Source organism: Xenopus tropicalis, chromosome 10 (assembly GCF_000004195.4).
Source record: "Xenopus tropicalis strain Nigerian chromosome 10, UCB_Xtro_10.0, whole genome shotgun sequence".
NCBI classification, from domain to species: Eukaryota; Metazoa; Chordata; class Amphibia; order Anura; family Pipidae; genus Xenopus; species Xenopus tropicalis.
Window position 1 is genome coordinate 21,272,167 of NC_030686.2, and position 60,948 is coordinate 21,333,114.

At 41.0% G+C, this 60,948-nt stretch overlaps 2 protein-coding genes across 3 annotated transcripts; one reads left to right on the forward strand and one right to left on the reverse strand.

The window, feature by feature from the left end:
• The first annotated feature begins 24,547 nt into the window (after positions 1–24,547).
• ptges3l (prostaglandin E synthase 3 like) lies at positions 24,548–49,346 on the forward strand. Its single transcript, XM_012952783.3, has 8 exons — positions 24,548–24,681; positions 26,275–26,388; positions 33,020–33,086; positions 33,549–33,647; positions 40,508–40,597; positions 41,698–41,760; positions 42,254–42,276; positions 47,469–49,346. Exons 1-7 carry the CDS (start codon positions 24,677–24,679, stop codon positions 42,263–42,265), a joined length of 450 nt encoding a protein of 149 aa, XP_012808237.1. The 5' UTR covers positions 24,548–24,676; the 3' UTR covers positions 42,266–42,276; positions 47,469–49,346.
• Positions 49,347–49,512: 166 nt separating this feature from the next.
• On the reverse strand, positions 49,513–53,797 carry rpl27 (ribosomal protein L27). 2 transcript variants are annotated; one of them, XM_012971761.3, is made up of 5 exons: positions 53,691–53,797; positions 51,668–51,750; positions 51,080–51,249; positions 50,774–50,884; positions 49,513–49,606 (listed from the first exon to the last, which is right to left on the reverse strand). In XM_012971761.3, exons 2-5 carry the CDS (start codon positions 51,746–51,748, stop codon positions 49,558–49,560), a joined length of 411 nt encoding a protein of 136 aa, XP_012827215.1. In that variant the 5' UTR covers positions 51,749–51,750; positions 53,691–53,797; the 3' UTR covers positions 49,513–49,557.
• Between the last annotated feature and the right edge of the window lie 7,151 nt (positions 53,798–60,948).

Here is a 60,948-nt window from a genome sequence, read left to right on the forward strand (position 1 = left end):
AGTGGATGAATCCCTGGTTCCCACTGGCTACAGGGAGTTTTTGGTCCCTGTAAGGGTTAATCTCTTTAACTCTGTCTGTGCTTCTCTGCACTGTATCTAAGCAGTCACGAACCGGTTCGATTTAATCTGTGCGTCGGCGAAACATCTGATATCGTCTGCGCATGTGCGCTGATCAGGGAACTTGTACAAACGATACAACCATGTGTATTACAAACAAGTTCAACTTTATTTTGTTTTGATATTACTTATATAGTAGATAGAAAAACACATCCCATTATGCTTACGTATCATGGGTGGGTACATATGCCTTGCAATTATTAGTAGAAATACAGAAATTATTAAAGTAGCTACTGAAGCTTTATTATGATCTCTTAGCCTTGAAAATTAGCTGAGATTAACAAGGCCAGATAATCATAACAACTGAAGTAGTACTTTCTCAGACCTTCGTGATTTAAAACAAAATTTGTATAAATTCAGCATTTAGTAATTTAATCCCTATCAATCCCCCTTTTAGTCACAAAAGTGACTACATATGTGAAGCATGGATAAGCTTTAAGTTGTTCAGACTGAGCATGTGAAATCATTATTTTGAATACGTTTACGAAAAGTACATGAGAGATATAAATTGAATAATACAAGTAAAACAAACACAGTAATAACAGCAAGAAGTGGATAAAAAGACTTTGCATAATAGCAGAACCTGTTGGAGACCAGCCAGTGAAGACATCATACCAATGGGGTTGCAGCTCATCTTGTATTTTAGAGCCCAGAGAGAGCAATTTGTTCTTGGTAGCAACTGTCTTAATAGCAGTGTCATGCAATTGGGTATCATGCTTACGATAAGCAGCAATCATGTTAGTTTTATGGATAATAAGTCATTGATATACAGTATTGGGAATCTGATATTCTCCTACAGGCAAGGGAGGCGGGAAATACACAAAGGAACGATGGACAGTGGGGATAGGAGAAAAATAATAGGTATAATTATACTAACGTAAAAGGGTGACGTTAGTGAGGCAACCACTGAAAGGTAGTGAGGAATCTATAGCATGAATTAATTTGAGCTGTTCTAGTTGAGAAATGGAAATCATTTTTTGTATGTGTTTGCAATAGGTACATGACAAATACAAGTTGAACAAAAAATAAGCAAAACAAATATAGCTACAACAATGATAAGTGGATAGAAGAAGCTTTGAACAATAGAATAGCCAGTATGTGCCCAACCTGTGAATATATCATACCAATAATGCTGTAAATTGTCCTGTATTTGAGATCCTAGGGATATTAACTTGTTCTAAGTTGCTACTGTTTTAATAGCTGTGTCATACAGTTATTGTTCATGTTTTCGACAAGCGGCTATAGCATTAGTATTATCAGTGATTAAGGAACGGTACATTGAAGTAGGGATCTGATACTGATCTAAGGTAAAGCAGATGGGAAATACATGAATGACTTATGAACAGTAGGAATGGGAGAAAAATAGTAAATATAATTGAACCATTGTAGCAGAGTGACATTGGCAAAGCAGCCACTAAAAGGTAGAGAAGAATCTACAGCATGAACACCGACAGGTAAGTTTGTAGCGAGGCAAACATACTGTGGGCCAACTTCGATCATTACAGAATAGTCAGAAGGATAAACATTCTAATGACATACATTCAAATCTTTGTGTAAAAAGTAAGGTTCAGCTGTGGTTTACTTGGTATTCAGCCTTGAGCATTTTAACCTTGATGGTATTGGCAAAAAGAAAAACAAAAACAGCTTGTCCAATAACAGGATGGCTAAGATTATTTAAGAAGGACAGAGACAAAAAAGAAAAAAACATGTATACAGATTTTTAGCACTAAGTTCATAATCATATTAACCCTTCAGTCCCTGCTCAGAAGAATAAAAACACCAAACAGGGTCGCTGTTCAGGAGGGGTATTAGTTTCGTACAAGGAGGAGCTGCAAGAACACATTAGAGCAATGAAGAGAGTAGACAGTCATATTTGGATAAGAATAAGCAGCTCATTACTTACCTCTCAGTCGGACATCTACCTGTGTGCAGCCTACATCCCCCCACTGGAGTCCCCTTACTTCAGCCCAGATAGCTATGAGCAGTTAGAAAGAGAGGTTGCTCACTTCCAGGCCCTGGGGCAAGTGATCATCTATGGCAGTGCTGTCCGACTTCTATGGTACCAAGGGGCGGAATTTTTCCGGTCTACATGGTGGAGGGCCGATAATGGAAGCCAGTTTTGACCACTTCCCTTTTTTAAACCACACCCACTTGACACCACACCCATGTTATCACATGACCATACCCATATTAGTGGTGGAAGTACAGCAAAAATTTGCCATAATCTGCCTTTCCTACCTAGCCTGTGTGTGCCATACTCTGCCTTCCCTATGCTGCCTGTGTGCTATACTGACTGTAGGAGCAGTGCCAGCATTGTGTCACTGTACCCTGCCTGTGTGCCATACTCTGCCTACCCTATGCTGAATGTGTGTATGCTGCACACACAGGCACTGCTCCTACAGTCTGCACAATAACTATATATTAAAAACTTTCTAATTGCAGAACCACATCATTATATGTTCTTTTTATAGTGTGCAGGGTTTCTTTTTGGGTTTCTACTGCCCCTACAGTCTGAAGTGTGAACAGTTGAACAATGTGGGTGGATCTCAATGCCAGAACTGGCACAGAAAGAGATTACCCGACGTCTGAGGGAAATACTTATGTACTGGGATCTGCAAATTGCTGCCAAGAATCAGTACCAACCCAAAGAAACAGCTATGACAGCACAGTAAACAAAATGGGGAGAAAAGTGTTAAACATGTGCAGAAGCCTTGGACTTTCTATTCTTAATGGCCACACCAAAGGAGACACACTAGGGAGATACACTCTAAACTTCCCCGTAGGTAGCAGTGTGGTGCCATCACAGACGTGGACCCTGAAACATCAGAGCCTTCACAGTAACCCCAGAAACCTATCTGTCATACACCCATAGTTTTATATGTTAAATGTAGCAACAAACCAACCGCACTACAACACCATCCCGGCCTCTACAACCTGCCCCCCGCATTTAAATGGTCCCAGCAAACTGCCCTGAGGTACCAGGAGGCCAACAGCAGATCCCAGGTCAAACAACTGCTTGAAAGCTTCCAAAGCAACTCATATGAGAGAACCCCACGTGGGGTGAACCAAGCAGCAAAAAGGACCTCAACAAAATACTACACACCATGGCAGAACTATCTTACCTGAAAAGGACCAACTACAAGAAACAAACCTATATAGTATAGTCCAATAAATGGTTTGACAGCGAGTGCAAGGCAATAAGGAACCTTCTAAGGAAAGCCTCTAACCAAAAGCACAGAGAGCCACATAACCCAGAGCTAAAGGCAGCCCATAACCACATACAGAACCAATACAAATGGATCCATAGAAAGAAAAAACAAAATAGTATCTCAAACAATCTCCAACAACTAGAGGATGCCCTGCAAGAGAACTCATTCTAGGAGGTATGGAAGCGCATGGGGACCCGACCCAAGAAAAATCCCCTCCATATACAAAATGGCAACATGTGGCGGAACTATTTCAAGGATCTGTACAAAGAAATCCCCCCATGTGAGCAAACCCCAGAACAAAACAATATACAGGAAAAGTTCCATGCTCTGGAGGAGAAAATCAAGGATTTCCAGACCCCTTTGGATGCACCAATGACACCCCAGGAAATAGCAGAGAAAATAAAAGACTTACAATGTAAAAAAGCCGCAGGTACAGATGGAATCCTGCCGGAGATGATTAAATACGGCCCCCAAGAAACACCTGCTGCAATAGCCAAACTCTTCAACCTAGCCCTGAGTGTTGGCCACTTCCCCCAGGCATGGAACCAAGGCCTCATAACCCCCATCTACAAAAGTGGGGACCGGTACGACCCAGCCAATTACAGAGGGATCTGTGTGGGCAGCACCCTGGGCAAACTTTTCAACAGTATTCTGAACGGGTGAATCCTCACCTTCCTAACCCAGCACAATGTCCTCAGCCAGAGCCAAGCAGGGTTCCTGCCAAACCACCGCACCACAGACCACATCTACACCCTGCACAGCCTCATCAGAGATCATGTCCACAATACAAAACAAGGAAAAATATTTGCCTGTTTTGTGGACTTCAAAAAGGCCTTCGACTCAGTATGGCACCCTGAGACTACTGGGGAGTGGGATAGGGGGGAAGACATATGATGTCATAAAGAGCTCATATACTGGGAACCAATGCAGCATCAAGGTGAATGGGAAAATAATTGAGTGGTTCCGGCAGGGCCGAGGGGTCAGACAGGGCTGCAGACAGGGCTGATTCCAACCCTCTTTAACATGTATACATTAATGAGCTGGCAGCGGCCTTAGATTCCTCCCCAGCACCAGGACTGAGCCTACATGACACTGAGGTGAGTACAGTACAACCTGGGCAACCCAAACAAAACTAAAATCATGGTTTTACAGAAGAAGAACAGCAAACAAAGCCAAACACCCTCTTTCCTACTAAACAACCGCGCACTAAGTCACACTGACAGGTATACATACCTTGGCCTAGAAATCAGCCAATCAGGAAGCTTCAAACCAGCAGTAGCTGCTCTAAAAGACAAGGCGTGCAGAACCTTCTATGCCATCAGGAGACACCTGTACCACCTTAAACCCCCAGTAAGAGTCTAGCTTAAAATCTTTGACAGTGTCATTGCACCAATCCTTCTCTACGGCAGTGAAGTGTGGGGTCCGATCACCTACCCAGACCCACCCAAATGGGACTCCAGCCCAACAGAAATATTCCATCTGGAATTCTGCAAGCACCTCCTCCAGGTCCACCGCAGCACCCCAAACAGTGCCTGTCGGGCTGAGCTGGGCAGATTCCCCCTACTGTTTGCCATACAGAAGAGGGTGCTCTCATACTGGGCACACCTACACAACAGTAACCCCAAGACCTACCATCATAAAGCCTTGTTGCACAATGAGACCCAGGGAAAGCCCTGTGCCCTGAAACAACTTATCAGCACCCTGCCCACCCAAGCCTCCCACCCACTGACTAAAGGCAAAGTAACAAATAACAAACCAGTCAAAAGAGCAATATGTCTGTGATTGGAGGGAAGAGATAGCAAACTCCCAGAAGCTTACTATCTACCAATCACTAGGGGGGGAATACAGACTGGCCCCATACCTGGAAAGGCTACAGAACCCCAAAGACAGACAGATCCTGAGCCAGTACAGACTGAGTGCCCACATTCTGGAGATTGAACTGGGTCGGCACCGACAGACCTACAGGCCCAGGGAGAGCCGGCTGTGCCAGCGATGTAACCAGGGGGCAGTGGAGGATGAGACCCACTTCCTGCTACATTGCCCCAAATACTCGGCACTGAGGGACACCTACTGCCAGAGACTCTCCCATCACATCCCAGACTTCCCATCTATAGAAGAAGAAAGAAAACTCTGCATCCTACTGGGAGAAGAGGCACCGACAGTAACAATGGCAGCGCAATACGTAACGGACTGTCATAGACTGAGAGAGACAGGACTTTCCCCTGTCCCCATATACTGACCCCATAACCCCACCCCTTAAACCCCCCAATTTTCATATATTGACTCCCCTAACCCCACCCATTACACCCTCTACACGCTTTGGCAATGCTAAATGTATTTGGTCCTGCCAATAAAAGCTCATTTGATTTGATTTGATCTGAGTGAGAGTGAGTGAAAGAGAGTGAGTGAAAGAGAGACCGAGTGAGTGAGAGACAGAGAGAGTGAGCAAGAGTCAGAGACAGAGAGAGAGAAAAAGGAGTAAGTGTGAGAGTGGGAGAGAAAGTGAGTGAGAGACAGAGAGAGAGTGAGTGAGTGAGAGAGCTCCAGGGTGTGAAGATGTGCAGTTTCAGTAAATGTTAGCAAGAGTGGCATGGGCCCTAAAAGATCATGCTGTAGAGCTCTGTGTTGCTTCTAGTTATCCATCTGGCCCTGTATCCCTCCTCTCCCCTCCTAATTGATACCCTGTATCATTCCCTTTGCTCTTCTACCTACTCATCTATACAGCGCTGCCTCTGAGGCCACCTGAGGCGGCCAAGTTTATTAAAAAAATATTATTATAAACCAGGGAGCAAATTTTGAAATGGGCAGCTCCCTGAAATACCAGCTGTCTGGTTCAAACTGGATGGGTGGCAACCCTATTGGTCACAGAAGGGGGTACTGCGTGGGAACACCCCTATTCTCATACACCTTATAGAAGTGCTTGTAGGACTTTTTAAAAAAATATAAAAAAAAGTTTGTATAATTTTTGCAACTTTTTTATTTTTACAGATTTCCAAAATCACAGATCAAAAAAAGAGAAAGAAGAGAACGGAAGACAGAGTCCAGGATGAGAGATCAAGCCCTTGGGTAAGTTAGATACATACAGTATAACTATAAAGAACTGATCATACATTTACAAATGAACATGATGGGATACAAACTGGACCAGTTGGCTTTTGGTGTTGTAGAGAGGAATTGTTGCCATAAAAGGCCGAAAGATAAGGGAATCCCTTTAGGTAAGGTGGGAGTTTTCAGACAGCGCAGTTGAAATGTTGCGGGGGTTTGTACAGAGGACCAGTTGTTGGTCGGCATAAAGTGCCGGCCCTGTAGGTAGGTGTATAACTGATTGTTTGGTAAGTCATATTTAGATTGAATGTCAGAGAAGGAGAGAAGGCCTCTAAATTGTATTACCCCCAGTGTTTTGGATACCTTCTCTTCTCCATGTAGCAAGCTAAACATTTTGTATCTGATCTTCTAAACATTTCGATGGGGTCATGGTGACTGGGAGATTTATGAAGTAGGGATATCGTATAATTGAGTTCCATATACTCAAGGGAGCTTCCATATTTATAGGCAGCGAATCTGAATCTGGCATAGGGTTCATCCTGTGCTCACACTCTGGGGTGTTCAATTTGACCTGTGCCTGCGTTTGTTTATGCCTAGTTACTGCCTTGTGGGGGCACTACTGAGTGCTACTGCTTATGGACTTGTTATCATTGGTTTGGAAATAGGCTGATATGTTTTGAGTCAGTTCTCGTAGGGTCACATGGTCCAATAAATTAAGTCTCCATGGGTGGTGAACTGTGTATTCAGTCATTAAGTAGTCTGTCCATGTGATAAGGGATATAAATGTCTGGGAGATTAGGGATAGTGTGTGGGGTTTTACTGGGAACAAATCAGCTCTTGTGTATGATCTGTGGTAGATGGAATAATATGTGTAATCTTTAGTGGTGGGCTGAGTAGCCCTCTATATATTATACAGGTTATACTGTGCTAGCAGTTCAGCAAGTGTTAGCACACATTGGCTTCAATGTTGATGCAGAGATAACGTCAAGCCCCATTACATTAACATTTATTTATAAAGCGCCAACATATTCCGCAGCACTGTACAATAAGTGGGTTACATACATTGGACATACAGAGTAACATATAAAGCAATCAATAACCGATACAAGAGGTGAAGAGGGCCCTGCCCAAAAGAGCTTACAATCTACAAGGAGAAAGGATTGAGACACAAGGTGTGGGAATGGGCATGACCAGAGTTGTGAGAGGTGTGGCACAGGATATTGCTAAACTAGATTAGGGTAAGCTTCTCTGAATAAATTTGTTTTTAGAGATCTCTTGAAGGCAGAGAGATTGGGAGAAAGTCTGACAGTTTGTGGGAGTGAATTCCAGAGAAGGGGGGCAGCCCTTGCAAAGTCTTGAATGCCAGCATGTGAGGAGGGAATGAGAGAGGAGTTGAGGAGCAGGTCAGTAGAGGAGCGTAACAAGTGGGTTGGATGGTACCTAGAGATAAGTTCAGAGATGTAGGGTGGGGCAGAGTTATGAACTGCTTTGAATGTGAGGGTCATTAGTTTGAATTTTATCCTGGATGGTAGGGGAAGCCAGTGCAGAGATTGGCAGAGTGGCATGGCAGAGGAGGAGCGGTTGGAGAGGTGTATGAGCCTGGCAGCAGTATTCATTATGGACTGGAGAGGGGACAGTCTTTGGAGGGGAAGGCCAATTAATAGGGAGTTACAGTAGTCCAGGCGAGATATTATAAGAGAGAGTGAATAAGAATTTTGGCAGCGTCTTGGGTGATAAATGATCGAATTTTGGAGATATTTCTTAGGTGAAAGTGACATGATTTGATAAGTGATTGGATATGAGGAGTGAAGGACAGGGCAGAATTAAGGATAACCCCAAGGCACCGGGGCCTAGGAAGATGGGGTGATGGTAGAATTGTTAACTGTTATAGATACCTCGGGAACAGTGTGGGCGTTGGATGGGGGAATAAGAACCAGTTCAGTTTTAGAGAGGTTTAATTTAAGGTAACGTTGGGACACCCAAGTGGAGATAGCGGACAAGCAGGAAGAGACGCGAGTTAGAAGCTCTGGGTTGAGATCAGGAGAGGAAAGATAGATCTGAGTATCGTCAGCATAGAGGTGGTACTGAAAGCCAAAAGAACTGATTAATTTGCCAAGTGAGGAGGTATAGAGAGAAAATAGTAAGGGGCCCAGGACAGAGCCTTGAGGAACCCCAACAGAAAGAGGCAAGGGAGAAGATGATTCCCCATTGTAAGAGACACTGAAGGATCGATCTGAGAAATAAGATGAAAACCAGGATAAGGCAGTGTCACGAAGGCCAAGAGAGCGGAGAGTCTGGAGGAGAAGAGGGTGATCCACAGTGTCAAAAGCAGCAGAGAGATCGAGAAGTATTAGTGTTTTTTGACTTTAGCCGAAAGGAGGTCATTTGTTAGTCGGGTTAGAGCAGTTTCGGTGGAGTGTTGTTGTCTAAAACCAGATTGTAGGGGATCCAGGAAGTTATTGTCAGAGAGGAATAGCGTCAGTCGGTTGTATACTAGGCGCTCAAGCAGTTTGGAGATGAATGGGAGCAGAGAGATAGGTCGGAGGTTAGTAGGATTGGAGGGATCAAGGGAGGGTTTTTTCAGAATAGGGGTTACAAGTTATTTTATTTATATTTTAGTTATATATTTGTAGGGACTGTGATCGGCAGAGATTTTAGACAGTTTAAAGAAGGGGTTGGATGGAGATTAATATATATATATATATATTATATAGACAGACAGAGTACCGCACACAAAGGGACTTTGTAGAGAAAACAAAAATATTTATTGAAGAAAATCCGACGTTTCGAGCACCAAACTGTGCTCTTCCTCAGGGACAAACCAAAAGAAAAAATACATACACACCCCTTAAATACCCTACTGTGCAAAAATGGCGCCAAAAAGTGCAGGTCATCACCATAGTAACCAATGTAAACAAATAAAAATACACAAAGTAAAAATCACAAATACAATAAATGAGCATAATTAAATATACAGCTGGTTACTAAAGGAAATCACAGACGAAAAAGTAATGAAACAAAAAAGATACGTGTAGCCGATGTGCAGAGTGAGAGTATCAATGTGGATAGGATACAATGTTATAAACCAGTGAAATAGGAGAGTTCCCACCAGAAGCAAGTGCATGTTGCCATTTAGGACTGACCGAGAAATAAAACAATAAGTAGCTTACTGGGAAGCGGTGGGGGAATCTGCCGTTCTTATCTAAGAGGGATCGCTGCTGTGCATAGAGGTTAATGCCGCCCGACATGCTATCATTATCACACCGATAAGTGACGTCATCATGTGGAGTCAAACACGGCGCCGCTGCCATAGCAACGGCTGAAGCTGAAACGAGTGTGGGGACTAGCGCGCCTTAGCCGTACCTAACATTTATAGCCCATTAAACATACGGCAGGCGCTAAAATTAAAGAATAAAAGAAAAAAAAGAAAACATAACACTACTACACGGGATTAATAGACATGAGTCGCACAAAAGGAGTACCTGCAAACGAATTGCTATTCTCCACCGTCCACTTCACGCCATACAGGGAGCCCCATTGAGAGGCCCATATATATGTGTCGCCAAGGTTGTCAATAAAAACTGCCACTAAGGGCTTTGCTCAAACCAGAATAGGTAAAACGAGTTTGCACCACTATGGGCGCTAGTCAGTTGCACCACTGTCAGTGCTGAACAGTAATAGGTAAGAGGGCTGGTAGCTGCACCGCATTAAGTGCTGCTCCATGCCAGCTCTTTGAAAACTGTTCTTAGTGGCACTATGTGCATCCGGTAATAATAACACGATGTGTGCTGATTCAACAACACTAATGTGGGTGTTACTGATTGAGCAGCCGGAGGTGGCACAGAGACAGTGTCTGCAACAATGCAGGCCTTATTGCAAGATATCTATTCAGGCAGTGAATGTAGGAAAGAGGGTACTGTGTGCGACTATACAAAATGCCAGGAAGAAACAATCCCAGTATGTAAGTGTTAAGATATTAACAAACGGCAAAAATTGTGTAGTGTCACACGTTCACTGCTTCAATCAAAACGGCATATCTCCATTAGACAATAGATAGTGGGCATATGGCAAATAACCTATCATGCTAAAGTTGCAGGATCAAAGTGAAAGAAAGAAAGAAACCAAATATAGTGACACTTGGAAGTGAAGGTCTAAGTGATCTTGGGATAGCAAACAATGTACATTAATAGTGAGACTATATATACACAAATAAAACAGAAATATTCTATATAAAATATAAGAATAATTTAGGCTGTACTGAGTTAGGGAGAAAATCAAAAATCTAGATTATAGGGCAAGAGCAAGACAAGGCTAAAGTATCTGTATAAATTGGAGCACAGTTATAATATCAACCAGATATATATATATTATATATATATATATATATATAGTAAACTAGCGGGATCCAGGACAGACACTTTCTTGGCTTTAAGGCAGTTTATTTACACAGGGGTGCCCATTGCAGCATACAAAACAAATCATAAAAATAAATCCTGCCCTCTGGGCGCTACCTTCACACATTAGATTAGTTCCCTCACTAACGTGGGCCCCTTGTGGACTACCAGTGGGAAAACACAAATGTTGGGGTCACCCCTGTACTCACAACACTTCTGGGGGATTAGCTCAGCCTCCTGGCTTTCCTTTCAGCTCCTTAGACCCTCAGTCTCTTGGCAGCTTTCTCAAGTCTGGGCTCCCTCTGCTTCTGGCAGTGGCAGGCAGCACCCCCAGCCCCTCTAGGAGTCCTAACACAGAGAGGTATCCTTCCTGCTCTGTGCCCTGCTCTGAGAGAGTGTCTCACACCTTTCTATAGCATTAAATACCTTTTCCACAGGACAGCCTTCCTGTGGAAAGTATGCTCCAATAGGCGAGCTGGACTGCTGGAATGGATCGCCTGATCCGCTTGTTCTATCCAGAACCCTATGGCTTCCAGGGCCAGACAGCACAACCTTTTAAACAGAGCAACCCTTCCCGGTTTATAATCCTCTCCCTTAGAGATTACATCTCCCACTACGGAGAACTTGAAGGGAAAACTCACCTTTTCTCTCATTTGTTGGGCCATTCTACCACAATATATATATTATATATATATATATATATATATATATATATATATATATATATATATATATATATATATATATATATATATATATATATATATATATAAATAAATAAATAAGGAGTTGCCGACTCAAAAGAGCTCACACCCAAAGAAAGGTGTTGGCACTAGTGATGAGCGAATGTTTTCGCCAGGGATGGATTCAATGTGAAACTCCGCATTTTGCCATTGCCAAATTTATTCCTGAAACTGGGGTGAAAATTCGCCACAACAAAAAAATTGCCAAGAAAATGTGCCCATTGACTTTACTGTATTTGGAGAAAAAAATTTGCAAGTGTAAGAATATGGCGCACAAATAAAAAAAATGTCTCAGTGTAGAAGTGAGAAAGAAATTTATTTATTGGCTTCAGTTTATTTGGAGTGAGGAAAAAAAGTTGCACAACAAATAAGTCGTGACCAAAAAAATGTTCGATCTGCTAGTTTCGCAGACAAATGCCCACATTGATGGTAAGGACTGGCTGCATTCAAAGCCAAAAGCTTTGTTATTGTCTCAAAAGACAGGATGGAGCTCACTTACTTCTAGACCAGTGGTTTCCTAAGTTTGACCCACATCATTGTGGGATTGGCCTGCAGGCCAGTTAAGGCGATATTTGTTTTCCCAACCAAGATCCTCCTGAAAGCCCAGCCTAAATGATAAATAGCGTGAGATTTGGTGCAATCACTTCTTTTTTCCTCCCAAGCTATCCTTGGAAATATGGATGATACATTGGTTTTCCTAGAATTCTAACCTTGTTATGAGTTAAGGGGAACCTGACTAAAGATGGGACCTCTAGAGGGAGACGGTCCACCTGGAGAAGTCCAGCTTTAGATGGACAGTTGACAGAAACTGTCTCCTTATTCTTAAACATTCTCGGGGTATCATTATATGATAAACATTTCTGTTGGATGCATCAATTAATGGCTGATGGGGTGCTGCACTGGCATAATTTCACCCCTATTTTGGTCAAAGATCCCTCCATAAAAGCAAGGATTTAGCAAGCTTTGTTAAGCCCCTGCTACATGATGGAGCTACAACCTAGTGAGCAAAGTACTGGGGCAAATTAGAACATAGGCAGTAACACACAGCAACCAACACATAATTGGCTTTTTTATCAGCCACTGCTGGATGGGATAAAAAGAAAAAAATGTGATTAATTGCTAGAGAGGTTAGCTGCCAGGTGCCAAATTAACCAGCGTTGGTAAATGATGGGAGTAGAATAAGTGCTACAGGCAATAATGTCAGAGATAGGGTCTAAGTAAGTTGGTCAGTAGCAGAAGGGGCAGAAATTCAGGTAGGTATCTGTTATCCAGAAAGCTCTAAATTACAGGAAGGCAATCTTCCATAGACTCCAAATAATTCAAATATTTAGAAATTATTTCCTTTTTCTCTGTAATAATAAAACAGTGCCTTGTTGATCCCAACTAAGATACAATAAATCCTTATTGGAGGCAAAACAGTCATATCTGGTTTATTTAATGTTATTTTACTGCCAAATTTGCCACATTAGTGCTACCTAGAACACTACATTTATTCTGCAGAAAGCTTTATTATACCCGAGTAAAGAGCCCTAGAAGCTTTCTCTGTTTGTTAAAGATTGCAGTTGCCATTTTAGCTTAGTCTTTGTAGCTTCCTGCTAGAGGATGGTAGCTCAGATTCGTACACATTCTTAAGGATGGGGGAGAGTGAGTTTTATGCATTCTTATGGGAGGGCGGAGCAGGAGAAGGGAGAGAGGAGAGAGCTGCACAGACTCTGACCCCAGGAAAGAAGGATTTTTCTGAGGGAGGAAGTCAGATGACTAAGAACATGTTTACAAAAAAGGAGACAAGAAATCCTGTTTCTTTTGATAGAGGACTCTGTGTAGCTTTTCTGTGAGTGCTTTTTTTTTTGTATTTACTTAGACCTTTCTGATAAAGCTTACTTAGTTTTTACCTTTCCTTCTCCTTTAAATGATTTTTAAGTAGACTTAACGTAAGGAGATACAAATTATGGAAAGACTCCTCATTCAGAAAACTAGAGGTCCTGAACATTCTGGATAATGGATACCACACCCGTATAGACAAAAGAATTATTAAAGGAGAAGGAAAGTCATTTTGGAATTTTACTATCAGTAGATTTGCCACATTAGTGCCACCTAGAATGCTATATTTATTCTGCAGAAAGCTTTATCATACCTGAGTAAACAGCCCTAGAAGCTTTTTCTGTTTGAGATTGCAGCTGCCATTTTAGCTTGGTCTTCATAGCTTCCTGCTTGCAATCTAACCGTTATAGCTCAGATCACACTTTTTTTAAGGGAGGAGGGGAGTTTTATGAATTCTTATGGGGGAGGGGAGCGGGAGAGGGGAGCAGGAGAGGGAGAGAGGAGAGAACTGCACAGAGTCTGGCCCCGGGAATGAAGGCTTTTTCTGAGAGAGGAAGTCAGATACCCTAAGAACATGTTTACAAAAAAGGATACAAGAAATCCTGTGCTTCTTTTGATAGAGGACTAAGTGCAGCTTTTCTGTGAGGGCTTATGGCTGTATTGACATAGACCTTTCTGATAAAGATAACTTAGTTTTTACCTTTCCTTCTCCTTTAAGTGTTTAGTACTTGCTGGTTTATCCCCTTCCACCACAACAGCAGACCTCAGAGACACTAGTGCCACCCAAGAAGAAACATAATCGACAGTAACAATGTTAAAACTGGGGAGTAAATATCTTATAATAGATGAGTTTCAGAAGTCATGAAACACAGTTTATAGCATAGCATAGGTGTTGAAGGATTTGAGAGTGTGCTCAAACAAAAGGAATTCTGGGAATGAATTCAAGAAACTGCCTCCTCAGTGGTCACTTCATTTGGGTCAAATGGGCAAGGATCTTCTTGTTTGCACACCTCACCTAATAAAAAAATCTCCACAGTATTACCATCCTTGAAGAATCTGTTTTGTAACCTGGAGGAAGATGTTTGGATCTCGAGCTCAGGAGATACATAGTTACATAGGGTGCATCAAGTTCAACCCTTCCAAGTAAACCCAGAACACACATACCTATACTGACCTATCTATACACTCACATACAGTACATAAACATTATTATTATTAACATTTATTTATAAACCGACAACATATTCCGCAGTGCTGTGCAATAAGTGGGTTACATACATTGGACATACAGAGTAACATATAAAGCAACCAATAACTGATACAGGAGGTGAAGAGAGCCCTGCCCAAAAGAGCTCACAATCTACAAGGAGAAAGCGTGGAGACACAAGGTGAACATCAATACTACTCATCCAAGCCCCTCTTAAAGATATTAACAGACTCTGCCGTCACAATGTCACTAAGAAGGGCATTCCACAACCTCACTGCCCTCACCTTGAAAACCAACCTGCGCTGCTTAAAATGAAAATGCTATTCCTCTAATCTATAGGGGTGGCCTCTGGTGTGCTGATCATTTTTATGGGAAAAAAAGAACTACTATCTTATTATATATATATATATATTGTACCCTTTGATGTATTTGTACAAAATAATCATGTCCTCTCACAAAGTGCCTTTTTTCCAGAGAAAACAACCTCAACCTTGACAGTCTAACCTCATAGTTTAAATCTTCAATCCCCTTTACCAGGTTAGTTGCACGTCTCTGCACTCTCTCCAGCCTATCGATATCCTTCTTAAGGACTGAAGCCCAAAACTGCACTGCATACTCAAGGTGAGGCCTTACCAGAGACCTATAAAGAGACAAAATTGTTTTCATCCCTTAACTTAATGCCTTTTTTTATACTAGACAGTACTTTATTTGCTTTTGTACCCAGTGAATGAAACTGCCTGAAATTAGACAACTTGTTATCTACAAAAAATCCCCAGATCCTTCTGTTACCTCCAACACACTACCATTTAGTATATAACACGCCTGTATATTATTTCTACCAAAGTGCATTTCTTTGCACTTGTCAACATTGAACCTCATTTTCCATTTTGCTGCCCAGTTTTCCAATTTAATCAAAGTGGCAGCCATCCTGCATTGAACTTTGTACAATTTAGTATTGCCAACAAAAATAGAAACAGCACTCTCTATGCCTAACTCCAGGTCATTAATAAACAAGTTAAAAAGCAAAGGACCAAGAACTGACCCCTGCGGACTCCACTAACCATACTGGCCCAATTCTCTATCCAAGTACAAATACTAATCCACCTCCTCATAAAAGGCAATTAAATTAGTCTGGCAAGATCTGTTACACGTAAAACCATGCCAGCACAAACTTTTGATTGTGATTTGCAATGTATTCAAGTACCCTATACCTTATTAACCCTTCCAAAAGCTTTCCTACTACTGATGTCAGTCTAACAGGCCTGTTAGCTACACCATGCAGTTCTCTATCCAATTACAAATATTATGTTCTAGGCCTATATTCCTCAATTTTGTCATTAACTTTCTGTGAGGTACTGTATCAAACGCTTTAGCTAAATCTAAGTATATGACATCCACTGCCATTACAGCATTGAGCTTCCTTTTCACCTCCTCATAAAAGGCAACTAAATTAGTCTGGCAAGACCTGTTACGCATAAAACCATGCTGGCACAAACTTATATTATTGTGATTTGCAATGTATTCAAGTATCCTATCCTTTATTTCACCTTCCGAAAGCTTTCCTATTACTGATGTCAGACTAACAGGCCTATAGTTTTCAAGCTGAGAACGGGATCCCTTTTTGAATAACGGCACCACATTAGCAATTTGCCAGTCTCTCTGCATCATGCCAGACCTCAATGAATCCTGAAAAATTAAGTTAAGAGGTTTGCTAGTCACAGCTCATTTAATACCCTGGGATGAATACCATCTGGTCCTGGACCTTTGTTTACCTTTACATGTTCAAGTCTCTTTTGAATTTCCTCCTGAGTGGCCTATGCATCAGTAGTTATATTACTAGAATTGGGTCTATTAAAAGGGAAACCTTAATTAGCTGGCTCCTCAGATGTATAGTATAGACAGATGAAAAATAGGAGTTAAAAATTTCTGCTTTATCCCTGTTCTCATCAACCAACTGACCCCCCTGTGATAATAAGGGTCCCAACCCTTCTAGCTTCATTTTTTTACTGTTTACAAAAATAATTTTGGATTAATAAACAACAAAAAACATGGCTTTACAGCAAACTAAATTCCCACAAAATACCAGATAAAACTAAATATATGGAACGCTGGGAACAAAGGCTACATATGAACGCAGAGGATGACCAATGGCAAACAATCCTAGAAAACATCAGAAGAGCATCTATTAACACAATAATCAAAGAAAATGGCTTTAAACTACTCTATGACTGGTACCTCACACCACTAAGCCATCAAAGCAGCCAGACAGGCGGGGGCCACACAGAGGGGGTTCATGGGCCGCCAGTTGGACAGCACTGCCCTATCTGATCCCAATTTCACTCTTCTTTCTTTCCCCTCCCCATGTTTTATATGTAACCTACTTTTCTATAAAACAAACAATAAAAACAAAGTTAAAATAAAAAATAATAATTTTGGATTCCTTTTACTCCTAGCTGCATTACCAATTTCCATCTCTATTTTAGCTTGCCTGATAGCCTTTTTGTTTGCCTGCATAAAACCATAAAACTGGTGGTGGACTACCTGCCATTGGGTGGTTGGGTGGCAAAACAATAGATCTTTTTATTACATAGAAGACAGATTTCAACATGGCCATGGCCAGTCACCCTTATTAGACCTCCAAAAGACAGCTCTGATTTTCAGATCAACATATGGGTCTTGAGTAAAAGAAATATCTTATATTCATGTTCTTTTCTGGTTCAAATGAGCTTTAATTTATGAACATGCAGATTTGTAATTGCGCAATTGTCAGCAAAGTGTGATCTCACAATCATTTAAAGACTTCTTCTTACTATCGCTGGTTTATATAACCTAAGCAGTTTGGGTTTTACTTATCATTTTTGTCCCTGCTGTAGGAGAGCTGATTTGTACTTGTCTGACTGATCAGAACTGGACTCACCTGATCAAAACTGTAGTAGCCATTAGCCGTAGAACCAGGCACACAACCAGATATGGCTGTGATTTAATTTGGAATTTCCTTTCTTTTCCTCCTTCTTCCAAGTAAGTACCAGATTTAATCATTCAAATGGGAAGTGTGCAGATCTGCCAAGATTGGTACCAGCCAGAAGCAGACCTTACGGACCTTAGTAAATAGGGGGTGCATTATTAATTGGTATGTCTCTTCATAACAGCCTTTGCTTGTCCATAAAATACAATGTTATTATTATAGCTAGTGACCCTTTTAAAGCATAAGTAAAGGGGCTAAATATAAAATGTGCATACTTCAAAAATTAACCTGCATCAAAGGCTGTTTAAGTGGGATTCTCTAGTCACCACTGGCTCCCTGACCCCTTTTTCTTCTCAGGCAAGGCAGGCAGTCAAGCAAATTCTTCTTCTCTGCTCCAAATTTGTAATTATTGCAGGTACTACACATGGAATTGGCCTTGGGATACTATGAAGGAATCTGTTTGGAAATGTCTTAATTAGCTTACCCAAATACAAAAAAAGCACTGTCCTCTTTATGCTTGCATGGTGTAGCTAACATGCTACACAGTCTGACATCAGCAGTAGGAAAGCTTTTGGAAGGGTTAATAAGGTATAGGGTACTTGAATACATTGCAAATCACAATCACAATCACAAGTTTGTGCCGGCATGGTTTTACATGTAACAGATCTTGCCAGACTAATTTAATTGCCTTTTATGAGGAGGTGAGAAGGAAGCTTGATGCTGTAATGGCAGTGGATGTTATCTACTTAGATTTTGCTAAAGCTTTTGATGCAGTACCACACAGAAAGTTATTGAGGAACATAATATTTGTACTTGGATAGAAAACGGTCTGAAGGATAGATTCCAAAGAGTGGCGGTAAATGGAACATTTTCTTATTGGGCCAGTGTTGTTAGTGGAGTACCGCAGGGGTCAGTCCTTGGTCATTAATGACCTGGAATAATAATATAAATCCAAGTTATACATTAAATGGTAGAGTGTTGGGCGTATCAGTTATGGAGAAGGATCTGGGTTTTTTTTGTGGATAACAAGTTGTCTAGTTCCAGGCAGTGTCATTCCTTGGCTACTACAGGTAAAGCAAATAAAGTGTTGTCTTGGATAAAAAAGGGCATTGACGCAAGGGATGAAAACATAATTTTGCCTCTTTATAGGTCTCTGGTAAGGCCTCGCCTTAAGTATGCAGTGCAGTTTTGGGCTCCAGTCCTTAAGAAGGATATTAATGAGCTGGAGAGAGTGCAGAGACTGCAACTAAACTGGTAAAGGGGATGGAAGATTTAAACCAAGAGGTTAGACAAGGTTGTGGTTGTTTTCTCTGGAAAAAAGGTGCTTGCGAGGGGACATGATTACTCTGTACAAGTACATTAGAGGGCATTATAGGCAGATAGGGGATGTTCATTTTTTCCACTAAAAATGAGCAGCGCACCAAAGGCCACCCCTTCAGATTGGAGGAATGGAACTTTCATTTGAAGCAGCGTAGGGGGTTTTTCATGGTGAGGGCAGTGAGATTTGGGAATGCCCTTCCTAGTGATGTTGTAATGGCAGATTCTGTTAATGCATTTAAGAGGGGCCTTGAACAAGCATAGTACCAAGGCTATTGTTATACTAAAATCTACAGTTAGTATTGATGTTGGTATATATGTTTTATGTATATGAGTAAATAGATAGGTCAGTATAAGTTTGTGTGTGTTGGGTTTACTTGGAACGGTTGAACTTGATGGACTCTGGTCTTTATGCAACCCAGCATAACTATGTAAAGGCGGCTATACACGTAGCAATAACAATCTTTTGCGAGACCCTTGGTTGCACGAAAGATCGTTTCCACCCTCTAGTGATGTTTAGGGCTGAATAGTCAGATATGGAGGTAGAAACAATAGAAATTCTACCTCCACCTACCAATTTAGCCCTAAACGTAGATTTTGCTTGGGCACCTTCGGTGGCGCCTGATCAAAATCTTTTAACCTGGCCGATAGACGAGATGACTGATAAATATCCGCAGCCTTTGCGATATTAGCAAATTTGCTTCAAACCAATGTGATTCTATAGCTACGAGATGTGACCTATGCGCACTGCTGCCCTCACTGGCAAACACTGAAACACTGAATCTGTGTCGAAATGTCTTAATTAGCCTACCCAAATACAAAAAAAGCAGTCGTTTTTATACTTGCATGGTGTAGCTAACAGGCCTGTTAGTCTGACATCAGTAGTAGGAAAGCTTTTGGAAGGGTTAATAAGGTATAGGGTACTCAAATACATTGCAAATCACAATCACAAGTTTGTGCCGGCATGGTTTTAAAGTGCTGTCTTGTATAAAAAAGGGCATTGACTCAAGGGATGAAAACATAATTTTGCCTCTTTATTACAATGTTACACATTTTTAGAAAAGTACTGTTCCATATGTTGGACACCCCAACCTTTCCCCCAGTAATGAAAATCTCTTTGCCCAGGATACATTTATCTTGAGCACTAAGCCAAACATACAGGGATGGATTGGGTCGCGTGGCACAATGTGGGGCCCTTAAAGTCAGAGCTCCAGTCCAACACTGCAAGTATAGTGCTTTGGTTTACTATACTGTGCATTTACTTGTCCAGGACGGCACAGGAGATACTTGGGAAATAGATCAAATCCCAGGGCAGTACAATTATTAAGGAAGGCGTGCACTGGCTGGGGCAAGAAAATTAGCTTTACATCTTTACAGTAATAGGATATTGTTTTTTTTAAAAAAAGCTTTATGCATTGCAAAACATTTGCATTCTCCAGTGCTATGGAATGCCTCAAAGTCATTGGTCAAATAGGTAGACCAGTGTGTGCATTTAAAACAATGCTCAGCACCATTGAAACCTCATGAGTATATGGTTTCTCCTTTGCAACAATGCACTGCTCCGTAGATCTCCAAAACTATGTAATAGCACAGTCTGATCGGTTAGATGAACAGACACGTGATTTAAAATTGATATATGAGATGGTCCCCTCGAACTCCTTTATGGGGTAATCCCACATTAGCCCATTTTGACTCTATGCCACAGATTAGTCAATGGGCAGGTAAAGGCATCAAAACATTGCAGGATATTGTGAAAGATGGGGAACTGAAACAATTCAATACCCTTAAAGAGGAATTTGAGCTCCCCCTGTCATGTATTTTCGCTACCTACAACTCAGGCACGCTTTTCATGCCCAGTTTCCTATTAGACCCATACAGGTGACGGACACCTCGCTTGAAAAATACCTGCATAGACCGGACTTGGGGAAGGCTATGTCATGGTTTTATAGTTTACTATGGCAATCTACCCCAAACCCGCTAGCTAAGACCAAGGCTAAATGGCAGAGCGACATACCAGACCTGGACGACGAAATGTGGGAGGATGCCCTTGATCAGATTCCCGAAATAACAATGTCAGTCAGACACAGGTTTATCCAAATTAAATTTATTAACTGTGCTTACTTAACACCCCGAAGATTAGCAAAGATATACCCTCAAACGTCAGACTTATGTCCCAAATGTAATACAGCAGTAGGCTCGTTTCTCCATGTATTCTGGGAATGCCCAGCAGTATTGAAATACATCAATGAAACATTGGCTTTCCCTAACATACACTCCCCAAAGTTATGTTTACTGGGAGTGCTAGAGGACCTCGGGCTATCGTCATACCAACGGTTATGCTATCTACAATTGCTATTCTATGTTAAAAAAGCCATTTTGCTAAACTGGAAATAGACATCTGCCCCTTCGCTTACCTTTTGGAAAAAACTAGTCAATGATGTGTTACCTAAGCAAAAACTGGTCTACATTTCCAGAGGCTGTCCAGCCAAATTCAATGCAGTGTGGGATACCTGGTTAAATGCACAATCTGAATAAATCCGCCTGGCTCGCTAAAGCTCTCTATACCCCTTCTTCTTCCTCCTCTCTTTCTCTAAACTGTTTCTTTTTGTTGTTAAAATTTTAAAATCCTAAATAAAAACTTATAAAAAAAATAAAATAGATATGAGATTGAAGGCAGAATGAAGCTCAGTGTCTTTGCAAAATTCAATAATCTGGAATGGATTTAATCTGATCATTCAGATAGGAGTGTTAAACTCTGTACCATTAAATATGTTTTGTTTTAAAATGTAACATTATAACTGCTTGTCTGTTCGTATTGGTATTAATGTTCGTTTTCCACACTCTTTTTCTAGTAATAGTTTCAATTCAGAAGTAGAAATCTGAAGAATAAGCTTAAAACCAAGAAAGAGTAGAAAATGAAGGCAGAGACCTACATCCTACTAAAGGCTCATTTTAAGGTAAAGTGTCCCAGCAGTGTATTACAAAACACATTTCTGTAGCACCTAAAAGCAGATCACAACCGTCACATTAACTGCTCTCCTATTGCTTTACACTCACTAACCCAGACATTTAGTATGCCACAGGAAAGGCTGGGGGACCTACTACCTAAAGGGCATGCCAACCCTTAAACAAAATTTTGCCCAGTGAAAGAAAATGTAATTCTAGGCAAGATTCCAATATACATTTATTACAAATATACTGTACAATGGTTTTAAAGTTATTAGTAAAATGTAATTGCTATTGACTGCTAATTCGCAACACTGTTTACAGTCAGAGCCAGGAGTGGAGAAATGGAGAGACAGACACTGCTTTTAAAAGCCATTACATTTACTAATAACTTTAAAACCATTGAATATTTGTAATAAATGTGCATTGGAAAATTGCTTAGAATTTCATTTACTTTCATTAAAGAAAAATTTTATTCTTGGGTTTCTATTCCCTTTAAAGACTGTAGATGCTCCTTTAAGAAACCAAAGAAACAGACGGAATATAAGAATTGGAGTTGCAACTACAAAACTGAATGGTGGGGTCAGTTTCAGAATTTGAGTTGCCCACAACCATTTAGATTTTTTGAGATTTGATCAGGGCCGGGCCAAAGTATTTTGGCACCCTACACAGCTTCAATTAGCGCCCCCGCATTACAATTTCCCACCATACCATTATATGGTTTCAACTAAAATGTCTTTTTTCAGCATTTTAGATAATGCAATTGCCCCTCATCTGTACCTTTGCCAACATAAGCCAATCCCTCATACTGCCCCCCATTTGTACCTGTGAAAGCAGCAGCCAATCCCTCATATTGCCTCATCTGTACCTGTGCCAGCAGCAGCCAACCCCTCATATTGCCCCCCATCTGTACCTGTGCCAGCAGCAGGCAATCCCTCATACTGCAGGTACCTCTTCTATTGCCTAACCCTAGTCCCGGCTCTTGGTTCCCCACTGCTCATTTCCCTGCCTGTCGCTGCATCAGCACACATGCATGCGTGCATGAGAGGGGTAGGTTTTTGGGATAAGGGGTCCAGCTGGATTGCCTAAGGTACTTGGTCAGCTTGGCCTGGGACTGCAAGGAAGTTCTCTGGTTTGCCTATGAAAAAGGTTAAAATCTCAAAGCCATGTTGGTAAAAGCTGACAATAAGTTACATTACGAAATTTTTTACATTTTAATCTAAATTTTTTTTACATTTTTAATCTAAACTGAAAGCAGGTAATTGTCGCTGTTTTAATTGTTCAGTGTGCAATAGTTTGATTATAGGCACTTCCTCCACACCAGAAAATCACACACACCAGTCCACTCAAGTAGTATATTTCATCATCTCTCTTTGTGGCCCATACTACATGGACAAGACATTACAAAAACTGAGACATGGACCTTCAAATAATAAAACTTGGAATAAGGTGGGAAAACAACTCCATTGGTTTTATAGTTGGTTTTATGGTTAGAACATCAACATCCAATGGCATCATTTTGGGGCAGATTTATCAAAATGTGAGATGAGTAGGGTTATCCTTATCCTGTATTTGACCAGTCCAGCCAGTTAATCTTTAGCTAGGGCCGAGGCCGGACTTATATATTTACTGGCGATTACATTTGTAGTACATTTGTAACACCCTACAAATCCCTTTCTTTCCTGTCCCTCTCTGCTAAAGGATTACCTCTTACTACTGTTTACTTACTGTTTCATAAATACGCTTTTAATCATAGCAATAAACAGAAAGTGGATACATTTTTCTGTGGTGAACTCTAATCTCACATTTTGATCTATCCCGGTTTAGGCTAATGGGAATAGAACAGGTTACTAACACCAGTGGAGTAGTAAATAAAAATATACTACTCCTACAAAAAGAGGCGAAGTGGATATTCCTCAATAATATAACACCTCTGGGGCTTAATGACTTACACTGATTGTATTTTCTTTGGGGTCAGACTAGGGTGTGCAGGGCCCACCGGGGCTGCCACCCCAATGGCCCCCACCCCTCACCCAATGCCCCCCCTCCGGCATTTTTTGGAAATCCGGAGTGCCTGATTTTCTCCTATGTGTTACCCCCATATTGGCAGCTTCTCTACAATTATTTTGGAAATGGAAATCCGGAGTGCCTGCCTGATTTTCTCCTATATGTTTGCCATACTCTGCCTGCCCTATGCTCTATCTATCTGCCATACACGTATACATGTTTACATATCAAAATGCTTAAGTTGTGTTTTGGGTGGAGTTCCCCTTTAAACAGGGTCGGACTGGGCCGCCGGGACACCGGGAAAAATCCCGGTGGGCCCCCGGCGGCCCAGACCCGACCCTTGCTGGCGCTCCCCCTCTCGAACGCTCCTCCCCAGACACGTCAAATTTATGCGCCCGGGGAGGACGTCGGGTGGGGGCCCTGCGAGGGCGGTTAAAGGGGGCCCCTACAGGGGGGGGATTTGAGGACGCACCCAGATGAGTGCACTTAAAGGGCCCCGGGACGGGAGTCCCGGTGGGCCCTTCACAGCCCAGTCCGACCCTGCCTTTAAAACAAAGCTAGAAAATTGCATTTCACTTATTATTCCACTCAAATGCCTGCTCTATAGAGAAATATTATTATTCTTGATCAAGGGATGAAAATTTTACCCAAACACAACAGTCTGGCAGAAGGGCTATTTCTTATCACTGATGTTCTGTTTTAGGAAGCCTCTAGAACTCTCGCTTGTGTTTCTAGAGGGGGGCAGGGATCAGGCAGGAGAGGCAGCAGCTGTTCCTAAATATAGTAGAAATTCAGACCCACTTAAAGCTCTGTGAAGAGAAGTCTTGGATGATTTAGAAGTGAACAGCACAGTGTGATCTTGTGTGTTCAATGTACTGTCCACGGTTGTGACTGTGATCATAAAAATGAGGTAAGTGGACCTATACCTACAGTATATGCCAGACATATCCATTTTTTTGTTTGCTTATTATTTTTAACAATGATGGAACAAATCTTAAATGGCACATCAATCTGTGACTGACCAGTCTACCTAAATATACTAATAGAATATAAAACACCATCCATTTTACAGTAAGTATAAAATACAATTCCCCCAATTGCTCAGAGTTCTACTTCTCAAAAGATATTTTCATATAAAGTTTACAGGGTAACCCTTTTGAAATAAAAAAAATAACAAAAGTGGTGTAAAGGGGATACCTTTATTGGCTAACCGACATAACCATAGCAAGCTTTCAGAACATTTTAGTTCCTTTTTCAGGCTGATTACCTTTATATATTACATATAAAGTTTATAAACACGTATGTATGTATGTATAACTTATTTATAAATCGCTACTTATGTTCGCAGCGCTGTACAGTCAAAAACTATTATTACAAACAGGGGGTTATTAAGATAATAGATAAATACAAAGTATAACAATAAATACAAGTAAATACAAGGTACAGTTGCAATAAGTTAAGAGTCAAAGGCACAAGAGGATAGAGGTCCCTGCCCCGTAGAGCTTACTTATGCTGATCTCCCTTTCTTCTTAGTTTAGGGATCCCCATTTTGCTTATCAGCATATTTCTGATGATTCGTCTAATCTTGTTTTATATAAATGTATGAATTTTGTTGTGCACATCTTGGGGTGGCTCACATTTACATTAACGTTTAGTATGTTATAGAATGGCCAGTTCTTAGCAACTTTTCTTAGCAACTGGTCTTTATTTGTAGTTTTTTTATTCAAAATCCAACCTCTCATTCATACCACTGTCTGGTTGCTAGGTAGTTTGGACCCTAGCAACCAGATAGCTGCTAAAATTCCAAACTGGAAAGCTGCTTAACAAAATGATAAATATTTAAAAAAACAAAAAAAACCCCCACTAATATTTAAAAATTAAGGCAAACTGCAAATTGTCTCAGAGTATCTATTCATGCTATACATTAATTTTAAGCCCTAGATCTACAGTACCTTTGGCTAGCTTCACAGCAAGTAAACTGACAAGTTAAGTATCTTTAACCTGGCAACTTATTTAAGGGTTGGTTCACCTTTAACCTTCATTATTTATTTTTTATAGTTTTTAAATTATTTGCCTTGGTCTTCTTTTTCCTTTTTTTCAAGCTTTCAAATGGGGTTCACTGATCCCAGCAGCCAAAAAAACTATTGCTCTGTGAAGCTACAATTTTATAATTGCCCCTCTCATATGTATAGCCCAGTATGAATGAAAGATTCAGGCCACTGCCTGGTTGCTAAGGTAAACAAGACCATAGCAACTAGTAGTTGACATTTGAAACTGGAGAGCTACCAAACCAAAAGCAAAAAAATAAAACACACAAAAAAAAGTGAAAACATATTACAAATTGCCTCAGAATATCACTGTCTGTCTAAAGTACTACTAAAAGTTAACTTAAAGGTGAATATCCCTTTTAAAAGGGTCTTTTTCTTACAGTTGCTTTTATCTAAATATATTCTTAAAAATGTGTTGCTGGTGACAGTGGATTTGTATTCCTATGCCCTTTCAGACAACAAGCAAAAACCCTGTGGTATGACCGACCCAAATATGTGTATTTGGAGTTTTGTGTGGAAAACAGTCAAAATGTCAAGGTAGACATCACAAAAGAAAAGGTTATCTTCAGGTAAGTGTTGCACTTTCAATATGCATGTAATAATAGTAATGTAAGAAAAGTTATAGGTTGCGCATTTCCACCTCCCAAAAAGGACCACTGTTTATTTCAACAAGTCCTACACAGACAGCCAGTGAATCTTTGCCTGATTTTTCCCAAGTTGTGGGAAAATTCATCTTTAAAATGATTGTCGGTGCTAGTAGTCCACATACTGTAATAAACATCTATACTAATTACAAAATAGAAAGTCTCCAGGATACTCAAAATACTTCAGAATAAGACTAGCTTTGCACTTATAAACAGTTTTCTAGTTTTCCTGCAAGTTGAAATGTAGGGGGTAGAGGCAGGCTGGCAATCTGTGGATTCAGGCAAATGCCAGAGGGGCTGCTGTAAGATGCCACAGACAGTCACTATTTATTGGGAGCTGTTTGGGCCTCTCTGTACTTGAAATGCCAGGGCCTATTTTAGAAACCCAGAATGGGTCTTGCTAGAGGCCTTCCATATGCTCTGCTAAGAGTATGCTGAAAGATACCACTAGCCATCTGACCCAAAACAAATAATGTATGTGAAAATGTGAAGACAGTTTTTACCATTACTTGTGTGTAACCAGCACTTTGTACAACTCCCACCCACAACAGTGGGTTGTCAGACAATCAGTAGCGTTCAGTTGTTTTTCCAGCAGCTGAAGCACTTATATCACCTGTCATGGACCTCTATTTGTATTTAGCAGCAATATAGCCTACATTAGGCTTAAGTGATATGTAACATGTTTTTTTCTTACCAACACAAGTTTATTTACATGCCATGGCTATTTCCATTTACAAAACCCAGGTAGGAGTGCAGAAGCTTTACAGAATGTATTGCAGGGCAGACTCTTACTATGGCACAATAATTACTTCATTAAAGGAAAAGCTTTCTTGATAAAATATATTTTTGCCTTAAAGGGAATATCTGCCTTTATACTAACTTTTAGTATGTTATAGAGAGTGCTAGTCTGAAACAATTTGCAGCTGGTCTTGTTTTTTTATTATTTGTAGTTCTTGAATTATTCAGCTTTATTTTCAGCAGCTCTCCAGTTTGGAATTTTAGCAGCTATATGGTTGCTACAGGCCAAAATTACCCCTAGTACCACAGAGACCTTATCCGCACACCCTAGCTCTCCAAACCTGTATGCCCGGTGCACACTGCTGGAGGGATCGGCACCCTCCAAAAATAGTACAACAACAAAAAAGCAAATGGCACTCAGGGCTGTAAACAAGGGAAAAAACCCTTAAAGTATTTTTATTGCGGAGGTGCAACGTTTCGGGGCAACGTGACCCCTTTATCAAGCAATGCTTGATAAAGGGGTCACGTTGCCCCGAAACGTTGCACCTCCGCAATAAAAATACTTTAAGGGTTTTTTCCCTTGTTTACAGCCCTGAGTGCCATTTGCTTTTTTGTTGTTGCAAAATTACCCCTAGCAACCAGGCAGTGGTTTAAAAGAGAAACTGAAATAGAAAGATGAGTAATAAAATATAAGAATAACGATAAAATTGTAGCTTCGCAGCAATAGTTTTTGCCTGCTGGGGCCAATGATCCTCCTTTGAAGTTGGAAAGAACAAATAATTCAACGATAAAAAAAATGATCATTTTAAAATTTGCTAAGAACTGGCTATTCTATTACATCAGTGCTGTCCAACTTCTGTGGTACCGAGGGCCAGAATTTTTCCAACCTACGTGGTGGAGGGCCGATAATGGAAGCCAGTTTTGACCACTCCCCTTTTTGAAACTGCACCCACTTGAAACCACACCCATGTTATCACATGACCATACCCATATTAATGGTGGTAGTACAGCAAAAACCTGCCATACTCTGCCTTCCCTACCCTGCCTGCGTGTGCCATACTCTGCCTTCCCTACCCTGCTTGCGTGTGCCATACTCTGCCTTCCCTACCCTGCCTGTGTGTGCCTTACTTGGCCTGTGTGTGCCATACTCTGCCTGCCCTACCCTACCTGTGTGTACCATACTCTGCCTGCCCTATGCTTCCTGTGTGTGCCATACTCTGCCTGCCCTACCCTGCCTGTGTGTGCCATACTCTGCCTGCCCTATGCTGCCTGTGTGTGCCATACTCTGCCCGCCCTACCCTGCCTGTGTGTGCCATACTCTGCCTGCCCTATGCTGCCTGTGTGTATGGCACACACAGGCAGCATACAGTGACACAATGCTGGCACTGCTCCTACAGTCTGCACAATAACTATATATTAAAAAACTTTTTAATTGCAGTACCACCTCAGTATATGTTCTTTTTGTAGTGTACAGGGATTATTTGCGGGTTTCTACTGCTCCTGATGTGTGAACAGGGGAACAATGTGGGTGATTACAGCCTGAGGTGTGAACACTGCAGGGGATGAGCAATGCAGAGATTAAAAGATGTGAACAACACAGGGGATTACATTTTAAACAATACAGAGGGATTACAGCCTGAATATGAGGTGAGAACCATGCAGGGGGGCAGTTAATCACAGTACTGATACCATTTAAAGCTTACACAAGAGTAAGCCATCAAAGCAGCCAGACAGGTGGGGGGCCACACAGAGGGGGGTCGCGGGCCGCCAGTTGGACAGCACTGTATTACATAATACAAGTTAACTTAAAGGTGAACCATACATTTACCTACAAATTTGCTTGCTGAAAGAATCTATTAGCTGTTTTACTGCAATTTTCTATTTCGCCCTTCACTGTATAAAACTGTGGCATCACTAGTAAGGGACAGGCCCCCTGAAAAGAAAATTTGGGGTGCTAGGCACACAATTCTACCCCCATGGGTGCCCACCTAATTGCTTGTTTGCTGTGGGTATGAAAATGAAACAGGCAGAAGGGAAGAGGGACTACCAAACTGCAGACCCTGTGGTCCGATCCCCCTAATCCCCCAGACCATTTGGCACTGTTGTTTCTACTTTGGTCCCACACCTGCCACTGTACTTGTCACCTAGAGCAAATGTAAATGGTGAGCCTGTGTGTTGATAGTGACAGAGGAACCCTGGCAGGAGATGACTGCTCATTAAAATTCACATACACCCCAAAATGGAAACAAGAAGGACTTCACTGCATTAGAGACATACTTAACAAAAAACTCTCCCTCATGACATTCACAGAAGCAACCACCAAATTTCCCTTTCTCCAAACCCAACACTTCCACTTCATACAAGCCACACACTATGCGAGAGAGGTCTTGAGACAACTAACAGAACAAGATCTTACTAGCCCTATGAATCACATATGGAAAGGAGCCAACACCCACCACTCCACAGCATCCATCCATAGACTTATCAGACTAAACCCAAATGACACACACAAAGATACATCTTTGAGGAAATGGACAGATACCATTCTGAACGCTGACGAACAGCACATCCTAAAACTCCACCTACATGCTATGAGATTAACTCCCTCCAGCCAATACCAGATTATGACCCTACAGCTATTACACCAATCTAACCTCACTCCATCACGGAGATTCAAAATGGGACAATTGGACAATCCCAAATGCTTGAGATGCAAAAAGGATGAAGGCTCACTAACCCACTGCATCTGGCAATGCCCAATTGTCCAACCCCTAAGGACACAAATACACGAATACTGGAACCAACTGACGAAAAAAAAATTCATACCAGACATCGAATGGGCCTTATTCAGCAAAATAAAAGGGGGACGACAGATCACTTAATCCGACAGAGCACTAGCAGGGAAATTGGCCGCAGCAACCAGAAAAGCCATACTCCAGGAATGGCTATCAGTCACACCACCATCCATAAATCTAGTTAAAAGCAAATTACATTTTCTCTTTCACATGGATTGGCTCGAGGCATCAACCAATAAAACAATCCACACACATAATTTTTTCGACACATGGACAACCTATATCCTGAACCTTCCCCCAGACGTTAGGCAACTGACAGTTGACACATTCAAGAATACCATATGGTATGACCAAGAGAGCCTCAGGAGGCACTAATCCTCTACTACAGTGCTGTCCAACTTCTGTTGTACCGAGGGCCGGAATTTTTCCAACCTACGTGGTGGAGGGCCGATAATGGAAGCCAGTTTTGACCACTCCCCTTTTTGAAACCACACCCACTTGAAACCACACCCATGTTATCACATGACCATACCCATATTAATGGTTGTAGTACAGCAAAAACCTGCATACTCTGCCTGCCCTACCCTGCCTGTGTGTGCCATACTCTGCCTTCCCTACCCTGCCTGTGTGTGCCATACTCTGCCTTCCCTACCCTGCCTGTGTGTGCCATACTCTGCCTGCCCTACCCTGCCTGTGTGTGTGTGCCATACTCTGCCTTCCCTACCCTGCCTGTGTGTGCCATACTCTGCCTGCCCTACCCTGCCTGTGTGTGCCATACTCTGCCTTCCCTACCCTGCCTGCGTGTGCCATACTTTCACTATGTTTGCCATTCTTGGTTGGTTTGTGCCATACTCTGCCTGTGTGAGCCATACTCTGCCTTCCCTACCCTGCCTGTGTGTGCCATACTCTGCCTTCCCTACCCTGCCTGCGTGTGCCATACTTTCACTATGTTTGCCATTCTTGGTTGGTTTGTGCCATACTCTGCCTGTGTGTGCCATATTCTGCCTTCCCTACCCTGCCTGTGTGTGCCATACTCTGCCTTCCCTACCCTGCCTGTGTGTGCCATACTCTGCCTGCCCTACCCTGCCTGTGTGTGCCATACTCTGCCTTCCCTACCCTGCCTGCGTGTGCCATACTTTCACTATGTTTGCCATTCTTGGTTGGTTTGTGCCATACTCTGCCTGTGTGAGCCATACTCTGCCTTCCCTACCCTGCCTGTGTGTGCCATACTCTGCCTGCCCTACCCTGCCTGTGTGTGCCATACTTTCACTATGTTTGCCATTCTTGGTTGGTTTGTGCCATACTCTGCCTGTGTGTGCCATACTCTGCTTGCCCTATGATGCCTGTGTGTATGGCACACACAGGCAGCCTACAGTGACACAATGCTGCCACTGCTCCTACAGTCTGCACAATAACTATATATTAAAAAACTTTTTAATTGAAGTACCACCTCAGTATATGTTCTTTTTGTAGTGTGCAGGGTTTATTTGTGGGTTTCTACTGCTCCTGAGGTGTGAACAGAGGAACAATGGGGGTGATTACAGTCTGAGCCTGAGGTGTGAACACTGCAGGGGGTGAACAATGCAGAGATTAAAAGGTGTGAACAACACAGGGGATTACATATTTAAACAATACAGAGGGATTACATCTTGAATCTGAGGTGAGAACCATGCAGGGGGGGCAGTTAATCACAGTACTGATACTATTTAAAGCTTACACAAGAGTAAGCCATCAAAGCAGCCAGACAGGTGGGGGGCCACACAGAGGGGGGGCCGCCAGTTGGACAGCACTGCTCTACTACATGCCATAACGGCTCCAAGATGAGTCATCGCTGCCTCCCAGGATCCACAACATAACGAAAACAGGTACCCCAAATAACCCTCCTCAGAACCGGTGAACTGAAATGTATATAGTTCATGTTGATTTTACTTGAAGCTCTATATTATACTTTGTTTGTTTGTTTTATTTGCCAATCGGACCTCCTACTATATCTTATCTCCGGTAACTTGGCTCACCCAAGCGGGAAACCGCCAACTACCCACCATCCATATATCTGTATACCTACAACGAGTTAACCAACATAACTGTCTTAAACCATAAGAACACTAAACATTCATGCATAACAATATGTATTGATCTCTGTGAAAGATAATATCCTGCATATGTGGAATCCGATTGTTATATACAAAATACAAATAAAAACAATTAAAAAAAAAAAAAAATTCACATACACCCCCGACCCTCTACACCGGCTCTGCTCTTTTAGGTCCTGGCCCCATCTGGTATATAATCTAACTCAGTTCCCAGACCAAGAACCAATAAATATATGTTTTGCATGGCGTCCCTTGCATTAGCAGTTACATTGGCATGTCTTAGAAGAGGAGGTGGATGGAATGCAGCGGCAGCAAATATAATTGTACTGTAAGAGATGTAATGTGTAGGAATATATTGTGTAGGAATGCATTGTAATGTGTAGGAAAGTGCTTGGATGCAGGTACCTTTGACAAATAGTGTCAATTTGCAAAACAACTTGATCAATTTTTTGCAACTTTAAATGTGTTTGCAGTTTTAATTGATTCATCACATACAAAGGGCCTGCATGTGAGTGCCAGTTTGGTTTGGTTGTTAAAGGGATGGTCCAAGGCATGGCCATTTTCAATTTTCAATTTACGCTCATTATTTATTTGTTATAGTTTTTGAATTATTTTCCTTCTTCTCATTCATAGCTTTCAAATGGGGTCACTGACTCCAGCAGCTACACATTTATTGTTATTGTTACTTTTTTATAACTTATTTTTCAATTCAGTTCCTCTCCTATTCATATACCTCCCATTCAAACCACCCCTGGCTGCTAAAGTAGATTGGACCCTAGCAACCAGAAATCTGCTGAAACTCCAAACTGGAAAGCTGCTGAACTAAAACCAAAATAATTAAATTTTAAAAATAATAAAACGTGAACACCAAATGAAAATTGCCTTACAATATTACTCTCTACATTATACTAACTCATTATTTTACTGCAGCTGTTTAAATGAAGATAACATTCAAATATACAATGAAATCCAGTTATATGATGCAGTGCAGCCACTGGTGAGTACCTGTTATTCATGTTTATAGATGTTAGTCTTTAATTTTGCATTTTATTTTGTTTTCAATGGTGCATGCCATTGGGTGCAACACTCTTCAGTTCAGTTCAGTTTGCCTTCACATTTGTTTGTGTGTAACAATTTTTGGACTGCCTGTGTGAGACCCAAGCTGTTAGGGGTGAAACAATCTCTTGGGGGTAGTCTGGGGCCATGAGTATATTGAATATAATTTGAGTCAGTGTCAATATAAATATCAGTCACTTTTGTGTTTGCTTTGCTGCAGATTGGTCATTATATTATATTATATATATATATATATATATATATATATATATATATATATATATATATATATATTACATTATATGGGATTATATTAATGAGAATCTAGGCACCTAATTATAATATACCGTGCTAATTATAAATAAATTATAATAAACTGTGCTAATAAACTGTGTGTCTGCAGGATTCCAGGGAGAAGCGCTCTGATCGATCCATAACCTGTTTCTTGAGGAAACTTAAAGAGAAGGTGGCCTGGCCCCGAATTACAAAGGAAAATCACAAGGTGGGTTCTGAAAGCGCCCTAATGAATGGAAATGTGAGATAATGGAAGGTATTACAGGAAGGATGTATGTATAACTTTATTTATAAAGCGCCACAAGGGTACGCAGCGCTGTACAATCTTACAGAATACAAAATTACACACAGGGAGGACAAGTGATATAATAAATAAATACAATAAAATTATATATATATATATATATATATATATATATATATATAAGTGCCATGTGGTATGAGACACAGTAGGAAGGAGGTCCCTAAGTGGTTGGGTAACATACAGGCACAAATTGGAAGGTAAGAATGCATCAGGTATGAGCATTTGCCCTTAAGCGCAGGACTGGGCAAAATAATGTTTTAGTGCTCCAGAAGGTAACAGCTGAGCTTTTTCTTAAAGAGAGTGGGTGAGTGTTCCCTACGGAGGGATTCAGAGATAGAGTTCCAGAGGTAAGGAGCAGCGAGATAGAAAGGTTTAAGACGAGAGAGCGCAGTGGGTGTGGATGGTGTAAACGGAGGCTCTGAGAGGAGCGGAGGAGACGACCAGGAACGTGCAGGGAGACCAGTGAAGAAATGTAGTGAGGAGCAGAGGAGTGAAGGGCTTTGAATGTTAGCAGAAGGATTTTGTAAGCTATCCTTTGCTTTACAGGTAACCATGCAAGAGAGCTTAAGTGAGGCTGAACAGGTTCCCTCTGCGGAGAGAGCAGGAGGATCCTGGCAGCAGAGTTTAAAAGTGATTGCAGGGAAGAGAGGTGGGAGTCTGGGAGGCCGGTTAGTAGGAGATTGCTGTAATCTAAGCGGGAAAGGATAAGGGCATGGATTAGTGTTTTAGCTGTTAATATTGCGGAGGAAAAAACGGCAGGGTTTGGCATTGTTATTAATATGGTTAGAGAAGGAGAGTGACTGGTCAAAGATAACCCCAAGGCAGCGTGCAGAATTTACAGGGTTGATGGTCATGCCATCAATAGTAATGGTGAAAGGAGGAGGAGGGCCAGGTTTGGGTGGGAAGACCATGAGCTCTGTTTTAGCTAGGTTAAGTTTGAGCTGGCGTCGGTTCATCCAGGAGGAGATAGCCAGGAGGCAGTTACCAATCTGGGTTTGAACATCAGCAGTTAGTGCAGGGGTGTCTAAAAATATCTGGATGTCATCTGCATATAAGTGATATTTAAAAAAGAAGAAATAAGGTCTCCTAAAGAGAGAGTGTACAGGGAGAACAGCAAAGGACCAAGCACAGAGCCCTGAGGCACCCCCACACTAAGCGGAACCGGGGTAGAGGATTTGTTAGCAAGAGCAACACAGAAGGAGCGGTTAGAGAGATAGGAAGAGAACCAGGATGCTGCTTGATCCCGGATACCCAGAGAATAGAGAATTTGCATAAGGACAGAATGGTCGACAGTATCAAAAGCAGAGGAAAGGTCTAGGAGAATGAGAACCGAGTAGCGTCCTTTGGCCCTGGCAGTCTGGAAATCATTTGCCACTCTACATAAGGCTATCTCAGTGGAGTGCGCAGGCTGAAAATCAGACTGCATAGGGTCCAGCAGATTATGGGTGCAGAGGAAGTTAGTGACACGAGAAAAGACAAGACGTTCCAGGAGTTTAGAGGCTAGGGGCAGGAGAGAGAGACGGGACGGTAGTTAGAAAGGCATGACGGGTCCAGCGTAGCCTTTTTAAGAATGGGTTTGACACAGGCTTGTTTGAAGAGAGAGGGAAAAGTACCAGAAGCCAGAAAGGAATTGAATATGTGGGTAAGAGCTGGAGTAAGGGCAGGGGCACACTGTTTTAGTAGGGATGGGGGCATAGGATCCAGCGAGCAGGTAGTAGGAGAATCGGAGAAGCTGAGAAACTTCAGACTCTGTTACGAGATTGAAGGAACTGAATACAGAGAGAGGAGATTTAGGAAGGTTGAGATTACCGGTATCTATCTATTACCGGTTGGGAAAATTGATTGTGAATAGAATCGACTTTGCTTTTAAAGAAGTCAGCAAAGTCCTGGGGGGTGTGTTCAGATATGATTGATTCATTAGGTGAAGGATGAAGTAGCGCGTTAAATATGGAGAATAAGCGCTGCGGGTTTGATTTATTATTATTTATAAGTGTGTTATAGTATACTTGCTTGGCCTGGGATAGGGTAGTATTGAGGCATACCATAAGAAATTTATAGTGGAGGAAGTCAGCTTTCACGCGTGATTTCCTCCAAATGCGCACAGCAGATCGTGCACAGGAGCGCAGAAATCGTGTCTGAGGGTTAAGCCAGGGACGGGGCTTGTGGTCACGACTGCGTTGGGGCTGCAGGGGGGCATGGGTGTTAATTGCGGATGATAAAATAGAGTTGTAGCTATTTACCAGTAACTCAGGATGAGAGGAAGCACAGAAGGAGGAGAGGTTAGAACTAAGAGAGTTAGAGAGAGCAGTTATATCCACCCTTTGAGTGTTGCAAATCAGGGTTTTAGGCTGAGCGTTAGTAGAAGGAGAAGGAGACACGTGCGAGATAGAAAAAGAGATAAGATGATGATCTGAAAGAGGAAAAGGCTCGCTGTTAAATGTAGATAGATCTAGATTTTTGGAAAAGACCAGATCTAGGAAATGACCATCTTTATGGGTAGCTGCATTAGTCCACTGCCGGAGATCAAAGGAGGAGGTTAGATGGAGAAATCGAGAGGGCCAGGGCTGAAAGGGGTCATCTATGTGGAAATTGAAATCGTCTAAAATGATTGCAGGGGTGTCAGAGCATAGAAAAAAAGAGAGCCAGGATTCAAAGTCAGAGAGAAACGTAGCTAAGGATTTTGAAGAAGTTGGTCTGTAAACAACTGCCACCCGCACAGAAAGAGGGTGGAACAGCTGAACCGCATGCACCTCGAAGAGAAAAGAGAAAGAGAAAACCTCCCCTGCTCCAGTGATAGCATGGTTAATTACAACAATTTAACCCCATATGTGCATACTGACAACCAGTCCTTAAATATTCTTATATATAAAAAAAAATGTTAAAAAACATACAAATATACATTTAGTCCACATTTGTGCAAAATTCAAATCATTGTGTCAAATATCAGCATAGTGTATAACTGGAACACTCATCTCTGAGACGTATAGAGGACTAGTTCTGCACATCATACTCAGTACCTCCCTGAGACTCATTGTAGTATGCTGGAATAGTCTTCCACCCTCAGCGTATCCAATGTTATCAAGTTAGTAACCTTTAAAAAGAAAAAGATTATATATATATATATATATATATATATATATATATATATATTGATACATCACATAAAATAACAAATATAAAGATACACACTAATATATGTACATTCACAGGTATCGAAGTTACTCACTTAAAGATAAACATTGCAGGCGTATATTCTCTATTCAGACCTCAGGGCCAAATTGTGTCCAATTTATTAATCCAGAACATTTCTCTTTGTTTCAATTGCAACAATCTATCTCCCCCTCTTCTGGGAATTTCAACAGTATCTATCACTTGAAATTTAAGTTGGCTGACAGAATGTTTGGCCTGATGAAAATGTGCTGGAACTGGTAAGGCTGTAAGTCCCCTGCACATTTTGTCTATCTTTTTGTCTAGCTTGTGACATACCCTCCTCTAATAATTCTCTGGGGTATCCTCTTTGCTGAAAACATTCAGCCATTTCACATAAGTGTCTCTCACTTCCAACCTCATTATTTACAATCCGTCTGACCCTTGTAAATTGTGTAGAGGGTAAAGACTTTTTTAAGGATATAGGGTGGAAGCTAGAGAAATGTAAGAGACTGTTCTTGTCCGTTTCCTTCCTATATAGGTCTGTTATAAGGGTTGGGCCAGATCTATGTAGCTGTACATCCAAAAAACTGAGGGTACTGTACTCATAAGTGAATTTGAGGGTTTCCTCTAAATCATTAATAACGTGATAAAACTCAGTTTTCTGGGCCATCCCATATGACCAAGAGGTCATCTATGTAGCGTAAATACAATTTACAGTGCTTTACATAGAGAGGATTTTGATATATGTAATGATCCTCTAAAAAAGCCATATAAAGATTTGCATATGTAGGCGCTACATTACTTCCCATGGCGGTTCCTCTTAATTGCAAATAATAATCATCTACAAAAAGAAAATAATTTTGTTGAAGTATTATTTCAAGTAGCTCTAACAAAAAGGACCTCTGAGGGCCAGTATATTGTGTCTCACTCAAATAGTGTTTAACCGCTCTCACACCAGACTCATGCGAGATGGATGTATAGAGACTACTTACATCAAAGCTCACCAAAAATACATCATGTTCAGGGAGTTTCACATTTTGTAATAAATTTAATAAATGCATAGTGTCTTTTACATATGATGCAGTTTTGTGTACCAGTGGTTGCAATATCTTATCAGGGAACACCGCTAAGGGGTTTAAAACGGAATCAGTACCTGCTACAATGGGTCTCCCAGGTGGTGTATAAAGATTCTTATGTATCTTCGGCAATGTATAAAACACTGGGGTAATTGGGTTATCTTTAATCAAAAAAGTTTTTAAATCCTCATCAATAATTCCCCCTTCTAATGCATTATACACTATATCCATAATACATTGCTATATAGATACAAATGGAGTATTATTAAGTTTTTTATACACCTCCTTCTGTGACAACTGAGATAATATTTCCTCCACATAGTATTGTCTATTCATTACAACAAGGGCTCCCCCTTTATCGGCTGGTTTCACTATAATCTTATCATTTAATGTCAGTTACTTTAGACAGGACCTTTCTTGGTAATTAAGATTAGATTTTTCTCCCATCCACGGGTTACGTATAATTCTCCTTTTTAATTTATCCACATCAGACACTACCAATTTAATATATGCTTCTACCACATTATCATTTGTAGGTGGCATAAAAGTACTAGGATTACGTAAACCCACTCTTTTTAGAGATAATTGTGAATGTCCCATACCTGTGTTACTAAAATTACCAACGAGGTCAGAGGGTATTTTTGAAAAATGGCTCTTAAGTCTAATACCACGAAAGAGTTTTTGTAATTCAATATCTAAATTGAAGGTGTCACAGCGATATGTAGGACAATAAGAAAGACCCCTTTGCAGTACAGACAATTGTAATGGTGATAACATAAAGTCAGAAATATTATATACTAACGTATCCTGTGGCTGTGGTCTCTCACTGTTCTCCGGGGTTGCTGTCTCCGTTCCCCGGGTTTCTGCCGGTAACGAGGGTGCTCTCCACTCCATTGAAACCTGTCCCTTGATGTATCTGTCTTTACCCCTTCGCCTCCTACTGCGCGTTCCGGGGTGGGATCCCCTAAAAAAAAGAAGAGGCTGAGGAAGCTGAACTCGTGGCCAGATTCTCTGTAGATGATCCTCCTGGAGTGCGTCTCCTAGGATATCTGCCGGTGTCACGTGGCCTCTCTGTGTGGCGTAATCTCCCTTCTGCGTCCATCTGATTGCACATGATCTTGCGTTGAGGGAAGCTGCTGCGATGCACATGGTGTTCTCGCGAGATTTGCTGGCCGTTACCTCCATTCTCTTTCATCCACCGGTATATGTTACCAAGGCGATAATCCTCGCTATCTCTTAAAACCCTCTGTTAACTTACCCAGGTGCAAATACTGGAAGAACCTCACCTTGCATGGGGGTCAATATCCAACAGCAAACAAATCCAGTAGCACACTGAAGATGCAAGCCGTGAAAAAAGTGTTTTATTTGCCCAAGTACATATAAAAACCAAGAGCAACGTTTCGGGACCCTTTCTCAAGCTAATGGTGCACTATTTAGTGTGCAAGTTATAAAGGTTGTGAAATGGGTGGGGATAGAGAAAACCTCCCCTGCTCCAGTGATAGCATGGTTAATTACAACAAGTTAACCCCATATGTGCATACTGACAACCAGTCCTTAAATATTCTTATATATAAAAAAATGTTAAAAAACATACAAATTTACATTTAGTCGACATTTGTGCAAAATTCTAATCATTGTGTCAAATATCAGCATAGTGTATAACTGGAACACTCATCTCTGAGAAGTATAGAGGACTAGTTCAGCACATCATACTCAGTACCTCCCTGAGACTCATTGTAGTATGCTGGAATAGTCTTCCACCCTCAGCGTATCCAGTGTTATCAAGTTAGTAACCTTTAAAAAGAAAAAGATATATATATATATATATATATATATATATATATATATATATATATATATATATATATATATATATAGATACATCACATCACATAAAATAGGCAGACTTTAAATCACATAAAATAGACAGACTTTGTCACCCTGTGATCTACTCTTGCCACCTGACCTCCGTTATGAGATCTACCACAGTTAAAATAGTGCGACGTCTATCATTTGCCGCAAAAAGCAAGAAAAAGTATCAATCGATGTTTAACAAATACACATAGCAATATATAAATATATATAAGTGCCAAATTCATATTTAATGCCCACATAACATTATTCAAGTGCCCACTTCAATGAGAAAGGATTGTAGTAGTTTTTACTTCCATTCTTCGTGGCCCACTTTGTAGTCTGCACACAGAAACATATATGAAGAGGGAACAAATATATATACAGTGGCCTGGTGGGAACAATCTTCTATACTCGGATGAAACTACAAAGACGGATGGCTTGAGCAGCCGCACTCAAAAACTCCAGTATGCTGGGGGAAAAAAGAAGTGGCTATGTGAAAGAAACATGGCCAACTATACAATCCACCACCCCCAGTTTGCCAATTTTAATAAATGAATTCCAAAATCAAATCCCCCCAGGATGCTGCAAGTTTTACCAGGTCCTTTAACATCAAAATTTGCCTCTGTTTTATTGAAGTATGTGCTGATTCCTATATGCGCTATAATAAATATTATTGTTCTTCAGCCTGCTTGGCTCTTTGTAGATTTTGATAACTGGAGAGACTGGGACGCTGAAGAGGAAGGGGAAATGGCAGTGGCTGAACATTATCTAGATGTGAGTTCTTCACCTTGCACACAAATTCATTTTCTTCCTGTGAGCACTGGACAGACAGTATTTCCAATGGAATCTGTGGTCTACTCTATAATGAAACTTTTGTTGGTGGCATGCGGGACTGTTGGCTGAAATATTTCAGGTGTAGAAGTAATTGGGAAACCCAGTGGGCTGCATGAGGGACTTGTTGACTAGACTATTTAACTGTGTATCCCATAATTCAATTCAAGCTCTATATATGACTGCTTCTCAAAATATTTACTGTATATTCACAGTTTAAAGGGATTGTTATTAACCTTTGAGTTAACTTTTAATATGACGTAGAGAGACAATTTGCAATTGGTCTTCATTTTTTATTATTTGTAGTTTTTTTAGTTATTTCACTTTTTGTTTAGCAGCTCTGTAGTTTCAGCAGCTATCTGGTTGCTAGGGTCCAAATTACCTTAGCGACCAGGGAGTAGATTAAATGAGAGGATGGTAAATGAATAGGAGAGGACCTGAATAGAAAAACAAGTTATAAAAAGTAACAATAAAAATAAATGTGCAGCCTCACAGAGCTATAGTTTTTAGCTGCTGGGGTCAGTGACCCCTCTTTGAAAGCTGCAAAGAGTTAGAAGAAAAAGGCAAGTATAGTTTTTATCTAAGAAATAAATAATGAAGACCAATGGAAAGGTTGCTTAGAATTGGCAGTTCTATAACATACTAAATAACTCAAAGGTGAACCACCCCTTTAATTTAAAGGGATACTAACATGATTTTAATAGTATGCTTTTTATTTCTAAGTTACACTTAGAAAAGTGATGTGTAGGCAGCCATCTCAGTGCACATGGTTGTGGCACCCTGGGAAATGAAGAATATGGCTAACCGCTGAAGGTTAACCCTAACAACCGCATGTGAAATTTCAAAATGAAATATAAAAAAAGTGTTTGTGTTTTTAAAAAACATTTTTCAATGCAAGATTCTGCATTGAATAAAACATGTTTTCCCATGTCAGTATTCCTTTAATATAATCTACTGACATGGTAGTTGATGAAAGTAATTGTTGGCCTAGGTGAAAGAGATTTATTAACTCTGAATTGTTTGCACCAACCACTCTTTTCTAGCTCATCAATAGTTGCAAGGATAAAGGGGCTCCTCCGAGCATGGATGACTTGGACGATTTAGATGTAAGTCTATCTTTAGTAAGGGTATTCCGGATAAGGGGCCTTTCTGTAATTTGGATCTTCATACTTAAGTCTACTAAGAATTCAATAAAACATTAATTAAACCCATTAGGATTACTTTACATCCAGTAAGGATTAATTATATCTTATTACAAAGCACTGTTTTATTTTTACAGAGAAAAAGGAAATCAATTTTAAAAATCTGAATTATTTCATTAAAATGGGGTCTATGAGAGATAGGCTTTCCGTAATTGTGAGCTTTCTGGATATCGGGTTTCCGGATAAGGGATCTCATACCTGTACTTTATGGTGCAATGGCATGGGTGGTCATTCTTGGCACGACTGGCTTAAGAGGGTGTCAAAGCCTGGAAACTCACCCTACAGAACACAGAGAGGTGCATAAATACAGTGATGCACAATCTAATGAAACAACTGGAGTGTTGTTCTTAAAAACTTCTTAAAAATTTGTAACAGCTTGTTGTTTTTCTTATTTCAGGATGATATGTAAAATCAGTAAAGGTAAGTACTCCTGTCCAATATAGTGAGCTGCTATCACTAATACTCTTGCCAATGCCCTCAGTATTTCAAATGTGTGCTCTATATTTGTATTAGCTAACTAGAATAGTTCCAAATGACGTTCCTCCCAAACTGTTGGCTGGCTATAGCGGTGTCAAATAGGGGGCATGCATAGGTCCTGGGATTTAAAAGAAGGCCTGATGTTTCAAGTACACAGTTTCTGTTTTCATATGTTTGTGACTATGTTATGAGCTAAGAGGGGCTGAAGCAAATGTTTTACTGAAAAGAAGTCTGAACTCCAAAAAGAACTCTGCTATAAACAGATAAGAATGGTGTAAACGGCCCAGGGCTACATTTAATTAAAATCTTGAGAAGTTATGGGGTCCACAAACAATAAGGCATGCAACCCCCATAAGGCCAGTTTGACATGATACTGTATTTAGTGCAGCCACTGGTTGCCTGGTTGAGACAGAAATTGTTTAAAAAAAAAAAAAAAAAAAATACTGGAATTATATCAGCTTTCCTCCAATCCATTGGTACTATAGCACATGAAAGTCAACCGCTGGACATTTGCCTGTTTGAAACTCTATGTACTACAGGTATGGGACCTGTTATCCAGACTGCTCAGGACCTGGGGTTTTCCGGATATGGGATCTTTCCGTAATTTGAACCTCCTTAACTTAAGTTTTTAAATATTGCATAAACCCAATAGGTTTGTTTTGCCTCCTATAAGCATAATTATATCTTAGTTGGGATCAAGTACAAGGTACTGTTTTATTTTTACAGAGAGGAAAGAGAAAATTATTTTTAAAAATTAGAATTATTTCCTTATAATGGAGTCTATGGGAGATGGCCTTTCCATAATTCAGAACTTTCCGGATAAGGGATTGCCTACTAAACAGGCTCATCTACAGTCTCTCTGAAGAAAATAAACCATGCATATTAAGCTACAGTAGAAGATATATTGCTTCTTATATTCATATAAATCACACATGTCAAACACAAGGCCCGAGGGCCAAATCCGGCCCGCCAGGCCTTGCAATGTGGCCCGCACCGCGCTGTCATCACTGCACGCCGCTGCGTTCCATCACAATGACGCGCGGTGACATAGGAGGCTTGTGATCTCGCCGGCTGTACTTGCTATCTATTACGCATGCGCATAGATCACACATGTCAAACACAAGGCCCGCGGGCAAAATCCGGCCCGCCAGGCCTTGCAATGTGGCCCGCACCGCGCTGTCATCACTGCACGCCACTGCGTTCCATCACAATCACGCGCGGTGACATAGGAGGCTTGTGATCTCGCCGGCCGTACTTGCTATCTATTACGCATGCGCATAGATAACAAGTCACGCGAGATTCAGGAGGCGTGACCTATAGTCCGGCATCCGATGTGCAGTACCACCGCTCCCTATACGCAGAGTACGCACTCTGCGTAGGGCACCAACTCCCAGGGGGGCACCCAGCACCGCCGCTCCCTACGCAGAGTGCGCACTCTGCGCAAAAACATACCAAGTCTTCGCCAGCACCAGTCAGCGCCAGCGGCTCCTTTTCTCTTATGCCGCGGCAACAGGCCCTTTTATAAGGTTGCACCCGTGCGTATGACGTCACACGTCAGCGACGAGGCGCAACCTTATAGTAGTGCCTGTTGCCACGGCATAAGAGAGGAGCCGCCGACATCACTGGTCTGTTGGGGGTACTTTCTGTGGGGGCTCTGTGTGTGTGGGCTAGCTACTGTCTATGGGGGGTACTGTGTATGATGAGGCAATTGGGGGTACTTATTTTTGGGGGCACTGTTTATGGGGGCAATTGGGGGTTTTTTGTATGGGGGCACTGTGTGTGGGGGCTACTGTCTATGGGGGGTACTGTGTATGAGGCAATTGGGGGCACTTTGTGTGGGGGCTACTGTCTATGGGGGGTACTGTTGTCAGTTTATGACTGTTCAGTAAACCATTCGGCCCGCGATTTAGGCTGGATTTTAGATTTTGGCCCCTTCTCTGATTGAGTTCGACACCCCTTTCCAGTTGCTTTCTGGAACTAATAGTAAGTTTGAAAACAAACTTCATGTTGGTTTGAAAAACGTGAAGTCACTGAATGAAATCGGATCTGTTGTTGGCTCCGTCCACTTTTTCTAACCTTGGACACAGTTATATAGTAAAAACTAGGGCTGGGCGATATACCGTTTAATACCGAATACCGGTGTTTTTTTTTTTTAAAACTATATTCATTTTTCACATACCGCAATACCGGGGTGTCGGGGTACTCACCCGTGTGGCCCGGTCTCGCGCACCTCCTTGCGTGTGCGCGCGCATCCCGTTGTCCGCAGGACGTTGCGCACGTACATGTCAAAGCGTGCACGTCCATGACGTGCTGACGGTGCCGGTTCTGCGCATGCGTGGGGGTATTTAAAGCTATCAAACGCCTCCTCCTGTGCTATGTTGTCTGTGGCCTTGCCTGGGAAACTAAGCCTGCCTGATTTACCTTACGACTTTCTGTTGCCGATCCTTCGCTTGCCTGACTCTGATTCTCAATACTGCAGTAATTATTCTCTAATTTATTAGGAAATGGGGTTAACACCTAATCATGCATGGAAAAAAAAAAAATACCGTCAAATACCGTGACACCGATATCATTTTGAAAAATACCGTGATATAAATTTTTGGTCATACCGCCCAGCTCTAGTAAAAACCATTGTGCAAAGTGTCTGAATGGCAATTTCAATTTCCCCACTGAAAGTCAACGAGTGACATCAGATTGGGTTGGTGGCTCCGCCCACTTTTTCTAACCTGGGACTGCAGTTACCCAGTGACTAACTGCAAAGTTTGGGGACCCTAGGATTAATATTTAAAGAACTGCAGCAGTTTAAATGTAAACCAATAAAATTCAATAGGTAAATTGTGGTTGGTGGGTGTGTGCCCACTTTTTCTAACCTTGAGTTTAAGTCACCCAGTGACAAACAGTGGGAACCCTGGCATAAATAGTGCGAGAATGACAGCATTTTAGATGTAAACCAATAAAATTCAATGGATTACATCTGAATCTACCTGGCTGTTAGTGGTCCAGCCCACTTTTCCTATTTTTGAACTGCAGTCCCCCAGTGACCAACTCTGCAACGTCTGGGGACTCAGGCATAAAAATTGTGGGCCTGACAGCATTTTACACTTTGAAAAGTACCATTGAAAGTAAATATGTGAAATGTGATTGCCTGTTGTTGGCTCCGCCCACTTTTCCTAACTTTGACCGCCAAATACCCAGTGACTAACTTTGGAAAGTTCAACAACCCTGGAATTAATACTTAAATAATGGCATCAGTTTAAATATAAACCAATTAAATTTAATGGGTGGAAATGGATTGGTTGTTGGTGGCTCAGCCCACTTGTTCTAACTCTGAATATGTAGTCAACCAGTGACTGACTGTGCAAAGTTTGGGAACCCTGACATAAATAGTGTGAGAAAGGCAGCATTTTAAATTTAAACCAAAAAAATTCAATAGGTGAAGTCTGATTGGCTGTTGGTGGCTCCACCCACACTTTAAAACCTAAAGATGCAGTCCCCTAGTGACCCTGGTGTTAATACTGTGAGAATGGCAGCAGGTTGAATTTATCCATTGAAAATCAATTCTGATTGACTGTTGGTGGCCTTCCCACTTTTCTAAACGAACTGCAGTTACCTGGTGACTAGCTCTGCAAAGTTTGGGGACCTTAGAATTAATATTTAAAGAATGGCAGCAGCTTAAATTTAAAAGTCTATAGGTAAAATCTAGTTGACTGTTGGTGGCCTGCCCACTTTTTTCTAAACTTGGAATGTAGTCAACCAGTGACAAACTGTGCAAAGTTTGGGGACCCTGACATTAAACATGTGAGAATGGCAGCAGTTAAAATTTCTCCACTGAAAACAATGAAAGAAATGAGATTGGCTTTTGGTGGCCCCGCCTTTCTAACCTTGAGTACGTAGTCAACCAGCGACTGACTGTGCAAAGTTTGGGAACCCTGGCATCAAACCAATAAAATAGGTGAAATCTAGTTGCCTGTTGGTGGCTCCGCCCATTTTTCTAAATTAAAACTGCAGTCCCCTAGTGACCAACTGTGAAAAGTTTGGGGACCCTGGCGTTAATACTGTGAGAATGGCAGCAGGTTGAATTTCATAAAGTCATAAGGTAAAATCTGATTGGCTGCTGGTGGCTCCACCCAAACAAACTTGAATACATCACCCAGAGACTAACTATGCAAAGTTTGGGAACCCTGGCATCAAACCAATAAAATTCAATAGGTGAAATCTGATTGCTTGTTAGTGGCTCCACACTTATTCTAACATTGTACCGCAGTTACCTGGTGCCTAATTCTGCAAACTTAGGGGATCCCGGTATTACTGTGAGAATGGCAGCAAGTTGAGTTTCCTCCAAGTCAATAGGTAAAATCTCATTGGCTGTTCACAGCTCAGTCTACTTTTGGGCATCCAACAATCATCATATTTTCATTAAGGCTGATCCCATGACTACATGATTCAAGTTTGGGGGGTGTAGACTCAAATCTGTAAGACTGGCAGCAGTTTCAATTTCCCCATTAAAGTGACCAGAGCAGCGCCACAAAAAGACGAGGGGCAGGATCGCTTAGAAAAGCACAAAAAGTACTGGAGAGTTTGGGTTTTGTACCCCTAAAACTGTAGGAGTAGTGTTTAGAAAATGGGGGCTCTAAGAATAAGAAAAAGCAGAATAATAAGTCAAAAAACAGTATGTTGGGTTTTTCAACCCAAGATAATAGACAAAATACACCTATTAACATCAAGTGTCCTCTTCGAACTTAAGCTGCTGACTTGGCCCATGTATGGTGTTCTCTGGACGTAATGCCCTATGAATATTTGGCCAACAGGGCAGTTATCAATCAGGCAAGGACTGCATTGGTTTGTTCATATGGTCTTCTCCTGATAGATTTCTACTATGATTTCTTTGTTGGCCCAGGCCAACTGCATTGGTTTGTTGATATTGTCCTTTCCTGAAGGGTGTCTGTAGGCCTTCACTATGATCAGATCATAGTGGAAGCTTATAGAGGGGACCAAATGACTTATCATCCGGATTTGGCCTACTGCATTGGTGGCAAATTGGGTAAAGATTTTCAAGTGTACCCAGCCTTAACATTTTTCAAAAACATTACAATTTTTTTTGTTCAAAGTGCTCATTTTTCTAATGTATTTTACAGAACTGCAATAAATCGAGAACATAAAATTGCACAAGCCCCTGAAAAAGGCAAAGAATGCATACAACAGTATTCCAAGAAACATTCTGAACATGGATTTATATAGTAAAAGGACATTCTGGATGTTTGTGATGTGCAATGCTAAAGCTATTGGCAACACTTAGATGCATATTTATAAAGCAATGTATAATATGTTCTGCCTCAACTGATGTTAAAGTTAGTGTAATATAATTGGTGTATTTTTATTTAGTACTCGACTAAAGCCAGCAGACATATTTCATAGGTACCGGTGTATTAAAAAGAAATTCTGGAAAAATGTATGTTGTTGCCCTGCTGGAGTACACTCCACACACGTATGGGCATGAAGCTGTGTAAGCCTTGAAAAGGTGGAAAAATAAAACTGAGAAGCTTTAAAGACACGCTATACTGATGTTTTTTAGAACTGCAGCAAGAAATATTTTGCCTGTTTTGTACCTTAAGAAAAATTGATGTAAAATAAAGTGTCATTTAAAAAGCTCCACTGTAGTTAAAGGAGAAGGAAAGTCATTTTTGGCATTTTACTGGCAATAGATTTGCCACATTAGTGTCACCAAGGTTATATTTATTCAGCAGAAAGCTTTACTATACCTGAGTAAAGAGCCCTAGAAGCTCCCTCCTATAACAGCTGCCATTTTATCTTGGTCTTGGTATCTTCCTGCTGCAGTTATAGCCCTTGGAAGCGCAGATCACACCTTCCAATGGGAGGGTACAGTGAGTTCTTGAGGGAGGGGGAGAGAACTGAGCAGACTCATGCCCCAAACCTTAAGGAGCCCTAAAAGAGAGGAAGTCTGACACAGAAGAACATGTTCACAAAAAAAAGAAATTCTGTGTTTCTTTAGATAGAGGACTCAGTGCAGCTTTTCTGTGAGTGTTGTGTATGGCTGTATTTACATACACATTTCTGATCATTTAAAGGAGAATGAAAGGTAAAAATTAACGCCGTGTATTGTGATTGAAGAAAAGAAATCTATTACAGAGTGCCAATTCTATATAAAAGGTGTATGATATGTACTGCAAGGATTGCCAATAAATGAGGCGATTTTACACTAGAACATGCTGGCTGTAAGTCAATAGGACAAGTTTAGGGCAGAATGGAATTTCCGGTGTGAAATGTGATTAAAAAAGCTGTCCTGCTCAATTGCAGCAACTGTTTTATATGACAAATATTATAAAATGTATTGTTATTGGTCCAATATCTGGTTTAGTTCATATCAATATATTTGAAAATGCAGAAGGTTCCAGATGTGTAATCCTGGTGGCAACAACGGTGCAAATGCAGCATATCTGGTGTGACAAAGTTCACAGCTCCACAAATAACCTTAGAAATGTCTAGCTCCTCTTAAAGGGGCAGTATACCCCCTTGTTCAACATGACTGCAATGCACAGGGCTTCTACCAAAAGGCACTCATGAGCATTCCTTCATTCCACAGGGGCGCTCAGAAAGAAACAAATCCCATTCTTTCTAATGAGGCTGTACTAACACAGGCACATGTAAGCACCAAACGGAGGTGGAACGCAACATACCAAACACTGAGCCAGCAGCTCATTAGTACCAATTAGTACCTCTGACTTGAATGGGAAATGTATGAAAGCAAAGGTAAGCATTCACATTCTACACATTTCCTAGTCAAGCAGTGGGAGGCCATAACTAGAGGTTAAAGGTGTGACATTAATCGAAAACCACAATATTCACAATAGATTTATTTGCTATGTTATTGTAGGCCCTTCTAGAACAGTAGCATATATGTCAAACTTTCTCAATTTCATATAGTATCCTTCCTTTTCATATACCTTGCAATCTTCTGGTTTAAAAGGACAAGGCAACATTTAAAAAAAAAAAAAGTATTTTTCCAATAAAAAGGACAATTACATTTTGATTTAAGAACTGTACATGTGCAAGCAAGAGGAAGTAGCAAAATCTAACCAAGTTGGAGGCAGCAAGGAAAGCAATTCACAAATCCCATACTTAACCTTATAAAACAAAAAAAAAAAAAACACGCACAGATGGTTGTGTTTTCAGAAACTTTAATGGCCCACTATACTGACAAATTATTTAGAACCGCAGCTTCTGGAAAAACCACTTGTTTTTGCCTGTTTTGTACCTGTAAAACAAAAAAATTGTGTTGATGAATTTTTCCTGAGGTTAAAAGTATATTTAGAAATATAAAAAGCTGTTTTTGCACATAGGGTAAGGGTAACTGGCCCTTCTTTGTCTTCAGGGGGTTGTGGCCCTAACAGTGTATGTAGAATCCCTTCAATAAATCAACATAGGGCTTTTGTTTGCCACAACAGCATAGTTACAAGAATACAAATAGATGGATATACAATTACAAAAGTGCCAATAACTTTTCCAACACTGCAATCTAAAACTCCTCCCCCCAATTCAATAATACACTTTTCTGGCTGAAAGCACGAATAGTATGCGTATGAGTGAAAATGTCTATGTGAAAGTGGCAAGGACAGTTCATCTCACAGTATTTCTAGTTTCCAGGAATGCCATTTTTAGATCTTGGTTTAAAATAACAATGGTCTTTCTAAATGCTCAATTCCCATATGCAAGAAACACAGGCCCTACTTTTGCAACAGTTTAAGGGCCCAAACAAAGGTATTTTAACACCCTGTGGGAAATATCACCCACAGGTGATGAAGCACTCAACAATACCTGCCCCTGCAGATTTGTTGGAATCAGCAAATGTAAAACACATTAGTGATCCCACCCAGGTAATTGGAAATGTGGAAGGAGGCACTTGAGAGCTTTTCAGGGATTTCTGCATGTAATATGTGTTTTACAAATAGTCTGCACAATACCTGTACAGTGAACATTAATATATGCTGGCCAGTTTTACATACTTCTGTAACACTTCAAAATTATAAGACTATATGGAATATATACATCACCTAAACATGCATTGGTTGCTTTATATAAACTATATACATCTATAAGATGTTTACCAGATGTATTCTGCAAAAAACAGGCCAGGACAGGAAATGCTATGCCCAAGGTTGCAGAAGCTCATTAACCCCCTTTTATTTTGGGGGGTCTGTTGGGCACACTTAAGGAATTTGGGGATTTGAAGTAATCAGGCAATAGGAGCAGCAGACTTTTTGAAAGGTACAAATAATCTGGACAACCAGTGTTGGGACTGTCCAGGGAGATCGCTGTTGCAGTACCAGGACAATTTACTGGGTTCATAATAAAAATGGTTGTCAATTTTTCCTTTAAAAGTATAAACATTACAAAATGAAATCGCACATTGCACTGTACGTACCTCTCCTCAAATTTAACCTTTGCCTCGCGTCTGGCTTTGCGTTTGAGAGCTGGGTCTCTGAAAACATCCTTGTTAACCACAGCCTTGTCAAGAGGAATATCAACAGAGTATCTAAAACACAACACAATACAAGTAATGTGATAAAGATTCTGGAAAACAGTAAAATATGTACAGCAAAGAGCATTTGAATTAGCTGTGCTTACAAAAAAAAAAAAAAAAAGTATCCTGTTTTGGCTGCTCATGCAGCCTATAGCACCTAGAATTATACAACTCTATTTGGGCACATTAACAATAACAAACCTTTACCTGGTTGGCATAAGATGGTTGTAATTGTATACTTTCACGAAAGACTTGATTTTGGACCTCTTGGCAATCCTTTTCTTGCCCATGGTGGCAGTCACCTTACGAGGGTAACGGTCAATGCCAGCAACAAGTGCGTGACTGTACTGGCGGTCTGAGGTGCCATCATCAACGTTCTTATTAGATACAGAAATGAATGTAAGAATGGACACTGGTCAGACACAATAACACATGAAAATAAAATAGGCATATTAAGGAACATCAAAATTAAATAAGCTTAAAATATAAAAAAAACTGGCTAATCCAAGCCAAACAGACCAGAGTAAAAAATTTGTTAACTAAAAGTCTTAAATGTGACATTGCGGTGTTTGACACAGACAAGAAGCGGTTACCATCTAGCCTGCACATTATATGCTAATCCACAAACATTTAATCACTGTCTAATCTACAATGCTGAACTTACTTCCCCATTCACTATAGTTTAGTGGATAATATTTCCAGTCAAAGTCTACTAAAGGATCTGTTTACAGACTATTTAAGTGCATTGTATCGAATAGTATTGCATGTTTGTTGGAGCATTTAAAAAAAAGGTACCTTCACAATCACAGCTTTGCGGCCTGCATAACGTCCTGCTAGGACAAGGACAACCTTCCCAGGTTTCATAAACTTGCCCATTTCTGAAAAGAAAAAAAAAAAAAAGGAAGGTTTTAATTAAGTCCCTACAGAATTGGAAAAATCTACGACACTACTTTGTTAAGGAGTTCTAGCAAACAAAATAATAGCCCAAATGCTTAAAAGCAGCAGTGGGGAAACACCATGGGGAGACCCAAAATGAAAACCAGGAAGGGTGAGTTTTGGTAACACCACCAATATGCTTTTAAATCTTCCTGGAAGCCAAGGTCTAATGTGCACTTATCAAAACTTTGCAGCAGAGATATGCTGCCCACACCAGGAAGAAATCCCAATGCGGTCATGTTGAGACTCAACACAGGAACACCGTTTCCCAGCACACTCAATCAGATCAAGGATTGCATGTGCACATTCAGGGCAGGGAAGGGAAGATTAGTTGTGCCGTGACAAATTTCCGTTGTCGCGGGCGACTAATCTTCCCGCAATGCCATCCCAGCTAGAATGTAAATCGCGGTGGGACGGCATACTCGACGCCACGATTTGTCAAAGTCGCTGAAGTTGCCTTGAGAGGAAACTTCGGGCGCCACGTATTCCATCCCACCAGCGATTTAATTTCTAGCCGGTGGGATGGTATTGTGGGGAGATTTGTTGCAGCGCAACTAATCTCCCCATGTCACGGCCCTTAAGCACTCATTGATCAACAGCCTTCGCAAATGCCCTTAAAAGGAGAAGGAAGGGCAAAGTCACTTGGGGGTGCCAAAATGTTAGGCACCCCCAAATGACTTTAATCGCTTACCACGTACCCCGGGCTAGTGCCCCTGTACGGAGAGAACAGCACCAGCCCAGGGTACCTGTAGCGCTTCCTTCTTCCTGCTTCAGTGCGCAGTAGAGTGAGAAAGCCCAACTTCAACAGAAAAGTCTGCTTGTCTTTAGTCGTTCCAAAACGCAGGCGGAAGGAGGAAGCGCTGTGCTCCAGGTACCCCGGGCTGGTGCTGTTTTCTCCTAACAGGGGCACCAGCCCAGGTTACGAGGTAAGCTATTAAAGTCACTTGTGGGTGCCTAACATCAAACACCCCCAAGTGACTTTGCCTTTCCTTGTCCTTTAACCTCAAGGTAGGCATATTATTGAAAATGTCACTTGTTTGGCAAGCTTGCACAGCAAGCGGATCTTCACATGTATGGACAGCTTAACAAGCAGCACTGCAAAAGCTTATTTCAGTAGCGTAAAGGGGGAACTATACAGTATACAAAACCTTCAACTTCCCCCCCCCCCCCCCACTACAAAAAAAACCCAAAACTTTAGGATCCAGGAATGCTTCATATGAATGTCTATCAACACTGGCAAGATAACAGCAATGAATAAGCCACACGTGACATTGTAAAACCATACCAACCCCCACCCTTTATTAGAGAACAGTAACTACCTATGTTAAGAATATGATATATATAACTTGCAGAATTCAAAGTCCATAAGATGGAGGATAATGATTTTAGCTTTATATACATACATCAGCTCCCTGCAGTCCCACAAGCTGAGACACAAGCCCACCCTGTACAAGGATATAGAGTGAGGGATAAAATGACAGGATATTATCTGGTATTGTACTAAAACCTAGATATAGAACTTTATTCTCATTAAAACACCTATCGTTAGCGTTCGCAGTAAAAGCATAGGTTGCGTAATGCAGAACTTTCTATTGCGACGAAACCAGCGATCTTGATAATTTTCAACTCCCAGTAACCTCTAAAAGCCAAGCAGAACAACGGAAGCGCTAAAAGACGAGCCTCCCAACAATCAGCCCGTACTAAGGCCGCAAATCACATTTTGCAAAGCATTAATTCCCCTCCTGTTCAGTTTCTCCCGTGAAATAGCATGATTAATAAAAACACACACGCCAGCCTGCGCTAAACGTAAGCGTAGCTCTGGCAGAAACTGAGGCTACACTGAGGATGAATAAAGATTGTAAACAAGAGCACAGCTACTCACTCGCTCCAACTCAATGGCCGCCCTGACAGGAAAGGAAGTACTTTCGGCTTCGCTCACCTTTCACGCAGCGCCTGCTTGTGACGTACTTCCGCTCCGTAGACTAAATCCGCTTTTGCTTAATTTTCTTTTTTCGGTACTCGTAGGTTGTGTAGTGTGGAAGTTGCTAAAGAAAAACTTGTGAAATTTGTATACGGCGAAGTAGTTCTGTAGTACTAAAAAAAAGCTTTTTATTTGGCATCATCCTCGGGCTACTGAAAATAGCAACTCGCTTCTACAGATGACATAGTTTGCAGTATGTTTTAAAGACCAATTAAATTAAAAAAAAAAAAACGGTGCTAAAATGTTACATACCTCGCCGCATAGTGACCTCATCATCTTGGTGCCTATTATCTGATGACTTGAAAATTCAGGAGAACCTGAATCTAGCTAGAAATGCTGTCCTTATTGAAATTTACATGCAATTAATGCAGCTCTGCACCATGCACAGCTGTCAACTCCCACAATGATCCCAGAAGTTGCCCAATCTGGGGGCCCATTTAGCAAAGTACGATTGCTTATGAATACAAAAAAAAATCGTATTTTTTTTCTAAGCTTTCGTACTGTGCGTATTTTCACTGATTTTTTTCATTAATTTGCGCAACTGTTGTACTGTGCATCAAAAATTATAGGACAAAATCGTATTGTCGCAATGAGTACAAATGTTTCGGAATTCATTCAGGCTTCGGTATCGTGACTTTCCTTAGGCCAGGCTGGAGCTGCAGAATGTCATTGAGTCCTATGGGAGACTTCCAAAAACATGCACAGAGGGATCAAAGTCAGAAAGGTTTCCCCACCGTTTACAATCGTTCAGATACGAAAATTTCTTAACTTTCGGATCGCCAATACGATATTATCGTGACTAATACAAATTTTTTGTAAGCAGTTTTGTGACATTTGCGATCATCAGAAATTATCGTATCTGATCCGTATTTTAACAATTTTGGATTCAAACTTTTACTTTGATGAATCAGCCCCCTAGGGGCACATTCATGAAAACGCGAGTTTGAATCCCGAATGGGATAAATTCAGCTTGGATACAAAAATTTCTGAAGATCGCAAATATCACGAATATGTTTACAAAAAAATCGTATTAGTCACGAAAATATCGTATTGGCGATGCGAAAATCACAAAATTTTCGTATTGAACGATCGTAAAATGCAGGAAAACCTTTCCCACTTTGATCCTTCTGTGCATGATTTTGGAAGCCTGCCATAGGAATCAATGGCACTCTGCAGCTCCAACCTCGCCCAAGGAAAGTCACAATAACGAAGCTTGAATGAATCCGAAACTTTCGTACTCGGCGCAGCAATACAATTTTGTCACGCAAATTTTGTCGCAAAGTACGAAAAAGTCGAGAAAAATATTAAATTAGTTGCACAAGGTACGAAATTGTCGCAAAAAAATACACTCATTACGAAAAAAACGCGTTCGGACGCATTTGGAGCGTTCGTGGATTAGTAAATTTTCCTTCCCTGGTCTCCCTTTAAAGCAAAATCCCAGAGTTTTCAGCATTTCCAAAATTACCTATCGTGAGCATATGTATTAACGTAAAATCGTAAGATAGGTTGAAATAAAACACATGTCCATCAAGTTCAACCTTTTATACCTTTTCAACCTTAACATACCTAACTGCTAGCTGAACCAGAAAAAAACCCTTCTGAAACCTCTCTTATCTGCAGCAAAAGGGGGAAAAAAATTCCTTCCTGATTTCCAAGATGGCAAGCGGACCAGTCTCTGGATCAATTTGTACTATGAGCTATCTCCCATAACCCTGTATTCCCTCACTTACTAAAAAGCCATCCAAACCTTTGAAGCTATGTAATGTATCAGCCAGTACGACTGATTCAGGGAAAAAATTCCACAACACAGCTCTCGCTGTAAAACACCCTTTCTGAATATTCAGAAGGAACTTCCTTTTGTGTAATCGGAATGGGTGCCCTTGTGTCAGTTGGAAGGACCTACTGGTAAATAAAGCATATTATATTTAAACATAGTTGTATCTTCTCCAGCATAAACAATCCCAACCTGGCCAGTGTTTCTTTATAACTGTGACTTTCCATACCCTTTACCAGCTTAGTTGTCCTTCTCTGGACCCTCTCTTACTTTGGGCACTGGTGACCAGAACTGCACAGTATATTCTAGATAGGGCCTTACCAGCACTCTGTAAAGTGGAAGAATAACTCCCCTTCACCAAAAAATCTATGCCCCTTTTAATATAGCTCAAATCCCTGTTTGCCCTTGCAGTTGCTGCCTGGCATTGCTTGCTACAGTACTTGAGGGCCTTGGGGGAATGTGCAGCAAACTTTCCAAAGCATCAGACTGGCGTTTGCGACTGCACAATGATGTCACAAAATTACATCATTAGACACGCCCCCAAAATTCTTGTGCCGTATATACCCTAGTTTAGTAAACTCAGAAGTTGACAGCTTTAAATGCATTTAGTAGATCCACCACCACAGTGCAAATGTGGATACAAACCTAAGGGGGCTTAGGTAACTGTTCCAAAGCATATTATTACATTACAAATCATGAAAAAGCTGCATTTTATATTAATTGACATACTGTATATTGCAAAGTTGCTTCAAAATATGTTTAATTTTCAAAAAGCTTTAGTTGTGTTTGGGTGGAGTTCCCCTTAAATAACATTGGCATTGGGCATTCATTTTAATGGCCAGAGAGCCATTTTCTTTGCACAACAGGGGAAAAGAAAAAAAGATCACCACCAATCTAGAATCGAATCAGCACCCTCTAGATTGGTGTTATCCTATATAGTTGCTCTACTACTGAGTTAACAAAGGGATCACTAGTTGCAACTGTCTCTAACTATGACCTATACTGGCACATCTGGGGTTAAAATGCCCATTATCTATTTTATTTATTGATTATACTGGCTCTTCTGGGGTTAATATGCTTATTCTTAATTTTCGCTAGTAATTATATTGGTATGTCTGGGGTATGTTTTGGTAAAATAAGTGTGTTATTTAGGGGTCTGTTCACAAAGTGTACATGGCCTAAAACTTTTTGCAGTGCTGCATATGCCAGGTTTTCATGGTTTATAATCTCTACTTAAACAGCCCTCCTAGTTAAACAATTATGTAAGTTGTGAGCGACTTTATAGGTTTTGCCAATACAGGCTTGCTTGATACCCTTAACCCTGCGGACACCCTTGATTATCACTTGAAAATTCAGGGACACATCTTTAAAATCCAGCTAGAAATGGTGCCTTAATTGCTATTTAATTTACAAATGTACATGAAATCAGTGCAGTCCTGCCACATGCCTTTAGTAGATGTACTATCACAGGACAAGCCCTAGGGGCTAGGGCAGGTCTGCACTGGGAATTAAACTAGGCCCTGGCATTTCAAGTACACAGAGGCCCAAACAGTCTCACCAGTCCAGTACATAGTGACTGTCTATGGCATCTTATAGCAGCTCCTCTGGCAAAAAAAGGAAGAGATCACCAATGAGCTTGGCTTGAACCAGCGCCCTCTGGATATCCTTTATAGTCTGTTGCTCTACCACTGAGCTCTAAAGGGATCATTGGTGGCAACTGTCTCAGACAGGCTTCTAACAATAACCTATTTGTATTTTAGGTAGGAGCTCCCTGCTTCTCAAGAAAAAAATTCCATGATGGCTGTGCATTCCATGGTGGATTGCACGGCCATCTTGTGTTGAGGTAGACAAGCAGTGTGGGAGCAGCAGGAAAGAACTTTGGTGTTGGGATTCTGCTTTTGCAAGAGTCAATAGAGTGCTCATTGGCCATTAATATGCTGATTGACCATTTTACGTAATGATTAAACTGGCATGTCTGGGGTTAAAATGCCCATTATTTATTATATTTAAAGTGTGAGCAACTTTATAGGCTTTGCCAATAAACTGGTTTCTTAGAAACTTGGCACCTAGTTTTTGTATAGAGGCTTAGGGATGAAAAAAAAGGATGAAAAAAACGAGTGTTATTTTTAGCATGCGTTAAAAATATAGTCACTTCTTATATTTTGAGCATTAACGATTGATTCACAAATAGACCATTTGTCTGAATTAAGTTATTTCATAGCACGCAATATTAGCGCATGCTATTACGCAGGTAACCGTCACCTTCTGAAAACTACCGTTCTGAAAATGACAGGTTCCCTGAAAACTCGAGAATGCATCACTCTAAGGCGATCACATACTTGATTCTTTTCTTCACAATCCAACAAAAATACGACTGCAAACTCCATCTTGTCTTCACAAATGCTCACGAACCACAATGTTTTTTTAGTAATGCCCACTCCTAGGAGGTGTTAAGCTTTACAGTAATTATCGCAACATTTTATGCTTTTAACGCTTAAAATATGTTTGTGAATTATGTGTTAGTATTATTTCTATTAGATAATTTTCACGATGGACATAGCACATGTGATATGACTCGTAACACATGCAAAATGACTGAATCATTACTTAATTAAAAATCATTACTTAACGCATAAAACTATGGGGCTGATTTACTAAGACACGAATTCGAATCCGAATTGGAAAAATTCAGATTGAAAAGCGAGCATTTTGCGACTTTTTCGTATTTTCTGCGTTTTTTTCGGCGCCTTTACGACTTTTCGGAAATTGTCGCGACTTTTTCGTTACCAATATGATTTTCGCGAAAAAACGCGACTTTTTCATAGCCATTACGATTCGCTCGTATCTTGTCGCGACTTTTTCGTATTGAGCGCTCGTAATCGGCGGCCGAAACTTTCAGACTTAGCATGATTTTGGAAGCCTCCCATAGGACTCAATGGCACCCTGCAGCTCCAACCTGGCCCAAGAAAAGTCACCATACTGAAGCTTGAATGAATCCGAACGCTACGAAAAAATCGCAACATTTTGCGCAACTTTCGGAATGGCTACGAAAAAGGCGCAACCTTTCGCGCAAGTTTTAACGCTACGAAAAAATCGCCAGATTTTGCGCAACATTCGGATGGCAACTAAAAAGTTGCGATAATTTTCGGAAAAAATCGCCAAATACCGATCATTACGAAAAAAACTCAATAGGACGCATTCGGCCGGTTCGTGAGTAAGTAAATGGGCCCCTAAGTGTTAACGACCTTTTGTGAATCAGCCCCTTAGTCTGATAAAAACAGGTTGTTTTCTGTTTGATGATTTTTCCCCTATCCTGAAATTTTTTTGTGGACCCCCATGCCAGAAATGCCAACTAACATACAGGTATAGGACCTATTATCCAGAATGCTCGGGACCAAGGGTATTCCAGATAAGGGGTCTTTCTGTAAACTGGATCTTCATACCTTAAGTCTACTTAAAAATCAATAAAACATTATTTAAACCCAAAAGGATGATTTTGCATCCAGTAAGGATTAAAGGAGAAGGAAAGGTAAAAAATAAGTAAGCTTTATCAGAAAGGTCTATGTAAATACAGCCATAAGCACTCACAGAAAAGGAATATGGATCTGAGCCAATCAGCAGGAACCTGACTCATAGTCTTACTAACTGAGCATGTTCAGTTTGGTCTCGGTGTCTGTGCAGGGGTGAGGCATTATGAGAACTTTCTTTACACAGCTCAGCGTTTTTTCTTCCTGTTTGGCTTCAGATCTTCTGAACAGGTGAAATATGGAGAAACTTAAGGGCACTATTGAGACAACTGAAGGTATGCCTGCAGCTTGAGATTAACTCTTTACTAGCCTTTCCTTCTCCTTTAATTATATCTTAGTTGGGATCAAATACAAAGCACTGTTTTATTTTTACAGAGAAAAAGGAAATCAGTTTTAAAAATCTCAATTATTTGATTAAAATGGAGTCTATGGGAGACTTTCCTTAATAAGGAGCTTTCTGGATATCGGGTTTCCGGATAAGGGACCCCTTACCTGTACAATCTATATTGTTGCCCCTTCTGCATTTGCCTGCCAGTATGTAGGATCTATGTGGTTAGAAGGCAAAGAGCTAATGGAGAGTGAAAAAAAAGTATTGTGGAGTGCCAAACTTGTAGGCACTAAAACTGTACACCTTTTAACTACTTCTTTATTCCTGCAAGCTGGGCGCCTCCATCTTTTTACCCTGATTTCAAGTATCACTTGCACTAATTCAAGGGTTGTCCAGTCTGGGGTAAAAGATCTGGCACCCCCCCTGTTCATCACCTTTAATTAGAACATGACTAAGACCTGAGACTGGTACAAAAGGTTATGGGGCATGTAACCGCCAAATAAAATTTTGCTTAATAAAATAAAATTTTATTCTGTGGTGCTTTCCTGTATAGTATTACAAGGTTTCAATGTAAATGCCATTGCTATTGAAATGACTATCTCCTTCTATTTTCTCCCTGTTGATTCTGACTTTTAAAACAATGTAACTGAAGCAAGTTGGTTAACTGCTGGAAAAAAGCAGACTTTTGAAAGCCCAGGGGTAGGGGCATGTGGTAATGTCAGCGGACAGAGCTATGATGTTCTGAGAGGTGACATCAGGGGGCAGGGGATTGGATTTTTATCTGTTTTTTCAGGTGGGGCACCAATGATATTGCAGCCTTTTAGGTAAGAAGGATGGCCGGTATAAACTTCGATGTTGGTGCAAGGGGCATCAACATCCACTGCTGAATATTGAACAGACAATTGTGAATTGGACCAATGCCAATATAAACAGGCTGTCCAATTTAAAAGCAGACAGGTGGTAACCCTAGCAGCTGACCCATTTGCTAGCCCCCCCCCACTTGCATAAAGTACATGTGGACCAAGGTGAGAGGGCCATATTTGATAGTGCTGAGAGTACTCATCCTGTCTTATGGCAAAAATAGCACTGATCACATGAAAGTTATGGTGTGAGCTTTTATGTAGGAACTGTGGAGCAGGACTGGCCATGTATTCAAGCTTTGATAATGCCTTATAATGTTAAATACGGGTGGTGGCCCATACATGCTGAGACACATTTGGAGGTCACTGGGCAAATTTGCACCTGGGCAGCAACCCATAGCAACTAATCAAATATGTCTCTTTGTCAGCTGCTACATTCAGGTTTCCTAACCTTGGGTCTCCAAATGTTGCAGTACCACAACTCAGATAACCTATTATAGCAGGCATGTGCTATTGTTGTATGCTGGCATAGAGTGAGCTCAGGGGTGATTTTAGGTGTAAAACCTGATACTGAGGTGAACATTTTCTTCATGAAGGCACTAATGTTTCCAACAATTCTTGCACCATGGACAAAGGAAAAAAAATTAGGATTAATTCTACTCCATTTGTT

Coding starts and splice junctions, on each gene's coding strand:
- ptges3l (XM_012952783.3), top strand. Junction 33,648..40,507: donor TTACAAAGGAAAATCACAAG/GTGGGTTCTGAA, acceptor ATTGTTCTTCAG/CCTGCTTGGCTCTTTGTAGA. Junction 40,598..41,697: donor TGGCTGAACATTATCTAGAT/GTGAGTTCTTCA, acceptor ACTCTTTTCTAG/CTCATCAATAGTTGCAAGGA.
- rpl27 (XM_012971761.3), bottom strand. CDS start 51,748: ATGGGCAAGTTTATGAAACCTGGGAAGGTTGTCCTTGTCCTAGCAGGA. Junction 51,250..51,667: donor GCAAAGCTGTGATTGTGAAG/GTACCTTTTTTT, acceptor GTATCTAATAAG/AACGTTGATGATGGCACCTC. Junction 49,607..50,773: donor AAGGTTAAATTTGAGGAGAG/GTACGTACAGTG, acceptor TTTGTTTTACAG/GTACAAAACAGGCAAAAACA.